General features: G+C 39.5%; 2 protein-coding genes across 4 annotated transcripts in view; both read left to right on the plus strand.

The window, feature by feature from the left end:
• The first annotated feature begins 482 nt into the window (after positions 1-482).
• DSP (desmoplakin) lies at positions 483-40901 on the plus strand. 3 transcript variants are annotated; one of them, XM_053920362.2, is made up of 24 exons: positions 483-1005; positions 12536-12638; positions 14579-14727; positions 15409-15583; positions 19174-19302; positions 20216-20266; positions 21169-21330; positions 21924-22028; positions 22876-22971; positions 23260-23385; positions 23932-24084; positions 25051-25205; positions 25996-26122; positions 26904-27105; positions 27377-27603; positions 28299-28465; positions 28910-29048; positions 29616-29809; positions 30838-31000; positions 31475-31558; positions 31995-32102; positions 32674-32772; positions 33533-34030; positions 36986-40901. In XM_053920362.2, the coding sequence occupies exons 1-24, from the start codon at positions 806-808 to the stop codon at positions 40217-40219; spliced, it is 6846 nt and encodes a 2281-aa protein (XP_053776337.1). In that variant the 5' UTR covers positions 483-805; the 3' UTR covers positions 40220-40901. The 3 variants fall into 3 exon arrangements, with proteins under 3 accessions (XP_053776337.1, XP_045045033.2, XP_053776336.1); XM_045189098.3 differs by having other exon boundaries at positions 655-1005; positions 33533-35827; XM_053920361.2 differs by having other exon boundaries at positions 655-1005; positions 33533-34498.
• A 3177-nt stretch (positions 40902-44078) lies between these two features.
• SNRNP48 (small nuclear ribonucleoprotein U11/U12 subunit 48) overlaps positions 44079-72089 on the plus strand; it is a 29791-nt gene continuing 1780 nt past the window's right edge. The window contains exons 1-9 of the mRNA XM_024552296.3: positions 44079-44274; positions 46513-46626; positions 46885-46945; positions 47746-47820; positions 54186-54374; positions 54818-54939; positions 66538-66626; positions 66953-67114; positions 69571-72089. The exon at positions 69571-72089 is cut by the window's right edge and continues 1780 nt beyond it. Of these exons, the coding sequence (XP_024408064.1) occupies positions 44119-44274; positions 46513-46626; positions 46885-46945; positions 47746-47820; positions 54186-54374; positions 54818-54939; positions 66538-66626; positions 66953-67114; positions 69571-69619 (1017 nt within the window). The 5' untranslated portion in view covers positions 44079-44118 and the 3' untranslated portion in view covers positions 69620-72089. The remainder of the gene's footprint in view (positions 44275-46512; positions 46627-46884; positions 46946-47745; positions 47821-54185; positions 54375-54817; positions 54940-66537; positions 66627-66952; positions 67115-69570) is intronic.

Below are 72089 nucleotides of genomic sequence, written 5' to 3' on the forward strand. Positions count from 1 at the left end.
AATTTTCTGGACTACTGGAAAGAAGAAAATTCAAAAAAGCCCCCAAACAAAACCTCATCATCTAAAGCATTCTCTCCTCAATATGTTGCTACTCAAAACTTGGTCGGCAGCATTTCCAGGAAAGAACAAAAGTAAATGTTTAATAAGAAAGTGTCTAATTGAATGGCCCTTTTCAGCTTATTTCCGCCTTGGGGACCGCAGAACCGTCCAAAGCCAGGGCCGCGCTTTCTGGCCACCGCAGCCGGAGCGCTGAGCGTAGCGGCCCCTGAGATCGCACGTCCTCCCCGGGACGGCCGCGCCCGGGGCTTTCGGGGCCTGGGGGACCCCGCCCCTCCCGGTGTTACTCCGGCGCGGCGGCGCAGGGCGGGGCTGCGGGGCGCAGGTGGGGCGGGGCGGCCCCCGCGCGTCGGGGCCTCGGTCGGAGACGGGGGCGGAGCGGCGGCAGCACCCCGCCCTGGGGATGAGCGGGCCAGGTGTGGCTCGGCGCCGGGTGCCAGCGGGGAGGAGACTCGCGCCCCACCGGCCGACAACACCAACTCCCAGCCGCGACCCAGCTCCTGTGCGCCCTCGCCGCCCTTCGAGCCGCAGCTCTTCTTCCCGCTCCGGCTCCCCGCCCTTCGTCGTCGCCCGCGTCGGTTTTCCGCGGCCGGAACGGCCCCGGCGGAGAGGGGCTTCCTCGCGACACTCCTGCCTCCCCGCTCTGGTGTCTGGGTCTTGGCCTTTCATTCGCAGCCCTCCGCTCTCTCCGAGCCGGCCACTCCCGCGTATGCCTTGGCGCTGAGCGGCTCTCTGAGTGACCGCCGGCATGAGCTGCAACGGGGGATCCCACCCGCGGATCAACACGCTGGGCCGCATGACCCGCGCGGAGTCCGGCCCGGACCTGCGCTACGAGCTGACCTGCGGCGGCGGGGGCGGCGGCGGCGGCGGCGGCGGCGGCGGGGGCACCAGCCGGACCTACTACTCCCGGCGCTACGCGGTCTACGACCAGAACTCGGACGGCTACGGGTGGGTATCCGGGCGCGCCGGGTGCGCGGGGCTCCGAGGTCGGGCGGGGGGTCTCCGCTCTCTGTTGGCAGAATCAGTCCCAGCCCGTTGGGAAAAGTGGGGCAGTTCTCCCAAGACGTACGAGGACACCCAGGTCCAGAGAGCATTTCCTGTTCGCGCCGGGGCAGGACCCAGGTGACCGGACGCCTGTGGCGCTGCGCAGGCCGGTGTGGGTGTGTGTGAGCGGGGACTCCGTCCAGCCTCTGTCCCTTACCAGCGAGGGCTTCGGGCAGGGCGCGGTGGGCCGGGCTGTGGGGGTCTCGGCTGCTTCCAGGGCTGTCCCTTGCAGGGCCAGCGCGGGCTGGCCTCCCCTTTGTCCCGGCCGGCAGGTGGGGAGGTAAGGCCGGCGGGGCTGCTACAACAAAACCCAGCCTCTCTTAACTGTAACCGAAGTGAAATAGCAAAGGAGTGAGGGCTCAGAACTCTTCAGTGGCCAGGGTCGGACTCGGCGCTCAGCTGTGTCCACTGACCCATCACAGATTCCTGGTCACCCGGAGACCACTCGGCAGCCCTAGGGCTTCCGTGCGGACGTTGCACGTCCGGGAGGCGCAGAGGCCCGGCCTCGCTCTCCTCTGCTGCTCGAACGAAGCTCCGCGGCACGGGCGGCCACCTGGCCCTTGGGTCGCAGCTCCGCGGGTAGGCGCTGGCCTCCCTCGGCCAACCACGCGGTGGCCCCTGCGGGTGAGCGCACCTGTGGCCCTTGTTTGAGTCCTTTGTCTCCCTCTGTTGATAAAGCACCCGAGGAGCGATCTCATTGTCTTGGTCGCGGCGCAGGGTCCCGCACCTTTAGCAGCCGAGGGAGGGCGCTGCGTCCCCCCTTCGCCTGCCCGCGAGGTTGGGGGCTGGCCTAGTCCCAGGTACCTCGGAGAGGCCCACTGGGAAGACGGGGTCTGTTTCTCGGGGTCATGGAAGAAACCGACCGAGGGAGTTGCCTGAGTGGGTGGAGGAAGATAATGAACGTGCATTTACCGGGTCCCGGGTACGGGGCTCTGGATGGCCCTGTGGGCCGGGAGAATTTGCACTCCGCACCCTCCCCAACTCTTGCAAACCTTTACCCTGCAAGCCCTCCCCTTGCAGCGCTTTCGGGAAAGACGCCTGGTTTCCTGAACAAATTTTACCCCGCTTCGTGGCCTCCGGCTGGGGAGGGGCGACCTGAATACACTCCAGGGGGGTTTTGTTTGGCCACAGTTTTGAAGGCAGGGACAATTCGAGTTGCGGCCTGTTTTCTGCTTAGATTTATTTACTTACTTATTTTTCCCGGAGCATCTTGGTAATTTATTTTGCGAACTGTGAGTTAGTAAAGAATTGTCTCAATCTTGAGCTCCTTTCTTCCGAACAAAATGCACCTGGGATTTCCAGGAAAAAAAGTGCCAAGCAATAGGGAGAATGGAAGAAAGTTTTTCCAGTTTTTACTTTGGTTTTTAAGATTGTTTTAAAACTCGGCCAGCCATTTAAATCTGAAACTTTACTTTTCCCTCCTTGTCTTCCAGAATTTGGAAAGCACATTTTTAATATTTACAGATTTAAAGCCAACTCAGAATTCTTTTTTGCGGCATTTTAGGAACCAAGTTTTTTTTTTGTTTTTAAATATGCCTCTGTTATCCTTGAGCCCCTATTTATAAAATTGGCAATATACATTACTGTTAATTGAAATTAAACTCCTTTGGCTTCTTGTAGAAGAAATTGGTAGTTAATATATTGGCTAATGAACTGTATAAAGGTACGGAGTTTATAAAGATTCTTCACTGAAACATTAAATTTCGGGGAGCCTCGATATTTTCTCATAGTAGTATAGCGTCATTTCTTGTGTTCGGTTTTTTCAGCCTAAAGGCTGTTTATAAACCTGTCAAGTTGTTACATCTCAGAGAAGGGCAAACAGACGTAACGTGCAGAAGGGTTTTTCTGCTACTGCTGTTGATGAGCCTGAGCAGCCAGGCGTCAGGCTGAGGGACTGGAGTCGGCTCCTGGTGGGTCGATCTTTCGGGATCAGGTCCTGGAGTTTCCCCAGCCCTGCCCCGCTGCTACCGATCCTTGCGGAACTGCAGAATTAGCATAATACAAATTTGCCCGCAAATGCTAATTTCTGCGTTTTAAAATAGTGGCGACTGATGGAAGAGACAGGCCAGGCACCCGGACCTGTTTTCCTGGAGGCTTTGTGGTTTCGAGGGCAGGGATTTGTTTGTTCATGGCATGTGTTTTGTGGAAGTAGGATGCCACCTGTGACCCCACTGCCCCCTGCTAAATGAATGATGATTTAAAAGTTTCCAAGTGCTTTTCTGACCAAACGTGTTTCTAAATAAAGGTGTTTTGTTTTTAAAATACAAAACCAGCATGACAACTACTGGTTGAATTTAAATTCATTTATTTTAAAAAATTGCTATTTTACTGGTTGTATTAGATTGGTGATTTTTGAGAGTTGGTGTTAGTATTTAGCCCTTCCCTAAAAAACTAATTTGAGTGTGTAGAGAGCTCAATTCTTTTTTCTTTTAAAGTGACTTTGAAACATTTTCGTGTTGTCCTTTATATTAATAACACTTGTCAATTTTTAGGACAGTATTATATCTAACTTCAGATTCTTCTTCCCTCATCTGTCTTTTGTGTCTTTATTTTAGGCTGGGTGGAATTTGTATCTACTTTATTTAACTTCTCTGCTCTACTTAATATTTTAAAGTTTGGTAAATATTATATGCTTGATAACATAGGTATACCTTCAAAAATATAAACTTTGGATTTTTCTGGTATAGGATATTATATTAATATTGTTTTCAATTAAGGCAGAATTACTCCAGTTTTATTCCTATAGTTCAAAGAAATGACAAATCTGTAGTGAGGTTTGGTGGCCAAATGACCCCACTGATCAAAGTGTGATTTTATAGGATTAAAAGCCGAATCATTTTGCTTTGGGAATATATGGTTATAATGTTATTACTTTTCTCTAGAACTCATGATTTCAAAATCAAAATGCATGTGATCACTATTTGATATATATTTTAAGTTTATTTTAAACTGCCTTTTAAAATAAGCCTGTATTTTTTCATCAAGTAAACAGGTCCATTTGCACTAAATTAGAGTCAGAGGGAATGCAAAGGAGTACAGAATCCTTGTTTTTCCACTTAAGAGACAAGGAGATTAAGACTCACCCCAAACCCCAGTCCACTCTTGGCTGAGTTGATGCGAGAACCCAAGGCCCCTTCTCCGTGCCCTCCTGTCATCTTGTGCCTTTACAGTGTTCCTTGTGTAGGCTGGACAGTCCTGTACTTATACAATGAAAGTATCTCAATTCCATTTCTTCATTCATTCAGCAAATGTTTGCAAAGCGTCTGCTGTGTGTTCGTGTTAGGGTGTTTCAAAGGTGAAAATACAAAGGCTCCTTGAAAGGAGCACATACTCTTTAAAGGAAAATAGATACATACTACTATAATGTGAAAGGATAATGGACTGGAAGGGTATAAATGACTCAGAGGCTTCATAAGGAGATGTGATAACATCTGTAGTAAGACTTTAGTAAGATTTTTATAAAGAAAGTGGTGTTGAATTAGACTTTGGAGTATTAATTTCAGCTGGTAAAGGTGGGTGGGCTGAGCATTCCTGGGGAAGAAGAGAGCTTGAGAACAGCCGGAGAGGTGGAAAACTAGGAGCAAAGCCAAGATCTATGCAGTGATGTCCTTTCTGAGCATTTACTGTACTTGGGGAAGATTTGAGGAGGAAGGGTTGGTTGGGGCCGGAGCCTGAATTTAGATAGGTAGAGGGGAGCCACTCCAGATTTTCACTGAAGCCAATGAAAGTCTCCTGCATTGAAAGAAATAAGATAGTCGTAAGTGAGCTTTTGGATGGGTCTGTGGTCACAGTGTGCAGGGTGACATGAAGTGGGTGGAGCCTGCAGGAAGGAGTTGGCTTAAGGAAGCAGTTAGGCCAGTGAAGGAGGGAGGTGATAAAAGTCTCCCAGCCAAGTTTGGCAGCAGTGGTCAGGAAAATAGATATTACTAGGTGGAGTGGCAGTTTCAGCTAAGACTGGATGTGAGAGGCATGGGAGAGTCTGAGAAAACATGCTGAGAATGGGGTGACTTATAGAATCGACTTTCTTACTTTTTTTCTGGGAAATGATTGCCAAGTAAGATTCAGTTCAGCTTAGTATGTGGCAGAGAACATTTACATGGTTATTAAGTTTGAGTAAGTTAGATATTTTATTAAAATATCAGATCAGTGGTTAATAATAGTTACCATCACCTGGCAAACACTTCTATGATGTGCCAGGTGTGTTGTGTACTTATCTCAGGCCTCATGACAAACTTCCCATTTTACAGACGGAAAACTGAGTTAAAGTAGTTAAATGGCTTGAACTTGCTCACACAGAGATTGAGCTACATTTGAATTCAGTATATCACAATGACTCAAGAAAAACAATCAAACTATCAATCTGTAGTGATTAGCATTCATCTTTTCTGTTTGTGAGCTCTTCTGAGTTTTTACTTTTCAAGTTGTTGCATTCCTGTGAACTGTTTACCTTTCATTAATGTTCTTGTGGAGTTTCCATCTGCTTAGGAAAACAGTATGATGCTGCACTAAGCCAGCTAATCGTTGGTCAGATCTACAAAACAGCTTTCAACAGTAGTTAATTTTTTCTCTGAATATGGGCATAATTCATGGTTGTTCAGGTGACTGAAATGTATTGGGAAAGAAGAAAAACTGCTGATGTCCCTAATGCCTCAATGCTGACTTTTTAGGGTGGAGCAAAGGAGGGCTTGGGTGTGACTTGAAGAGTCCAACTCAGTACTCTGCTAACCAGTCTTTCCAGAAAAGGCGGTTGTAGAAGAGTGCTTCTTCAGTGCTTGGAGCACGGCCCCACCCTTTGTCTTTCTCTTTCTCCCTCTTACACTCGTGGGAAAATGGTCAGGTGTGGTTCTGATGTTGTCATCGGCCCACAGACCCTAAGACTCAGTAAGACTCATGGGAAGCAATGTCCTGTAAAATGCTAGAGCAGCCCACTAATTTACTCCTTGGGCTGGAAGGGTCCAGGACCTTCAAAGACCTCATGAATGTGAAATCTGCATTTCATGAAAGTGACCACAGGTTAATAAGACATCTAAGTTTTTGCTTAGAATTAAAATTTTTGACATGTAAACAATTATGTCCCTTGCTTCATCTGGCACTTGAAAAAAATTTAAGAAAAGGAGTTGACTTCTTGTTGGATAATCAAATAACTTGTGATTTTTGTTTGAGATCTCAAACAAAGGTAAGTTTTCATATAGAGAAGTAATTCAAGATAGAAATCCCTATTTTGACATTCAATTTGTAAGGATCAACTATTAATATGTCATTCCTGCTTAATAAAGGAAAGGAGCACATCTTTTTCTGAATTTTCTTATCCCTTCAATAAGATTCTTTCATGTTGTTAAAACATATTGCCCTCTTTGAATTGTCTTAAACTATTTTCGGGTCTTGCAGGTAATTTTAGGAACCTCTGCAATGTCTCATGCTTAATACTTAATCCACTTCTCTCTCTCTCTGTCTCTCTCTTTCTCTGCTTCTCAGTCCACCCCCAATTTGCTGCTGGATATCCTTAAAATAATGAACTGGGCCAAATATTACAAAATGAAATCTGAGAACCATGCCATAGCAGCAGTGGCAGCCACCACACAAGAGCTAGCTGGCAATGAGGATTTCGTTTTTGCTGGGTGGACGTTAGTGGCTCAAGCACTGGGGCAACTGCAGGAGGTGGGTATGCCTCCACATTGCAGATGCAGAAACTCCAGGCACAGTGAGTCTAGCTTGCTCTGTGTCACAGACTGTACAACCGGAAGTGGCCGGGCAGGGAGTGGACTCCCAAGTCTGCCCTACTCTTTTTGAAGTTAATAATGTGTGATCAGGTCTCCTTCCCACTCCCCCCACCCTATCTGTCAAAAACTGTAAAAATAATAAACATGGAAAGGAAATGAGACTTTTATTACAGTCCTGATTCCAAAGCTCCTGGGTGGGGACAAAATGAAGGATCAGTGGAGACCCTCTTTAAAAAGTTACAGGGAAAAAAGCCCCACCCTTTTTTGCTCACTATTAGGTTGAGAATAGATGTGCTGCCTGATTGAGCTTTGGAAATTGGGGTCTTTTTATATAAATCAGTCTTTTATTTGACTTTGCTTTTTTTCTCCTTTACAAAACCAAACACACAAGCATTAAGTACCTTGTGTGTGCAAACTCTGTGTTGTTAGGTGCATTCAGGAATTGAAGGTGTGGGACAAAGATGTGGGACTAAGATGTGGGACTTCAATCTCCAGGAGTGGGGAAGACAGGTGTGTAAATAACTGGCAGAAGGAAGGCAGAGGTGTGCGTGGGAAAGCTCAGTAGAGGAGGCAGCATTTGCTCTGCAACTTCTGGGGGATGGTAGAGGGTTTAGTGCACTTTGGAACTAGGGTATTGTCCTTAAATAAAGAAGTAAACATATTTTTTTGACAGGCATAATATTTTTTCTTTTCACTTAAGATTCTTTAAAGAAACTAAAATAATATATGTGAAATGCTTTGAAAATTATAAAGAGCTAAGCAAATTGGGTTTAAGATCAATATTAATGCATTACATAATTATCACATTTTCAACAAATAATTTATTCAGCTTTTTCAAGGACACCACTTCGTGAACCTGGATACAAAAAGACATAAGACACCATTTCTGACACACGTATGGGACCCTATGTTGATGAATGAACAAAAGAAAGACTAGACATATAGACAGAGATAGAGAGGGGGGGGACAGATAGAGATAGAGATGGAGGAAGGGAAAGAAGGAAGAAGAAATCCAATAGGACAGAGAGTATATACACAAAAGAAATACAGAGTTAGGTGATATGGGCCAATAGTCTAATGAACAGAATAGATTATGATAAAATTACTTTTATAAAACAAGGAGACTATTGTTTTTTTTTAAGATTGTATTTATTTATTTTTAGAGAGAGGGGAAGAGAGGGAGAGAAACACCAGTGTGTGGTTGCGTCTCTAGTGCCTCCTACTAGGGATATGGCCCACAACCCAGGCATGTGCCCTGACTGGGAATCCAACCAGCGACCCTTTGGTTCGCAGGCTGGCCCTCAATCCACTTATCCACACCAGCCAGGGCAAGAGTCTAACTATTATTATTTAAAAATATTTTTACCTTGTAATACTGCTTGCCTCTCTTCAAAATAATTGTCTTTTTTCATTTATAATATTCTTAGCAACAAGTGTTAAACCAATGCCTTAAGACAGCCAATTTTAGAGTTCTTTTTAAGAAAAGAGTGTTACTTAGAGGTAGTAAAGTAAAACATGCAAAGCTCTATAATATTGTTCACACATTCATGGGCTCCATCCTTGGATTTAAGTCCAGAACGTGTTTTTCTTTTAACCACTGATGAAGGGATCTCTGAGCAAGCTATTGGAAACATTACTTGTTTAAACAAGTTTTAGAAGGAACTTTAAAAGAGTTTGTGCAGGCAGGTTCTTTGTAGTATGAATCATTTGTCTTTGTGAGTTTGAAGATAAAACAGAATTTCAGAAAGGTTAAAAACTTTTAAGAACTTCTTTTTCAAGGACAACTATTAATTTTAGTTTGGAAGTCAATAGTTTATTGATTTGGCCCAAATGAATTTTTCTTTTTCTTTTCTTTAACATGACATCTTTCATCTTCCAGGACACTGAAATGGGATTTAAAAATTGAGCTTGCTGGTTGAATTCTAAAGTAGTTTAAAAGCGCTGCACACCTAACACCTATATGTACCAGTATTGAAAATTTCGTTGAGGCTAGGGGTTTTTTAAATCCTTATATACTTGTTCAAGTAAATTTATTTAAAAATTATTTTTTTCACACATGACAGGATTTTCCATTTTCCCAAAGCGCACTGAGTATATGAATTGAAGTGGAAACTTATTACCATTAGACACAACATAGACTTTTGTATTATTTTCAAAGGAGAAATGATTTGGTAGTTTTATAAAAATAGTTACAAAAAGCATAAGCTAGAGAAATCTTAGATACCATCTAGCCCAACAGATGGAAAACTGAGGTCTAGAAAATTCCTAAGATTAAAAAAAAGATCTAAAATTGTTATGTGGCCAGTAAAAAATAGGATTTGACTTAAAAATTTTTCAGTGACACACAACTTTAAAAAAGTGCATGTGTTCCCTGCAGCAAGCTCTGCTGGCTGTCATGCTGAAGAGTCCAGCTCTGCATGGTGTTGAGTGTCAGATGCTGGGCTGACCCAGTGGGTCAAAATCCTTTCTACCTGCACTTCCTTCTTGATTTGAGTACAGCCAGCTCTGTGTGGATTCTTCACTGAACTGAGATGGCAAACTGAAATGTAAAGGTGGATTTTCTTTTCTCCAGTCATTAAACTTGGGGGCCTGAGTCTCCCTTCCTCCATCTCACTTTGATGGACTGAGTTCTTCAGAAGGTTCCCTTTTTCACCTAGGTCTGCTCCCAAAGCAGACCTTAGCCACACTCGACGGAAGCGAGATTCTTACAGATGAAAGACAGGATAGGTAGATCTTGCTTTAAGGACCAGACACTTACTGAAGAGTTATGTATAAGATGAAATTTAATTAGTTGGATCATACTTTCCTGTAGACAACTAGCAATACCAAAGATTCTTTATTACATTGTTCCGACACTTTAACCTCTCATTTTTTGACCCTTGAGGGGATTAGACTTTTATAAATTCCTCTTCCCTACATAGTTGTTAACCTATTTACTAAAATGTCAAGCAAAACAAATAGGGTTTTAGTGGATATCAAGGGCATGTATGATAAACATATCCAAGTCCTCTATTACAGCATGGAGAATTCTTTTAAGTATTAACAGCATATGAAGTTCCCTGTTTTTTTGTTTTTTAAAGTTCAGATGTAGGAAGGTAAGGGGAAGCAGATAAGATACGGTAATAGAGATGTCAACTACCCTCTCTGGAAGTAGGAATGTTTTCTGAAAGTAGGAGGGAACTACCCTGCCCTCCCCAAAAAACCCATGGAAAGTCCACTATTTTAAGCCAACATTTAATTGCCTCATCTTTCTTTTTCTTGGATACAGTTAATTTCTAAGAGTCCTGTAACTAACTACTCTGGAAGTTGGGTAAAAAGAAGCTGGTGAGTTTTTTATTTTGTCAAATGAATATAATCGTAGACTGACCTTAAAAAGACATATATACACTCTGGTATATTCATTCACAGCTGATTTTGGCCTGTTTTTTAAAATACATTTTTATTTTGGAATAATTTTAGATTTATATAAAAGTTGCAAAGGTACTGGAGAGTTCTCATATGCTGCCCACTCAGTTTCCCCTCTGTGCCTTTGCCTAGTAGCTCGGTATGTGATAGTTTTTACAGTAACACACATTATTAAATCATTTAAGGAACTTGGACTTTCCACTGGTAAGAGATAGCCCTTCCACTTACCATATTTTGCCATGTATAATGTGCACCCACAATTTTGTGTGCATTATACACAGGATACTTATAACCCTGTATGATGCACATCCCTATTTCTCCCTCAAAAATTTGGGCAAAATTGCGCGTTATACACGGCAAAATACAGTATATCCTAGGGACTGGTATTCTTTATGGGAATTACCCTCTGAATCAAATAGCTGAACAGAATTACTAAATATTTCAGAAGAAAGGTAATCTCATCCCTCTTCAATAAAAGAACATAAATTTAATTACACAGGACTTTCCTAATGCCTTTTCCATCCTATGGTTCTAAATGAGGTTTCTGTATTTCTGAATTTTTTTTTTGTCTCTTGAATTTCTTTCCTCTATTTTATAATAAGTACACGCTGGAAAGTGTTCTAAGTCAGTTGGAATTTTGCGCAAGTTTAGACAACTGATGCAGTCCTGTTTGTATCTCAGCAGGATGAGCAGGGTGCCAGATTTCCTGGGGAGTTCTGAGTGGAAGAAAGAATGACTGCGCCGGGAGGGGCGTGGAGACCTGGTTTTGATAGGTGGGCACTGCAGGTGGCTCATTGCCTGGGCCTGCCTGGAGGAACCATGTCATCACCCGGGAGTGGTTTCCAGGGAAAGCTTGGTTCCTCACCCACACAGACTCAGCTAGTGCTGGCTTGTTGGGGAGGCTCACTTGCATGGAGGGACCATAAATAGGTGGCAGAGAGAGAGAGTCAGTGAATGCTTCCCGATGTGAAAGGACGCAGAATCAGGCCTGGTGGGAGAAGTTCCCTGCTTTCTTGTTATTTTACCCCATCTGTGCATAGTATAGCCTGTGTTTTTCAAACCTTTTTTTTTTATAACAGTAAATTCTTTCTTTAAACACATATCCACCCCACCCACCCCTGACATAGGCACATAAACACACACACACACACACACACAACACACACACGAGAAAAGTCTAGTACATCAAACAGGCACCCATCAGTTTTATCTGCAGGGGACCTAGCCCAAGGTCTAGGCGGCTCTGGGGTCCCATGAAGGACTCAGCCCATTGGTGGGGCTTTTTCCCCATCATTACGCAATGATTTAGTACGCTTTAAATCTCTCTTAAACTAGCTGTAGTAGGCTGTGCTGAGGCATAACGTATCCTGGCAAATTAAAAAGTAAGACTGTGCATTATACCTTGCTCTTTTTACTTATATCTGCAGCAAACTAAATTCCTATAATTGTTTTCATTAAAATATGGAACATCTACAATGTTCTTCTTACACACCATAGTTGTTTTAAGGTTTCTGTCATATGTCTTCCAAAAAAGGGTTTCGTTTGAAATGTACATGTGGATGAGTGTTATTGTAGAGAAAAATATTCTAGGATCATCTTGAAAGGAAAAGTGGCTTGTTTTTGCATTAAAGATATTTAAATTCCCATCACTTCCTTGGCACCATTATTTCTTTACCATTATTTTCTTTCAGTGTGATTGCAAAAAATATTTCTGTCAAATAAGCTTTATTTTTTCTCTTACTATTTTCCTTAACCAGACTGGCCAGGAATGTCATTGAGCTGTGAGGTCTTACCCCAGGGACTTGAAGGCCAGGTGTGGTGGTTGGGTGAAGCAAGAGGTGTGATAGATAAGCTGCTAGAAATGTGTTTTTACACCTCAAAAGAGTATTTCTGGATTGGATCTTGGACCTGGAAAAAAAACTTGGTGTGAAAGTCATTATTGGGCTAATAACTAAAATTTGAAAAAGTTCCATAGAGTAGAAACTAGTATTCAATCCATTTTAAATATTCTGATTTGAGAATTATACTGTGGTTATATGATTGAATGTCTTTATTCTTAGGGAATACATGCTGAAATATTTTGATTAAAGGGCCATGATTACTCTCAAATAGTTAAGAAAAAATGTATAATTACATTTACATACAGAGAGGGGGATAAAGGCAACTGTGCAGATTAACAATTGGGGAATCTAGGCTGAGGGGGGACTATGGGAGTGTTTTTTTCTCATTTTTGCAACTTTCTGAAAGTTTGAAATTATTTCAGAATTGGGAAAAAATTCACACCTGCTTCTTTGTGTTTGTCTCATTAGTCAAACTGGAACGATGTCCAGGCAGCAGAACCAGAACACCATCCAGGAGCTTCTGCAGAACTGCGCCGATTGCCTGATGCGGGCTGAGCTGATTGTGCAGCCGGTAGGCTTTCTTGTTCTCAAGTATCACCCACGCCCAGTTTTGTTCCCGTTTTGCCCCTCTGCTCACCGCCCTCACCTGTGCGTCCTTACTCACTGCCTTCCTTCACTCAGTGTTTGGAGATTATCTTTTCAAAACAGACTAGATAGGGATGTACTGTATTTTTCGGACTGAGACACACTGGACCATAGGACACACCTAGGTTTTACAGGAGGAAAATAGGAAAAAAAATTTTGAAGCAAAAAATGTGGTCTTGCCCCTGGCTCCTGTGACCCCACTCCACTGCCCTCCCCCCCACCCTTGCAGCAAGCCAGGTAAGCTACATTTGACTATAAGTTGAACCCCCATTTTCCTCCCAAATTTAGGGGGGAAGTGCGTCTTATAGTCTGAAAACTATGGTCCATCTTCTTAACCTGCTTGTTATGTTGGTTTAACAATGGGAACCAGTTTTCACACAAGCATTTTTTTTCCAACAGATGTTTACATTGCAGATTGCAACAACCTGTTGGAATTGCAATACCCTGTTGTCGTTTGTTACTTTGTAACAACTTTCTTTTCCTAGAAATGCTTTATGTCACTGGATTATGATGTACACCATCAGTTTAATAAGTTGTTTTCAGGAAAAAAGTTACCATATTGTAAGAACAATTCTATTTGAGAAGCAAAAAAATATGGAAAAATAAGCAGTTGAAAATTGAGGAAAAATGGTAACATTAATGAAAGCCTCATGATAATATCTTGATATTATTGAGAGAGCTTAGGATCTCATTGACACAGGCTTAGAAATCATAGGTTCCATGATGTCTTTTCTGTTAAAAGTTTTATTTCAAAAGACCGTCGCATTCACATTTGCTCTGAGTTTGCTAAAAACAGACTAGAAAATGATGGGGCCATGGCCACCTTTTCTATCCCTTCCCCGACTTATTGTATCTCTGTAGTCTCCTCAATGCTCACGTGAATGGATGGGTTAAATCTGGAATCTGGCTCTTCACAAAGTACCCCTGTTAAATAAAAAGAGGGATTTTAATCAAATGAATTTATGTGTTCTGTTTGGAGACTATCTTAATGTTCTAATTTCTTAATTTTAGGTATTGTGTGGATTCTTGTTCTGGTTTATCAACTTCAATCTATGTATAAAGATATTTGGGGCTTGGCAAACCAACTTTGTTCTAGTTCTGGTTATTTCATGTCTCTGGTTTGAAACACAGTCCTCTAAAAGTTCACGGGATTCCTTTACATAAGCTAAACAGGAAGCACCGGTGACTTCACATTGAACACATATACACCCAGCCCAGAACATTTGTGGTGGCTGTGGATACATTTTACATGTAGTTCCACAAATTTACATGGCATCATGCTTTCAGTTTATTTTTACTTATATGCACTGAGGTGCAGTGATGTCAGGGAAATGTACTATATTCAGCAACATTTCTGTTTAGAGGAGTAAGGGGCATTTGGCTGAAGCCAAATGAAAGCAGCAATTCTCAGATTCTAGAGAAAGCTCACATACGCCCCTGAAATAATTATAGATTCACAAGAAGTTGTAAAAATAGTACAGAGCAGTCTTGGGTACCCATCACCCAGCTTCCTCCAAAGGTGACATCTCACATAATTAATACATCATCAAAACAAGGAAATTAATTGTCCCAGTATAGTGAATTAGACAGCTTTCTAAGAACTGAAAAATTATTTTCTCATAAGATGCGGGAAAAGTTCAGTTTGTGTGCAAAAGACCTTGGCCTTTTGGTAATGGTACAGTGTTCTTACCATGGTAATATTCCCATTAGATGAGAGTTCTGTGTAAATATGAAAGATAGGCATTTAAGATACAGAAGAGAGGGAAAGATTAGCATTCTGTAGACATACTTTTAAAAGCCTGGCGAAAATTTAAAATACAGTCTGCAAATTTTGGCTAATGAACCTTCCTTTATTCTTTCTTTCAGGAACTGAAATATGGAGATGGAATACAGCTGGCTCGGAGCAGAGAACTGGAGGAGTATTTTGCTCAGGCCAGTGACCAGATGGAAATTACTGATAGTTTGATCAGAGAGATGCGGCAGATGGGCCAGCCTTGCGAAGCTTATCAAAAAAGGTACTCCCCAGTTAGCACCAATGCAGAGGAATGTCATTTGCCCAGTTACACTCAATCCCTTGACCCAGGTCTTCCCTTGAAGGAAGCACGGATGCTTACAAGGTCAGGTTCACATACGTGGTATTTTGCAGCTTTCTGTCTCTCTAATACAAATTGATTTAAACCACTGCCTTCATCTTGTGGACTCACAAAGCTGTCGTGAGAATTGAACAGAACTGGCCAAAAGAGTGTGCCTGTTTTGAAGGGTTTGGTTTGTTATGTTAACTGTACCTCCCTTGAGGGGACGGCCAAAGGCCTTGGGCCCAGCATTTGTCTTTTAAGAGTCTAATATCAAGTCAAGCTCAGTTTACTGAAAACAAAATTGAGAGTCTTAGAGTTGGAAATTCAGCTTAAAGCAGAGATGTGCAGTCTGATTTTGTTCTCATTGTACCTAAAATTCAAGAGAAAGCACAAGGTGTGGCCAGGCTGGGCAAAGCCAGTGGCACATTCTGTGTATGATTTTCAGGCTTCAGGCATCACACCATTTAAGTTTTTGAGTGTGGCTCAGATCCACATCATGTGGTAAAGAAGAATATCCTTCGAAGAACACATTTGTGACCGCTGTACTGACACAAAAGCGACTGAGGAAAGGGGAAATCTGCCCAGCACACATCCTCATGGGCTGTTTTCCTTTCCTTTCAGACTGCTGCAGCTCCAGGAGCAAATGCGTGCCCTGTGTAAAGCCATCAGTGTCCCTCGAGTCCGAAGGGCCAGCTCCAAGGGTGGTGGAGGGTACACCTGCCAGAGTGGCTCCGGGTGGGATGAATTCACCAAGCGTGTCACCAGTGAATGTCTGGGGTGGATAAGGCAGCAGAGGGTAAGTAAGCAGCGTCCAGAGGGACAGGGGCTGGTTCTCAAACATCCCAGGTCTGTGTAGGCCCGGGGTATGAACAGGCAGGGTCAGCCCAGCGGTCAGGAACATGCAGCGTGTTCTGGACCTCAGCAGCAGGGTTTTGGAATTGTCCTCATATACAGTTTGAAAGTGGACTTCTATTTTTAAATGAATGAAAAGGTTTTTCCCCCCTTGTATGGCATAGGGAATCAGCCTCATTGCTTTATAATCATACTTTATCACACAGGTAATATTTAATAGGTATATAACTTAATTAGTAGATTTTGACTAACTCTTATTGTGTACAACTGCAAAACTTGTATGTGCTAAAAACTTCACTGTTGTACTTCAGTGGTAACTGATCTCGTCTATGTTATTGATAGGTATTTAAAAAAAGAATGTTGTGGAAGTTCACTTGAAATGTTAACAAATTTGGAGGACCTGGGAACACACTAAAACTGGATGTTCTGGTTGGGGCGTATTGGTTGCTGACCTTGTATTCTTAAAGTGTCAGCTGTCTTGGGCAATCATGACGTCACTGGTGTGGGAGTGGAGTGAAGTGATGGCAAGTGGAGCATGTGCTGAGCCTTGCCCTAGAACCAGAGTGTCCACAAAGCGCTTTTCAGTGTTAATCACTGTTTTGTTGTTCTGTGTAGTAATTATGTGCTGTAATGAACAGGTGGCAGTAGAAATATGCCGTAATCATGTAGATGGGAATTCAATAATGAAAACCTGACCTAATGAACCATCCTTGTCCTGAGAAGGTGCCTATGTCAGAATGATAAGTTGTGGAGAGACTATTTGCTTTGCAATGTGGTTATGGCTGTAAGAAACTGTTTATTTAATTTAAAGAATTTATTTATTTTCAGAGAGAGAGGAAGAGAGGGAAAGAAACTTCAACCTGCCATTGTGTGAGAGATACATAGATCGCTTGCCTCTCTCATGCCTCCAGCTGGGGACCTGGCCTGCAACCCAGGCATGTGCCCTGACTGGGAATTGAACCAGCGACCTTTTGGTTCGCAGTCTGGCACTCAATCCACTGAGCCACACCAGTTTGGACAGAAATATTGGTTTTATTACTTGTTCTTGGAGCAATTTAGCAGTGGTTCTAAAGTTTCTTGATGACTTAAAAATTTTTCTGTGTGTATTTTCCTAAGTGGTGAGGGCGTATGGGAGTAAACACCCATTTATTTAGTCAACTTTTTCTCCCGCTTATTATAAGAACTATGCAACACTATTACAGAAGATAGGCTAAAAGTAAGTTATTGATCCCAAACACCTAAATACAAACCTTTTTGCGTGTTTTCAAATTCCCTTCTAATGTTTGGGGTTTTTTTTCAGTTTAGGTATAATTGACATACAATATTGTATGAGTTTCAGATGTGCAACGTCGTGATTCAGCACTTGTATACATTGTGGAATTCCTTTCTAATTTCCAAACACCTATTTTTCTGAGCATTTTATAGGTATTGGTACCAGGCCAGAAATTGAGGGTTCAAAAATTATGTTCCATGGCCCTGGAAATGAATATTATTGAAGAAAACAAGACACATACACCAAATGTCAAGCCTCTGTGCAGAGCAGAGTGGGGTTAAGTACTGTGTTGGAGCTGTAATAGAACCCTGCTCAGCACTGGTGAAGGGGGTGCTGCCTCGGTACCTGTGGGATGGAGAGGGCAGAGGAAGGCCTGATGGGGCTTGCACTGCATCTTAGAGATGGGGTCGTCAGGTTAAACAGCCTTTCAACCAAATTATGAAACGTCGAATTCCCTAATTTCTTTTTAGTATCACAGTTACGTAAAATGACAACTCAGATTTTGTCACTTTCTTTTTTTTTTTTTTTTTAAGATTTTATTTATTCACTTTTAGATAGAGAGGAAGAGAAGGAGAAAGAGAGGGAGAGATATATCAATGTGTGGTTGCCTCTTGTGCACCCCATACTGAGGACCTGGCCTGCAACCCAGGCATGTGTCCTGACTGGGAATCAAACTGGCGACCCTTTGGTTCGCAGCCCGCACTCAATCCACTGAGCTACACCAGCCAGAGTGATTTTGTCACTTTCTCTATTCACGGTTGGGGGCAGCTTTGTAAGAATTTCCTTGTACCAAAGGCTCAACATTTTAAAATTTTGGAAAATGGCATTATCACATGGACTCGGTTTTCTGTTGTGTTGGAAGCATTTTCTAACAGTTGATGAGTGATGCTTTTCAGATCAGGTGGCCCCTATGGTTTCAAAAGAACTATGCAGTTTTATCACTTATTGCTCATTTGTTTCTCTTGGGCCCCTTTCTTCTTATCCCTTCTCCCCCAAAGCATAGCTTGAACTCTTCCTCTCATTCCCAGGAGACTGAGCCGCAGAGCCCAGCTGATAAGAGGGCAGGGTCCCCAGCATGTCAGTCAGTAGGCAGTTACACATCTCTCGTGCCGGGTTTTTGTTTTGTTTCCCTGACTTGTGTTTCTGCTGATGGACCAGTCAGATACTATACACCTGGGTGGTAATGAGGGGCTTGAGCGGGAGCCTGGCCGTCTTATTCATGTCCCAGTGCACTCACCTGTTTCTGTTAAAGCCAAAATGAGCTGTGGGAGGGAAGGATCAAAGTCCTGGGTACATTTATGTTGTCTGACTCTGAAATGGCTCCCCTTTCTGAAAGCTTGCCAAGTACATCAGAACATGGATGTGGCGTAGAACAATGTGTGTTATGTTCTTGCTGTAATATGAGACTGGGATGTTTGCCCTTGGCACGTCCTGGAGATGACACGGATGATTTGGAAATTTACCTGAGCTCGTGCAAAAGGAAGATGAGATGATAGACTTGCCACAGCATGAAATTTGTGGAATAAAGTATGTGATTCTTATGACGAAGCATTCTTAAATTTGAAGTAGTGGAGACAAAATAGGAAGTTAGATTCAATTTTTAAAAAGTTAATGTAAGTCCACAATTTCAATGTTGCCAACATTAATTGAAGTTCAGGCATTGCATGTAGGTTGTAACTTTTCTTTGAAACGGGCCATAGGGAGTTGGGCATCCTGAAAGGTTAGTAGTAAATGCTGGATTTAAAGAGTTAACAATTATATTACTCAAAATAATTGAAAGAAAAACAACATTAGGTTAGCTATTCAGCTTGGGAAGTACTATAGGACTGTTTCTGATGCCCATGTAAAAATGACGGACTATAGAAACTTACCAGTATTTTATACCATGCCATGTGTTAGGTGTAGTAAGTAGGTATGCCCTCACACTGTACACATACATATGCCACCTGCATGTGCATATGCGGATTTTTTGGCATCAGAGGACATGATCTAGGCTTCACGAATCTCATTTCTGAATCCCCTCTCAGCCCGTCTTGAGCTGAGGTCAGACAAGTTGAAGCAAGTTTTTGGCAGTCCCCATTAGCTGTTCGGAAATCCCAAGCCTTTAAAATACTTTTTTTTGTTTCAGTATTGGGTATTTATATCTTCAGGTTGATGTAGATGAAGCTGTGTATGTCTCTGGCACTCTGACCCCTGATGCTGCAGGTAAGATGTGTCGGAGGCACAGGATCAGAAACGAAGGCCACTCTCTCCCTCGGCAGGTGGACATGGACGCCTTGTCCTGGGGCATGGACCCGGCCTCAGTGGAGCAGAGCATCAGCAACCACAGGAGCGTCCACAATGCCATTGAGGAATACCACTGGCAGCTGGACAAAATGAAAGCCGACCTGGTACTTCGGAGTGTTTCATTTTAGAGTCTCCAGAAAGCATAGTGAAGGGTTGTATAATTACTTGATTCCAGGCAGTTTTGTCTGAGACATTAGTCTGTGAGTACTTTCCCAAATGACTGGAAATTTTTTAAAATCCCATTTTATAAATGGGGAAGTAGAATTCAGTAGATCTACTGGAGATTGTTAGCACTGGGGGGGGCAGTTAAACAAAAGGCTAAGGGCAAACAAACACTCATTTGTGTGTAGTTTGTAAATGAGTATTTTGGGGGTGGTAGTTCTTTTCTGCAGAATGCAGAGCACTCCTTCAAGTAGAGAAAATCTGACAATCATACCATTTTATGTCCTTGGTGAATTCTTTTCTATGGTAATTAAAATGCATCTCTACTGGGAAAAGTTAGGTCTCCTCCTGATACCTGTCCTTTGTTGAAAAGACTGACTTGAAGCTGGGGGGAGAACTACAACATAAAATAGTCATCCAATTTTAAGTGCTCAGTTCTTCCCAGATTTCTATACTTTTTTTTTTTTTTAACTTAGAGCTATTCATATCCCTTCTTCTTCTGGCTTTCTTTTTTTGCCTTAACTTTTGTCCGCTTGCCTCTCTGACTGATTTTCCCTAAGACCCTAGGGAGTCTGAAATCATATTTTCAAACTTTCACAATTTTGTAACAAGCGAGTCTGTAGGTGGCAGTGATCGGGTCTTCACCTGTGGAGATGGCACTGCCAGGCCATTGAGGGTTTGCCTTCAGACCAATGGGGGAAAGATCGCTGTGAGTGAAAAATTTCCCAGGGAAAAGTCTTTCTTGCAAAGGGTATAAAATCAGTGTCTGACAAAAAGGAGGTTTAGAGGGGCAGCTGTTTCTCTGCAAAACCACAAGGGGAATGAAATCATTACCTGCTGTTTGTCACCTTCTAGCGCGAGAAAGCTGCCATCTACCAGTTGGAGGGGGAGTATGAAAACCTGCTGGTAAGCCAACCTATTTCTGAAGTCTCCGCGTTCAGTTCAGTTCAGTTCAGTTCAGCTCCATAACAATAGAGTGCCATCGGGTAAGGCACCTGCTCGGTGTCCCACCTGATGACTCTGTTCCACCTGATGACTCTGCAAGTACCTGGAAGTATGCTCAGGGGCTTGGAGATGCTAATTTCATGTTTGCTGCTGAAGTTTCCTTCAGAACCGAATTTTAAAAATGTTTTTCTGAAGACAGTACTGAGTGCTGTTCTATTTGCAAATTGTCACATCAATAGCACTCGTTAAATACTTGCAGTTAAAACAATAAAGCTTTTCCATTTGTGAATTGCAATCTTTATGAGGTAGATAGAGGTTTTCTAGACCATTTCATGATAAATTCTGAACCACTTACTTGACATATAAGAAGTAATATTTTCATTCTTCTGCCTATTTGTATTGCCCCATCTTTACTTTTTCGATATTTTCTTATTGGCAGTGCTACTTTTTAAATAATGTGGCTACTAGTGACACAACAGTTTCCTATTAGGTCTAGGGTTTGACTGATGGCACCTTGAATTTTGGGGGCTTGGGAGAGGGCAGAGAAAGCTTGCTTTATTTTTTTAAGAATCCCATTTCCCCTTTATAGTTTAAAACTAGTTATTGAACTCAAACATCAGTATCTGAATCCAGACCCATCCGGATTAGGTGTTTCACCAAATCTAAAATTGCTCCTTTGTTCATCATAAGTTTGGATGAGTCCCATACCAGGTGGTCAGTGAATGTAGGAGGTTAACATTTTACTGATTCTTGTGCTTTTTTTTTGATAAAAGGGACCACATGGGTGTATCTGTGGAATCTGCAGAGAATACCATTAATCTGCATATTGTTATCCTAATGCTGCTTTTGAACGTCCTGTGCAGAAAGCATCCTCTGAGAGAATGGAACACCTGCGACAGCTGCAGAACATCATCCTGGCCGCCTACCGCGAGATCATGTGGATCAATGACTGTGAGGAGGAGGAGCTGCTCTTCGATTGGAGTGACAAGAACACCAACATCGCTCAGAAACAAGAGGCCTTCTCTGTAAGCTCGCCTCCCACCCCCGTGTTTGTAAATGCTTGCCTTGAGGCTGCCACTTCAGAGGCCTAGGAGGTGGGGGGTCAATGGACTTGTAATAATTTATCAGCCAATTATAATTCAGCCTATGTTAAAATGGTCATGAAAATCCTTCCAGCATCAGCCACATACTGGAAGATCTCAAACATCCTGTTCCATCTAAAAAATGCTACGAGTCTACTTTTTTTTAATAAAGTTTTTTTCCCTATTTTTATTTTTTATTAATCTTGGGGAATGAGTGAGGAGAGAGAGAGAAAAACATTGAATTTTTGTTCCACTTATTTGTCCATTCATTGGTTGCTTCTAGTATGTGCCCTGACCAGGGATCAAACCCCCAACCTTGGCGTATCAGGATGACGCTATAACTAACTGAGCTACTTGGCCAGGGCAAAAAAAAAAAAAAGAAAAAGAAAAAGCTAGAATTCTTGAAGAAAACATACCAGTATTCTTTGGCATTGTCCATTTCCCAAAAAAAGTTTTATATTTAACATCCAATGATGGAAATGCTGGAAGGCCAGTGGTGACTTACTCTGAAGGATTTGTTTTTCTTTCATTCACAGATACGCATGAGTCAACTGGAAGTTAAGGAAAAGGAGCTCAATAAGCTTAAACAAGAAAGTGACCAACTTGTCCTCAATCAGCATCCAGCTTCAGACAAAATTGAGGTAGGCTTCATGAGATTTACATTTTTATTAGGAAAAAAAGGGAAACTTTTCATAAAGTAAGTCTATACAAATGAATGATTCCTACTCATCATAAAGCCATGACAAGTTTATTTTATATTTTGAGATCAATACCCTAGATCAGGGCTTGACAGTCTCTGGAAAGGACCAAATAATATTTTAGGCTTGCTGGCCATCCGGTCTCTGTTGAAATTATTTAGCCCTGCCACTGCAGGGAGAAAACAACCATAGCAATACATAAATGAGTAAGCGTGACCATGTTCCAATAAAACTTTTGTCTATACGCGCAGGCAGGTGGGCCAGGTGTGGTCCCTGGGGCTGTAGTTTGCTGACCTCTGTCTTAGACTGCCATCTGTTGGCCGTGCATTAGCCGTTGGCACTGGTATGGTCACGTTGGTTGTTTAAAAAATGTGCATATTTCCTTATCAGTTAGGAAGAGTCATTGCCTTAAGCCCCTCAACCCTTCCACAAGGGTGCCTTGGACCTCCCTGGGAGCTAGGAACAGAGTGTGGTGGGGGAACCCTGCTCCAGGACTGTCCCGGTGTCTGTTCAGATCAGTCAATAGCTGTGCCATTTGGGTGAATATTTTGAATGATACTCCTAATGGTATCTATTTGTTAAAACTGGGTTTGCAAGTTTAATTTCTAGTATACCAAGAATTCCCTGTTGGAGAATTCTGTTTTTAATATTTGGAAAAAAGTTTGCTTGATGTGGAATTAGATAAAAAATGTTTCATAGCCTCATTTAAGCTCACATACCTGTTGAAGAACAGATGCCTGCCTCTGTGTGTCTGAGCGGTGGTGAGACAGCTGGTGTTTTCCTGTTTCAGGCGTACATGGATACTCTTCAGACACAGTGGAGCTGGATTCTCCAGATCACCAAATGCATCGATGTCCATCTCAAAGAAAACGCTGCCTACTTTCAGGTTTTTATACTTAATGATTTCATTGTCTTTTAGGTCTTAATTCCTTATCTTTTAGTTGTTTTAAAAGTACTGAAAACAATCTTCAAAGTACTGCCTAAGTACTACTTGTTGGTTTTTAGTTTAGAATAATGTAGATTGGTAGGTTAATGTACGTTCTGCTCTAATCTTTTCTTTCGCCACCTATCAAAATAGACTCTTAGGGAAGACAGTCCTTGAAATAGAAATAGTGGATGATGTTGCTCATTGAGTTGCTTTTCATTGACACGGGATCACTCTCGTTCTTAATAGTTTTTTGAAGAGGCCCAGTCAACAGAAGCCTACCTGAAGGGCCTTCAAGACTCCATCAGGAAGAAGTACCCCTGTGACAAGAACATGCCCCTGCAGCGCCTGCTGGACCAGATCAAGGACCTGGAGGTATCGTCTCTGACCCAGGCCCCCGGCAGCCTTACACAGGGGGGATAAAATGCCCCTGACCAGCGTGGCACGGCCTGCTGTTTAGCATTGTTGTGTATTACAACCTGTGCCCAAAGCTCACATAGCATTTTCTCATATTTTGAGAAAAGCCAAAAAGTGTTTGGTTTTCTCAAAATAAATTTCTTTACAGGCTCAGCTAATGTTGAAAATTGTTTTTGCTAACACAATTACTATTGCTCAAAACAAAACAGAGAGAATAACATGAAAATTCCTTTGGAAAAGCATACTTCAAGTTCTATCAATGTCTTTTACATAGTGAGGTTCTTTCCTGCCCACTTAATTCACGGCTATGTAGCTTCTGGAGTCACTTATTATGAAAGGTTCCCATAGTCTCTGAAGATGGATGGTTTTGTAGCTTTTTATAGCAAATGCAACTATAGCAATATCTCATTTGTAATGTCATAACAGCTATATTAATGTTATTTGAAGAAATTATAAAAATTCAAAGTATCTATGTTAAAGTATGATTTTTATTTGCAATTGCAGAAAGAACGAGAGAAAATACACGAATACAAGCGTCAGGTGCAGAACTTGGTGAACAAGTCCAAGAAGATTGTGCAGCTGAAACCGCGTAACCCAGACTACAGAAGCAGTAAACCCATTATTCTCAGGGCTCTGTGTGACTACAAACAAGACCAGGTGGGTGCTCACCTACGCAGAGCGATACCAAAGCTTTCCTTTCCTCTATGTGTAGATTTTTGTCAAAAGAGCAGAACCTAACGTAGGCTTCTGTGAGAGCCATGCTAAAGTTCTTTCTTTCGTGTACAAAGCAGCAAGTGCTGAACAAGCAGCAGCTTGTCCTGAGTCCCGTGACAGTTGTCAGTGGTGAAACAGGGCTCATGTTTAAACTATTCTGAGTCTTCATACTTTTTTCCCTCTAATGTGCAAAACTTATTTATCTTTAAACTTCTAACATAAAAGAAATGAAGCCTGTTACCTTTCTGCTGCCTATGAAGTCAATGTCAGTGCAGATTTTATGCAGCATAGAGCGTATCACTGCTCCAGGCCCTGTGGTAAATACAAAGTAAAAAGTAAGTTAAAACGGAGATGGAAGTACGTAAATATCAAGCTTGTTACATTTCACCAGTTAAGATAGTTGTCATATTTTAAGTATCCATTTTAAGAAGCTATATAGAGTTAACTTAGAAAAGAAGCCATTTAGGTATTGGAGTTAATTTAGAAAGTTACTTTTCTGAGGACCTGCTACCCGAATTTTTTTATTTAAAAATTTTTATGAACAAATGAATGAGACAAGCAACTCCCACACACTAAAATCTAATACATAAAACATTAAGTCACAAACAAAGAAAAGCTATGTGGTGATTATTACTTTTACAAAAGGATTTCTTACTTTATTAATGGGTTCCTCTGGCTATCTTTGGAAAATTATTTCACCTAATTCACTTATACACTCCTTTCAGGCTCACAGGTATTATGTAAAACATCAGTGTGGTTGGGTTGTGTAAAGATTATCTTTGAGGAGAAACTAATAAGGTAAAAGCTCAAATAGTTTGTATGTTTTCATCTCTGTTTCTGTCTTTGAGAAAGACGATGAAAACATGTACTCATGAATAAAGCCAAAACCCGCGGTTGCTTGCCTTACAGAAAATCGTGCACAAAGGCGATGAGTGCATCCTGAAGGACAACAATGAGCGCAGCAAGTGGTACGTGACCGGCCCGGGAGGCGTGGACATGCTCGTGCCCTCTGTCAGTCTGATTATTCCTCCTCCGAATCCTCTGGCTGTGGACCTCGCTGGCAAGTAAGTTGTTGAAGTTCCTTGGAACCGTGACCTGAATGGGAGTGGGGAGAAATGGGCAAATGCCTATACAAAAAACTCAGACACACCATTTGCTGCTGTAACTCCATCCTCCCAAAAGAACCTTATGAAGGTCCCCTCACATTGTCTTACAATTTTGTGTTGCAGATACTATAGTTATTGTGGGAGGATAAAAAATAACGTCTGACTGTAGGAGGACTGGGGTTTGTCATTGTCATATATTTAAAAGGCATTGTTCCAAAGTTCTTCCCTTAGACAATCAGTAATTTTGAATGTAGCCGCAAATATAAAATGCACTTAAGGTCAATATTCGCTCATTGATAGATGGAACATTCATTTTACAAACTGTCCGTGGCAGATTCTTGTAAACCACTAGTTGTGGAAATCTTCAGCACCCTCAGAATAGGGAGTGCAGCGTAATTTCCAGGCTCCAGCAGCCGTCAGCCTTCCGTGACCACACTCTCCCTGTAGCCTTACCCAGCGGCAGACCTCCCTCAGTTAAAATGTGTGTTCTGCAAACAACGTACGCCAAAAAATCATACTGTGTATTCTGATCAAAATGATTCACACTCTCTATACTAATATAGATCATTGAGAATGTGCTTTTGGAAGATAAGTTAGGCCAAATGCATTGCAACATTGAATGTTTTCAAGATAATGCATTCACCCGTTTCGGTAGTTTTTCGTGCGGTCCAGTGTGCACAGCCAGGTTTCCCATGTGGAACACAGTTTGAACCCCAGGCTCAGCGTGTTTTCCCCTTGTGCTTCCTAGGATTGAGCAATACTACGAAGCCATCTGGGCTCTGTGGAACCAACTCTACATCAACATGAAGAGCCTGGTGTCCTGGCACTATTGCATGATTGACATCGAGAAAATCAGGGCCATGACTATTGCCAAGGTATGTCCCCAGGACCGTCCAGGCTGCCTGGAAGAGGCACCAAGCTACTCCCCACAGTGTGTGTCTCGGCCAGTCAGACTTTCTAGTGATACAGCTAATGCTGTTGTAGCTCGTTGAGAGAATCAGCTTAGCCTGCCATAGAGGTTCTGGTCTGTCCAATATACAGTGGGAGGAACTCACATGTGGCTGTGGGTACAAGACTCATTAAAATTACCTGACAGACTAGTAGTACCCATGGAAAAGCAACATGGTCCTTCAATATTCTGGATCCTAGTCTTCTTAGGTGTAATGAAAAGTTAGGTCATCGGTTATTGACTGGTGATCACAGAAGTAAAAGTTGGAATAGAATTCTTGGAAGAACATCAAAGCACTAGTTACTCAAGATCAGTGATGTTCGAATTGGGGTCTAAGAATCCCAGGTGCTGGGGTCCTCTCAGGATGACTGGGATGGCAGTGCTCAGAGGGGCATGAAATGGGCGACTTTTGGCTCTCTGTAACCTTTTCTCTTTTTAGTCAGAACAGCTTTGCTGTGACTTGCTCCACATTTGGGGCTTTTGAATAATATTCCCTTCGAAGAATAAAATTACGTAGGGGGAAAAATCAGCAACCCATTGCTACGTTTCTTAGGAGCAATGTCCATACCCTCAGACCTTTTCTATCTCAATGGGCTGTGATGAGCGATGCCGCCAGCCCCGTCTCACACAGGGAGTTTCTCAGCAGACTTTTTCTTGGTTGCACGGTGGGGAGAACCCTGTATCACTTCTACCTGGTTTACTTCCAGCTGAGAACAATGCGGAAGGAAGATTACCAGAAGACACTAACCGACCTTGAGTCTCATTACCAAGAGTTCATCACAAATAGCCAAGGCTCAGAGATGTTTGGAGATGACGACAAGCGGAAAATGCAGACACAGTTCACGGATGCCCAGAAGCACTACCAGACACTGGTCATTCAGCTCCCTGGCCACCATCAGCACCAGACAGGTTGGTTTGGAGCATCTTTCTCCTGCATCAACCATATGTGCAGTTTTCAAGAGAGAGTAGTAGGCATAAAACTAGTTTCAGAATCCTTTCTTTGAAAAATTATATATTAAAATTCATTTACATGATAAATTTTCAGAATCAAAACAAATGAAGTAGCATACCTTTGTGCAGTGTGGCTTTTTTTTTTTTTTTTTTTTTTTTTTTTTTTGAGGCCTAGCGCCCTTCTAACTGGGAATTCTCTGATTTTTGTGGTCCAAACATATTTTTACAGTAAGCACAACTGAAATCACGCATATTGGTTCCTGCCAAGATGTCAACCATAATAAAGTAATTGAAACCAATAGAGAAAATGACAAGCAGGAGACATGGATGCTGGTGGAGCTCCAGAAGATTCGTAGGCAGATGGAGCTTTGCGAGGGGAGGATGGCTCTTAAAAACATTCTTCTGGCAGACCAAGGGTCATCTCACCATATCACCTTGAAAATAAATGAGCTAAAGGTAGGTATCCATTAATATTGTGCCTGATTCCAGGTATGTTTATATTTATCTGCAACCTAACAACAACAGAAAAAATACCCTGCCTGGTTTACATATTCATAGGCAAGAAACATTAATTTTTGATAAAAAAGGTTTCTAGCATGATTTTTTTTCTTTCCCATCCTTCCAAATTTGTAGATGTTCATCAAGCTGGGGATTAAGCCACCTTTCCCGTGAGTTTGTGGGTTGCAGAATCAGGCTACCGTGTTTCTCCTTTGTGCCATATAGTACTTTGTTCGTTTCAAAAGTTTTCACAAACATTAATTTGGCTTCCGCCTAAAACAACCTATGATAGGGACTAGACAGGTGGAATTATCTTTATCTATGGACAGGAAACTGGCACTGAGAGAGTTGGTTGGTAGAGTAAAAACTCAAAGCCACTGATGGAGCTGGGACCACAGCCCAGGTGTTGTAGCTCGAAGGTGAGTGATCTGCTCTGCCCAGCCAGAGCTGGGCACTACGTTGCAATATGCACAGTCTAAATTCTAAATAAGGGTTCACAGTTACACAGTGCTGATAGGGCCTCCCTGAAGAAGGAAGGCAAAGGTCAAGTCAGTCTTTTTATCGAATCCTTTACATTTAGTGAAGTTTTTAAAGACAAAAATGATCACAAGGATCACAGCTAAATTAAAAGAGCTTGCCTTCTTTTTCGACAGAGTGTGCAGAATGATTCTCAAGCAATTGCTGAAGTTCTCAACCAGCTTAAAGATATGCTGGCTAATTTCAGAGGTTCGGAAAAATATTGCTATTTACAGAATGAGATATTTGGGCTGTTTCAGAAACTGGAAAATATCAATGGCGTTACAGATGGCTACTTAAATAGGTAATTACAACTCATACTTATCTCAGACCTTTTGGTTTGCTCAAACTTTATTTTGCCAGACAATACAAAATATTGTCTTCTTTATATGCTTGGCTTGCTGAATCTGTTGCTTTACAGTTTCTGTTTCACTTAAGGCTTCACTGTCTTCTGTGCTTTTGAGGGAGGGTCCTATAGATAAGGGTGTTAATTCCACTGTTTTCAGATCTAGGGTGTATTACATTTAAGGTATACTTCAGGGCCAGGACTTGGAATTCTCCAGCTAGTGCAAAATGGTGGTCTGAAGCATGGGGGTAGGGAGAATGTATTGCTCCTTCGGCTTATAAACTAGGCAAAATAAATTACCTGCTTTCACGTTGTTCCGTTTCCCTAATAGTGGCAGGAGCCAGATGTTCAGAGTTTAATGAAGTCACCAGCAATACCGTTTGCCTCTTTTGCTCCTTACAGCCTATGTGCAGTGCGAGCACTATTGCAGGCCATTCTCCAGACAGAGGACATGTTAAAGGTTTACGAAGCCCGACTCACTGAAGAAGAAACGGTCTACCTGGATCTGGACAAGGTGGAAGCGTACCGCTGTGGACTGAAGGTAATATGAAGGGATGTAACAGTAGCCAATTTATAGGAGGTAATTCAGGACTCAGTCCCCAACGATAAAGCTTCACTAAGTTTTCATGAGTTTTGAGGATTACCAGACTTCATTGACCACACATGTTGATAATAAGTATCTCTAGTACACCTTTTTCCAGAGTGTGTTAGTAGGAACTGTGTGAGAAAGTAATTTGTGGTGAGACTAGTCTGGGGAATGCTTAGTTAAACGTAATTAAACTGGTTTCTTTACTGTAGGACTCCTCAGAACCATTAATACATTAATATATGTCATAATTATTCAGGAATGGAGTAGAGTGTAATATTTAGCATTTCTGAAACTAATTTACACATTTCATTTTTTTTTTCAATGGGATAGCACAAGGAACTAAATCACTGGCACAAATATTGGGAAATGCAATCAGTAAATATATTTTCCTGAATTGATTATGACTTAAAGATATGAACAATTGAAAAAGTTTTATAAGTTTTTTTAGTTTGGTGATTTGCAGTGAGGAATGAAGTAGGAGATGAGATGAATTTGTATCCTTTTTTTCTCTGATGACAGAAAATTAAAAATGACTTGAACTTGAAGAAGTCATTGTTGGCCACCATGAAGACAGAACTGCAGAAAGCCCAGCAGATCTACTCCCAGACTTCACAGCAGTATCCACTTCATGACCTGGATCTGGGCAAGTTCAGTATAAAAGTCACACAGCTGACAGATCGCTGGCAGAGAATAGATAAACAGATAGACTATAGGTATGCTGACCTCTCCCACACTTTCTTCCCGTTGTTTGTTCCTAAGATAACGTCACTTGAAATAATCACTATAAAAAAGTAATGGTTCTGTTTTGTATGTAAGTTAGTACAGGCGTTCTATTTATGGACTGCCTAAAGGCAGCTCTGTTGGAAATGGAAAGACAGTGCATCACAATAGCCAAGCTTGATCTACTCATGCCAGGTGCCATGCAGGTTCTTTGAGAAATAGTAGAAGTGCTATTTTGTACTCATGCTCTTTTGTGCCCTATAAACAAGCTCTTGTCATGACTGTTGGAGGAAGTAGATGCTTTTTCAGTAAAAGTTTGTGAAAAATTAAATCTTAACAAAAGAAATGCCTTACTGCACATGAGGGTTTAAAAAATATCTTCTGAATCTTGCTTGTAGTTCATTTTACTAGTACTGCTTTTTAAAAATGTCTTTATTGATATGTAATTCATGTCATACAATTCACCCATTTAATGTGTACAGTTCAGTGGTTTTGAGAGTATTCAGAATTGTGTAACCATCACTACAATCTGAGTTCAGAACATTTACATCACCCCCAAAAAGAGACCCTATACCCACTAGCCATCACTACCTCCCGACTTTGTCTGTATAGATTCGCCTGTTCTGGGTATTTCATATAAATGGAATCATACAACACACGGTCATTCGTAACTGGCTTTTTCACTTAGCATGGTGTTTTCGAGGCTCATGCATGGTATTGCATGTGTCAGTACTCCATTCCTTTTTATGGCTGAATAATATTTTATGTATGGATATATACCATATTTTTTTTATCCTTTCATCAGCTGATGGATATTTGGGTTGTTTGCAGTTTTTGACTCTTGTGAAAAATCCTGCCATGAACATTCATGTATAAGTTTGTATGTGGATGTATGTTTTCATTTCTCTTGGGTATATGCCAAGTGGAATTGCTTGGTCATATGGTAACTTTATGTTCAATACTTTGAGAGACAATAGCAGTGCTTTAACAATTTTAATAATTTCACCTGCATTTCCCCTAGATTATGGGACCTGGAGAAACAAATCAAGCAACTGAGGAATTACCGTGATAACTATCAGACTTTCTGCAAGTGGCTCTATGAGGCCAAACGCCGCCAGGATTCCCTAGAGTCCATGAAGTTTGGAGATTCCAACACAGTCATGCGATTTTTGAATGAGCAGAAGGTAAAACTCAACTTGTCATCTGTTTCAAATTATTTGGGTGTAAGCTGTATTTTCCTTTGGTTTTCATAGCAGTGCCTAGGTTTGAAATGATTAATATTACAGGCCTATATTGTGAATGTTTAAAGGCTGCCCAGAGAGAGACGATTGAGATATTTACAAAGAAATGCAATTATGAATACAGAAATAATGTAATGTACTAAAGTATTTTTATAAATTGAGGTAAAAGGACCAGAAAAGAATTCTGACTAGAAAGTAACCTTTTAGGTAGCTAGTAAGTTGAAGAACTTTGTTCTCTTTTCTGAATAGAACATATGCTCATCTCTTAAGGTTGAACTGCGAGAATGTGAGAGGTCAGTACATGTAGTAATAAACTGAGAGAAAAAAAATACAACAGTGGTTAGAGAGTGAAATAACATTTATTTTAAAATATATATACACTTTAACACTTGTAAATAATATTTTATTTTTATATAGAACTTGCATAATGAAATTTCTGGCAAACGAGACAAAGCAGAAGAAGTACAAAAAGTTGCGGAACTTTGTGCAAATTCAATTAAGGTATGCTGGTTTCACAAAGAATGTTGGTATTTCATCAAGAATATTATTAACTGCATTATTTTCTGACTTACTTTCAAGATGATAAACTTCTTGAGGATAGCAATTATGGATTTCATATATTCTCTCCTGAGAAAACCATAAAAATTTGTTATCCATTAACTTGAATTCATTACACATTGGCAGTATCTGTGGGAACGAACTGGTCTTCATTCTTTAGAGTGGTGGCATGTGCAGAACTCTCCAGTTAGCCTGCAAAGATGTTCTGCGAGGGTTAATAATGCAATATTTGCTGCTTGGGCGCTCGCTGTATAATGAGAGCCTTTGGGGTAGGTCATTAGGAATATAGTTTGATGATTTGAAATTGTGGAAGTGTAGGTATCAGTAACTCCTTTTAAGTTCACTAAGTATGTTTTTCTTAAACTTGATTATTCTTCAGGATTATGAACTCCAGCTGGCATCATACACCTCAGGACTGGAAACTTTACTGAACATACCTATTAAGAGGACCATGGTTCAATCTCCCTCTGGGGTGATTCTGCAAGAGGTAGGTATATCATTACATATCTCTTGGGGCCTGCCCTTCCTTCTGCCTCTTCCCTTTTACCTGTCCTCTTCCTGTCTTACCAACAGTCCCTAAACTCATCTCGTGTTACAGAGTATCCACTCAGAAAGATCCAGTAGTAGGTTATGCTCCGTCTAGTGTGAGACATCAGTATGTGATGCATTTTAGGAATGGTCAGTAGATGTCTGCATCTGTTGTCCATATATTAGAATCTTTGCATAAAATAGGCTTAAATGCTGGATTTAATGAGGGAGACTTTTAAAATAAAAAATACCTTGTAGATTTTTAAAAGATAACTTTTTCCCAAAGATGTCAGAGAACATCACTTGTCAGGAGACTTAAGGGAAACGCCCTGAAGTCGTGAGGATGTTTTAGGTCTTTATTTTGATGTATTGCTAGAATTTGGCATTACCGTGCATGAAAGAAGAGAATTCACTCTTTAAATTATAATTTTACTATTTCATTGTTTTAGGAGACAAAATCGGTCAACTTGCATATGGCCTTTTTTGGAATGTAATACCTTTTTTTTCTTCTTCCACTCCGTTTCTCCAAGGCCGCAGATGTGCATTCTCGATACATAGAACTACTTACAAAGTCTGGAGACTATTACAGATTCTTAAGTGAGATGCTGAAGAGTTTGGAAGATCTGAAGGTAATTTACTTATTTTCCTTGAAGCATCAAAAAATAGAGTAGAACTTATTGTTACTGCCTCATTGTAACATGGATTTGGGCATACTTACTGGTAAAACTATGTTTTCTCTACACAATTAGTATAATATACACAGTTTCCTTATAAGCCTGGCGTTAGTCCCATGCTCCAGTATACTGCTTAAAATGCCTTAGGTAATATTTCCAAAATTGTAGGTATTTTACCTTGCCCCAAACCAGTAATTTTACTTACAATTTGGTCAAGGAATTTGCTTTATTTTTTTGTATTAAATGAAGCCTAAGAACATCCTAGGTGAGCTGTATTTGAATTCTTTCATGTTGAGTGATTGTTTAATTTACTCCTTATTTCAAATATTTGAATTGAGCATAGATGGAAACTTATACCTTGAAACAAAAAAAACATAATTCATAAAACCATAAGCTTTGGGTCTTGAAAGAAATGACCTCATTTACAGATGAAGAGGCTGAAACTCAAATCTGTAACTTTTGATAAGATCATACAAGCAGTTGGTAGAAGAATTATGAGGAAAATACAGATTTGTTGAATTTTTGTCAAGTAGTTTTGTCTTATACCACTCTGTGTGTGTGCTGTGTGTGCTCAAGTATGCTTGTATGTGTGTATATTTGTCAGTGGGTAAAGAGAAATGAGAATGTATATTGGTCTGGGAGGGGAAAAGTACTGCTTCTTTCTCATGATATGAGGTGTTTTTGTTTCAACATATTTTTGATGTTACTTTTATAGCTGAAAAATACCAAGATTGAAGTTTTGGAAGAGGAGCTCAAACTGGCCCGGGATGCCAACTCTGAAAACTGCAATAAGAACAAATTCCTGGATCAGAACCTGCAGAAATGCCAGACAGAGTGTTCCCAGGCCAGAGCAAAGCTTGTGAGCCTGGAGGAACTAAAGAGACAAGCTGAGCTGGATGGAAAGGCAGCAAAGCAAAATCTAGACAGGTGCTATGGCCAAATAAAAGAACTCAATGAGAAGATCACCAGACTAACTTATGAGATCGAAGATGAAAAAAGAAGAAGAAAGGCCGTGGAAGACAGATTAGATCAACAGAAGAGTGACTATGACCAACTGCAGAAAGCCAGGCAGTGTGAAAAGGAGAGCCTTGGTTGGCAAAAAATAGAGTCTGAAAAAGCCATCAAAGAAAAGGAGTGCGAGATAGAAAGACTGAGGATTCTTCTGCAGGAGGAGAGTTCCCGGAAGAGAGAATATGAAAATGAGCTGGCAAAGGTAAGAAACCACTATAATGAGGAGATCAGTAATTTAAGGAACAAGTTTGAAACAGAGATTAATATTACGAAGACCACCATCAAGGAGATATCCATGCAAAAGGAGGATGATTCCAAAAATCTTAGAAACCAGCTTGAAAGACTCTCAAGGGAAAATCGGGATCTGAAGGATGAAGTTGTCAGGCTGAATGACAGCATCCTACAGACCACGGAGCATCGAAGGAGGGCTGAAGAAGATGCCCTTCAGCAAAAAGCCTGTGGCTCTGAGATGATGCAAAAGAAGCAACATCTGGAGATGGAGCTTAAGCAGGTAATCCAGCAGCGCTCTGAGGACAATGCAAGACACAAACAGTCCCTTGAGGAGGCTGCAAAGACTATTCAGGACAAAAATAAGGAGATTGAAAGACTCAAAGCTGACTTTCAGGAGGAGGCCAAGCGCCGCTGGGAATATGAAAATGAACTGGCTAAGGTAAGAAACAATTACGATGAGGAAATCATTAGCTTAAAAAACCAGTTTGAAACAGAGATCAACATCACCAAGACGACCATCCACCAGCTCACCATGCAGAAGGAAGAAGACACCAGTGGCTACCGAGCTCAGATAGATAACCTCACCAGAGAAAACAGGAACCTGTGTGAAGAAATAAAGAGGTTGAAGAACACTTTAGCCCAGACCACAGAGAATCTCAGGAGGGTCGAAGAGAATATCCAGCAGCAGAAGGCCACTGGCTTGGAGGCATCTCAGAGAAAGCAGCAGCTGGAGGTGGAGCTGAGACAGGTCACTCAGATGCGAGCAGAAGAAAGCCTGAGATATAAGCAGTCTCTTGATGATGCTGCCATGACGATCCAAGACAAAAACAAGGAGATAGAAAGGTTAAAACAACTTGTAGAATCAGAAACAAATGAACGCAAATGCCTGGAAGATGAAAAGGCTAAATTGCAAAGGGCCCAGTACGACCTGCAGAAAGCAAATAGCAGTGCAACAGAGACAATAAGCAAATTGAAGGTTCAGGAGAAAGAACTAACGCGCCTGAGAATTGACTATGAAAGGATTTCTCAGGAGAGGATTGTGAAGGAGCAGGACATCACAAGATTCCAGAATTCTCTGAAAGACTTGCAGCTACAGAAGCAGATGGTGGAAGAGGAGCTGAATCGGCTAAAGAGGACAGCCTCAGAAGACTCCTCCAAGAGGAAGCAACTAGAGGAGGAGCTAGAAGGCATGAGGAGGTCTTTGAAGGAACAAGCGATAAAAATCACCAACTTGACCCAGCAGCTGGAACAGGCATCCATTGTTAAGAAAAGGAGTGAGGATGACCTCCGGCAGCAGAGGGATGTGCTGGACGGCCACCTGAGGGAGAAGCAGAGGACCCAGGAAGAGCTGAGGAGGCTCTCTTTGGAGGTAGAAGCCCTGCAGCGGCAGCTGCTCCAGGAACAAGAAAATGTCAAACAGGCTCACTTGAGGAATGAGCATTTCCAGAAGGTGATAGAAGATAAAAGCAGAAGCTTAAATGAAAGCAAAATAGAAATCGAGAGGCTCCAGTCTCTCACAGAGAACTTGACCAAGGACCATTTGATGTTGGAAGAGGAACTACGGAACTTGAGGCTGGAATACGACGAACTCAGGAGGGGCCGAAGTGAAGCAGATAGTGATAAAAACGCAACCATCTCTGAATTAAGGAGCCAACTGCAGATCAGCAACAACCGGACCCTGGAACTGCAGGGGCTGATTAATGATTTACAGAGAGAGAGGGAAAATTTGAGACAGGAAATTGAGAAATTCCAAAAGCAGGCTTTAGAGGTATTCACAAATATTTGATCACAGCTCCACTGTCTCTCAAATAATTCACCCCATTATCATCTTACCTGACTGTGCTCTTGCTACTGAGATGAATGCTTGTAGAGAGCCTGATTTTTCTTTTTATTACTGAACTAGCATCTTTAGTCATCCAGACAACTGCTTTAAAGTAACTTCAGTGCTCTTTGCCCTTCTATTCTGTCACTGCATCAGTGCCAATTCGTGTGTGACCTGTGTTTGACCCTGCTTTTAGAACTTTAGCATGGCTGTAACATCTGAGATCACTTCCTCTGGTGTTGCACTCTATTTTCTAGAAGTGGCTCCTACTTGGTGAGCTGTGACCTACAGTTTTAATTTAAATTAAAAAAAAATAAAATCCGTATCATGGGCATTTTCTGTGCAATATTAAAACCACTTTTCTCTCTTCCTTACACTAATTTTTGTGCATGCATTATTCTCCTCTCTTGATCATGGCCCTGTTTGTTTCGCTTTTATTTTTTTAACCCCTAATTTAAAAATAACTTCTTTAACCTCTAATACATTTGACTTCTATAGACAATATTTGTGTGGGGTTGGGCGTGGGGTATGTATATATTTAAAGATTTTTATTGCTTTTTAAAACATATTAATATAACTGTAACAGGTGATGTGTAGCTATAGCAGGTATGATTACCTGGAATAGAACTCCCTCTATTTTTAAAAAATATAATTACTGTTAAGGATAAGACAGGACTACAACTTCTTCTAGTTCTTTTATGGAAAAAAAATAGTAAGTATGAAGCCATATCTCAAAGTGGCACCATATAGCAACAGAAGGTGAGATGTAGGTATAGCAGGTGTAATTACCTGGAATAGAACTCCCTGTATTTTTTCAAAACATAATTGCCATTAAGAATAAGACAGGACTACAACTTCTCCTAGTTCCTTTTATGGAAAAAATAGTAAATACGAAGCCATTTCTCAGAGTGGCAACATATAGCTACAGAATTTTTTTCATGAATGTGTAAGATGACAAAATAACATTACAGCTGGAGAAAAGGAAGGAAGGGAAAAAAGTAAACAAGTATTTCTTTTTAAAAATGTAGAAAAAGAGGTTAAATTATGGTAGTCATATGATATGATCCAAACCTTTTTTTTTTTCCATTTCTTTTTAAATTCTAGGCATCTAATAGGATTCAGGAATCAAAGAGTCAGTGCACTCAGGTGGTGCAGGAAAGAGAGAGCCTTCTGGTGAAAATCAAGGTTCTGGAGCAAGATAAGATCAGACTGCAGAGGCTGGAGGATGAGCTGAACCGGATGAAAGCAACTCTGGACGCAGAAAATAGGGTGAAACAGCACCTTGAGTGTGAGAAACAACAAATCCAGAATGACCTGAATCAGTGGAAAACTCAATATTCTCGCAAAGAAGAGGCTATTCGAAAGATAGAGTCAGAAAGAGAAAAGAGCGAGAGAGAGAAGAACTGCCTTAAGAGTGAGGTTGAAAGACTCCAAGCAGAGATCAAGAGGATTGAAGAGAGGTGCAGGCGAAAGTTGGAGGATTCTACCAGAGAGACACAGTCACAGTTGGAAATAGAACGCTCCCGACTTCAGAGGGAAATTGACAAACTCAAACAGCGCCCATATGGGTCCCACCGGGAGACCCAGACTGAGTATGAATGGACTGTTGACTCTGCCAAGCTGGTGTTTGATGGACTGAGAAAGAAGGTGACGGCGATGCAGCTCTACGAGTGCCAGTTGATTGACAAAACAACCTTGGACAAACTGCTGAAGGGGAAAAAGTCAGTGGAAGAAGTTGCTTCTGAAATCCAGCCTTTCCTTCGGGGCGCAGGAGCTATCGCTGGAGCATCTGTTTCCCCTAAGGAAAAGTTCTCTTTGGTAGAGGCCAAAAGAAAGAAACTAATCACCCCAGAATCCGCAGTCATGCTTCTGGAGGCCCAGGCAGCTACAGGTGGTATAATTGATCCCCATAGGAATGAGAAGCTGACTGTTGACAGTGCAATAGCTCGGGACCTCATTGACTTCGATGACCGTCAACAGATATATACAGCAGAAAAAGCTATCACTGGTTTTGATGATCCATTTTCAGGCAAGACAGTATCTCTTTCAGAAGCCATCAAGAAAAATTTGATTGATAGAGAAACTGGAATGCGTCTGCTAGAAGCCCAGATTGCTTCAGGGGGGATAGTGGACCCCGTGAACAGTGTCTTTTTGCCAAAAGATATAGCCTTGGCTCGTGGGCTGATTGACAGAGATTTGTATCGGTCCCTAAATGATCCCCGAGATAGTCAGAAAAAGTTTGTAGATCCAGTCACCCAGAAGAAGGTCAGCTACATGCAACTGAGGGAACGGTGCAGAATCGAACCTCACACTGGTCTTCTCTTGCTGTTGGTACAGAAGAGAAGTATGTCCTTCCAAGGAATCAGACAACCTGTGACCGTTTCTGAGCTAGTAGATTCTGGTATATTGGGACTCAACACTGTAAATGAGCTGGAATCAGGTCGAATTTCTTATGATGAGGTTGGTGAGAGAATTAAGGACTTCCTTCAGGGTTCGAGCTGCATAGCAGGCATTTACAATGAGACCACAAAACAGAAGCTTGGCATTTATGAGGCCATGAAAATTGGCTTGGTTCGACCTGGTACTGCTCTGGAGTTGCTGGAAGCCCAAGCAGCTACTGGCTTTATAGTGGATCCTGTTAGCAACTTGAGGTTAACTGTGGAAGAAGCCTATAAAAGAGGTCTGGTGGGTATTGAGTTCAAAGAGAAGCTCCTGTCTGCAGAACGAGCTGTCACTGGGTATAATGATCCTGAAACAGGAAACATCATCTCTTTGTTCCAAGCCATGAACAAGGAACTCATTGAGAAGGGCCATGGCATTCGATTATTAGAAGCACAGATTGCAACTGGTGGGATTATCGACCCAAAGGAGAGCCATCGATTACCAGTTGACATTGCATACAAAAGGGGCTACTTTAATGAGGAGCTCAGTGAGATTCTCTCAGATCCAACTGATGATACAAAAGGATTTTTTGATCCAAACACTGAAGAAAATCTTACCTATTTACAACTAAAAGAAAGATGCATCAAGGATGAGGAAACGGGACTCTGTCTACTGCCTCTGAAAGAAAAGAAGAAGCAGGTGCAGACATCACAGAAGAATACCCTGAGGAAGCGTAGAGTGGTCATTGTGGACCCAGAAACCAACAAGGAGATGTCTGTTCAGGAGGCTTACAAGAAGGGCCTTATCGATTATGAAACCTTTAAAGAACTGTGTGAGCAGGAGTGTGAGTGGGAAGAAATAACCATCACTGGATCTGATGGCTCCACCAGGGTGGTCCTGGTAGATAGAAAGACAGGCAGTCAGTATGATATTCAAGATGCTATTGACAAGGGCCTCGTTGACAGGAAGTTCTTCGATCAGTACCGATCTGGCAGCCTCAGCCTCACTCAGTTTGCTGATATGATCTCCTTGAAAAATGGTGTTGGCAACAGCATTGGCATGGGTGGTAGTGTCAGTGATGATGTTTTTAGCAACTCCCGACATGAGTCAGTAACTAAGATTTCTACTATATCTAGTGTCAGGAATTTAACCATCAAGAGCAGCTCTCTGTCTGACCCTCTGGAGGAATCGAGCCCTATCGCAGCCATCTTTGACACAGAAAACCTGGAGAAGATCTCCGTTGCAGAAGGTATCGAGCGGGGCATTGTGGATAGCATCACTGGCCAGAGGCTTCTGGAGGCTCAGGCCTGTACAGGCGGCATCATCCACCCAACCACCAGTCAGAAGCTGTCGCTGCAGGATGCCCTCTCCCAGGGTCTGATTGACCAAGATATGGCCACCAGGCTAAAGCCTGCCCAGAAAGCCTTCATTGGCTTTGAAGGTGTGAAGGGAAAGAAGATGTCGGCAGCAGAGGCAGTGAAAGAAAAATGGCTTCCTTATGAGGCTGGTCAGCGCTTCATGGAATTCCAGTACCTCACTGGAGGCCTAGTTGACCCGGAAGTGCATGGGAGAATAAGCATGGAAGAAGCCATCAGAAAGGGGTTCATCGATGGCCGAGCAGCTCAGAGGCTGCAGGACACCAGCAGTTATGCCAAAATCCTGACCTGCCCCAAAACCAAGTTAAAAATATCCTATAAGGATGCTATGAATCGCTCTATGGTGGAAGATGTCACTGGCCTACGCCTTCTGGAGGCCGCCTCTGTCTCATCCAAGGGCTTGCCCAGCCCTTATAACGTGTCTTCTGCCCCAGGCTCCCGCTCCGGCTCCCGCTCAGGCTCCCGCTCTGGCTCCCGCTCTGGCTCCCGCAGTGGGTCCCGGAGAGGAAGCTTTGATGCAACTGGGAATTCTTCCTACTCTTACTCCTACACCTTTAGCAGTAGCTCTATTGGGCACTAATAGTCAACTGGAAATGGTTGTTATACCTTGACTTCATTCATATGAATTTTCACTTTATTAAATAAGAAAGAAACCTGGTGCTTGCAGTATAGTGATAGGATTTTCTGTGCTTAAGGAAACAGCCTAAGTTGAAATCAAGTAGTAAAGGCTGTTCAGGCTTTTTATCTTCTTAGCTCACCTCAACTAATGTAATACACTGGATGTAGTGTATCTGAAGTGGTAATCATTTGTAAGGATAGCACAAATTGAATTTAGAATTTGTTCTGTGTTTAGATTTTTGATTGATTCTTCTTGAAGTTCTTTTGGCCTATAATACAGATTTCTGTTCTTAGAGATGAAAATTAAATGGATCATTAATATTTTAGTCATTTTGTTTCTCATCTAAATAGTTCCCCTTTCTGTATTAGGAGATTCCCACCCTCCCACCCCCTGCCAAAAGAAACCCACCCAAACTTAAGCATTTTGGAATGAGTCTTCTTCAGTTTTAGAATATGGATTGTATGACCCCATACACTCTTATGTATCTGTTTGGTTTGGTATTAATTTGACTGTTCATGATAGCAGCAATCTTTGCTTTTCTTTGGTCAAAGTTTCCTGTTTATTTTGCTTGTCATTTTCATTGTACTTTAAAAAGCTGTCTGTGAAGTTTGCTATTCTGGCAATAAACTTTTGGACTTTTGAATTTTTTGTGTTTTGACTTAATATGTTTATACACACAAGGCCATTTAGCAGCAGCTTTTTGCAAAATACGCGTTAAGAAAGACCATTTATAAACCATTTTAGTTCTGAATTCTTGTTAGAATTTTGTCTTCGAACATAGTTCTTTCAACACTTCTTGAGTGCCTGTTGTGTATCAGGTAGAGTACTTGGAAATAAGCCCATGTGAATGAAGGCCAGGCCAGAGGCCAGTACCCACTTCTACTTTATTTTCGACTATGAGTACCAAGTAGTATGAGCAGAAGTCATCATCATAACATTTAAAAAGCATGAGGTGGTCAAGATTCTATTTTTGGGTATACTCAAAATGCATGGTATTTCATTTTGTCCCCGAAAAGAATTGTCCTTGAATCCATGAGATAGAAGCCTATTCTTGCGATCAAAAGAGAAACTTGAAATTGAGCAAGAAATTAAATTAACATGATTTTACTGAGTACCTATGTTGTGTCTACTATTGGGCTAGGTACTATGAGGATTCAGTAGAATTTAGAAGGCCTCTGACTTCAGGCCTGTAGAGTCTGGATGGGGAAGAAGATACACGTGCATCACTTAGTGGGACAGCTTGCTTATGTCAGTAGTATATTTTAATGTAATCAAATGAATTTTATACTACAGATAGAACAAAAGGAAAGCAAATGAAATGTTAATTGTGTAGAACAAAAAAGATCACACTTAAAATAACAAATTATTGGGACTTTCGATGCTTAGGGTAAAAACATTCATGTCTTACCTCTTTTCTTGCCCTTCCCCCCAACCTTCCAATCTGGGAGAGTTGCCATTAGTTTCATTCACTAAATACTCAGTTCTTTGTGCCAGAAACTAGATCCCATGGTAGGAACAATGGCACAAAAATAGCCCTTGTAATATGGAAAGAAGAAAAACGTAAGTGCTGTGTTGGGGCAAATAGAGATTCCTTATACTAGAGCTGGAGACTATTAGCTCTAGCTGCCATAATGCAATCCCTCAGACTGGGTGGCTTAAACAAATTTACTTTCTCATAGTTCTGGAGGTTAGAACTCCAAAATCAGGTTGCAGTCCTGGGTTGGTTTCTGGTGACAACCAACCCTTCCAGGCTTGTAGGCAGTGATGGGTATGGAAGGAGCTCTGTTGTGTTCCTCATTTTATGAGGATACTAGTCCTATCACATTAGGGCCCCACTCTTATAACCTCATTTAACCATAATTACCTCATGTAAGGCCCTATCTCCAAATACTGTCACACTGGGGGTTAGGGATTAGACATGCATTTCAGGGTGGGGGATGCAGGGGATGATGCAGTTCAGCCCATTAGAAGGCCTAACCCTGAATGGGGCAGGAGGATGCTCTAGGAAAGTGATTAAATAGAGTAACGAACAGCAGTGTAAAGCAGTTCCTAAGGTCGAAACAGTGCACCCAATCCAAGCTACTGCTAAAGTTGTCATTAAGCTTTGAGATGAGATAGGGCTGTGTCCTGGGAAAGAGGACATTCTTGACCTGCACTAGTTTTAATTTGGTTCACATACACAGTACATCCACCAAAAAGGGAAATGACTTTTTGGTGGAAATCATCTCACATCCATATAGTCTCACATTTTCCAAGCTGCTGGGCTAAACAGTAACTGTGAATAAAGATGCTGTAGGCAGAGTGAATAAGCTGCTTCTAGAACCCATCCCATACCCCACACCTGCCTGCAGTAACTAGCTTGTTTCTGTACTTTCTGGTAACTTCCTTTTTACACTCATTTTTTTTTTGGTAGGTGAGAGAATTGTGCTATTTGCCTTTGGAAACAGCTGTTCACAAAAATTTCCTTCACGTTTTTTCATCTGGTGGATACAAGTGCAAAGGGAAGTAAAGATTTGGCATCAGTCTTGAATAAAATAAAAATAATATAAAAGGGATTAGATTCTCGGAGTTAACACCATCTGGGGAAACTAACTTGGGTTTATCAGTGTAAGGAAGTAAGTACTCAAGGACTAATGGAACATGTCAAAGAGACATGAGTTGGTTTAAAGTGGCTCCCACAGGTCAAATTTGAGATGATTTGAGCATCAATAAGGATTATGACGGTAATAGAATAGTAATAATTAAAAAATTATTATTATTGAATCAGTAATTCTTAAAAACCTTGATTCCATAGTGAATACGGTAAAATGAAGTTATAGTAAGAATGCTAGCTATGACAGTATTAAAGAATCATCATTTATAATAATATAATGACATTCAGTGAAGAATTATGTTTCTTGGGGAACAGGATGTTCATGTGACCTCAAGATACCCCGCAGATTACCAATTACCAAGAGGCAATGTGCTATTAAAATGGGGTGATACAGCCACCACCTTTACCAAGTGATCAAATTTCATATTACCAATAGAGAATCTAAAATAGATGTCCTCTGCGAGATGTAATAAAGAGGTACACAAATGTCCTTGCAAAACCACGTCAACTGAATCTAACCATAAAGGAAAAAAGAATCGACAAACCCAGAAAGAGGGACATTCTATAAGACTAGTTGCTGAGGCTCCTGACAAAATTCAATGACTTAATTTTAAAAAAGAGAGTAGGGGAGACTGTTCTAGATTAAAATAGACAATAACCAATTATAGCTCATGGGTTGCAAAAAATAAGGAATTTTGGGGACAACTGGGGAAATTTGAATATGAGCTGTAAGATGATATTTTGAAACGATTAATTTTCTTAGGTTTGATCAATTATTGTGGTCGCGTAGGTAAATGTCCTCATTCTTAAAAGATTCATACGGACATTAAGGGGTGAAGTATCTGCAACCTATTCAATACTTTTAAGTAATTCAGCAAAAATTGTGTGTGGGATTGTATAGGTGGGTAGAGCGGGAGAAAGCAAACAAACGTGGCCAGATCTTAACAGTTAATGAGCTGGAGGACAGCTACTCAAATGGCTGACTGCACTCTTTAAACTTTTCTTTAGATATAAATTGCTCTTTTTAAAAGTATGTGGGGGTGGTACAGCCCGTCAGGGAAGGCCAGGAGCAAAATGAATCCACGAGCAGTGCGGCTAAAACAGAGATATTTGAAAGAGAGAAAAACACCTCTTAAAATGACAGCTCAGGGCCGGTCCCCGTAGGCGTCTCTAGTCACGTGAAGGAGTGACCCCGCCCATAGCTCCCAGAAGCCCGTGCGGGCCGCGGACAGTTAAGCAGCTTCTTCCTGGCGGGTGGGGTTCGGCCATGGAGGGTGATCCTCCACCGGTGGAGGAACGGCGGCGGCTGCAGGAAGAGCTGTCCGAGTTCGTGGAGAGCTGCTGTCGGAGGCTGGAGGAGGTGACGGCGTCCCTGGGCTGGAGCCTGGATGGGCTGGAGCCCGGGAAGGAGGACGCGTCAGAGGTGAGCGGTGCAGGGCCTTTAGGGGCCCTGGGCCTGCGGTCTTCTCTGGCGGTGGAGGAATCCACGCTGGGGCCACGAAGGGAAGGGCGTGGGAGCCCCCGCCCGGGTGCAGAGCTGCTATGGGCTCCAAGGACGGGCTGGGAACGCCCCTGACTCCCCCGCCCCGGGCTGGGCGCGCGAGGGCCCCCGGAGCGTTCCGCACCCACCTGTTGTGCGGTGCACCCACCGGGGAACTTCGGGTTTAAAGAAAATGTGAAAATGCTCTGGGTGAGGAGGGAATAGCAGATCTGGTGTTTATGTAGAAGATTCCTGAATGGGTCTCAAAGTGCTTGTAGCAGAGGTGTTGACGGTTTGCTTTGTCATCTGTCACGTGGATTCCACAGTTGCACCAGATTCCCTGTCGTCTCGGGAGAACTTGGGAGTTCAGTTCGCCTTTCTCCGCATTAAAATTGTGCGCTTCTGATTGGGACACCGCTGATTCTAGAATTATTAAGGGATATCACTAATAGATGGTGACTAGCCATCCATTCACCATCTGTCCACCTTCTGAACATTAGAATTGTTTTGAAAAAATGTGGGGAAGTGTATTAGAGTGACAAATTCTGATTTTTTTTTTTTTTAAGGTGGGAGGAAGGAAAGTGTTCCTATGTAGGGAAATTCATGATCTCTAAGTTCTTTCTGAGTTTACCATGCTATAATAATATCTTTCAGGTTTAAATTACATAACTGATTGCCCAGAGGCATTGTTAAGTATATTTGATTTATACATTGGGTTGGCCAGAAAGTCCGTTTAGTTTCTGTAAAATAAAAGACCCATTTTTTATTTTCAGTAACTTCATTGATTTGGGTATTTTGAGTATGTCAGCTATCTCTGCATGGTATAACGTTGATTGTTCTCAATTAATGTCTTGATGTTACCGCTATCAACTTCAACTGGTCTACCTGACCACGGAGCATTGTTCAGCAAGAACGGAGAAATCTCCAGCAGGAAACCTGGCAAACCACAAACCTGGCAAATAGAACCTGTCAGAATCAGTTTTGACAAGTTCTGTTAGTCACAGCACCTTCTCCACACAATGCACAAGTCTTTTTTTTTGCATTTCACTTGCGTTTTTACCTTTCTTGAAATAGTAAAGCACAATATACTGAAAATGTTACATATTTTCTTCTATCTTCAGTATTAAAATGGCTACACAAAAATTCACGAATTTTGATAAGCTTTTTTAAAAAATGCATGCTGATACGACAGTTGTCACAATCTAACAAAATTGTTTCGAATGAAGTTAAAGACAGCTAAGCACTAGTAGAGCCATTGTACAGAAAAAATGTAACGGACTTTTTGGCCAACCCAATAGATTTTGGCAGTTATCACTATATAGTGAAAATTGAAGCTGTAAGTTCTTCCAGCAAGTATATACCAAGTGGCAGAAGGCTACTGGTTAGATCTACGTAAAACACCAACATTTAAAGGGGGTCAGGTAGTGGTATATATACACAATGGAATATTATTCAGCAATAAAAGAGAAGGAAATTCTGCCATTTGTGACAACATGGATGGACCTTGAGGGAATTATGCCGAGTGAAATGAGTCAGAGAGAGACAGATACCCTATGACTTCATTTATGTGGAATCTTAAAAAAAATCAAAACAAATAAATAAATACCACCCCACCCCCCCCCCCCCCGGAAACAGACTCATAGACAGAAAGAACAAGCTGATGGTTGCCATAAATTTAAAAAAAGAAAATATATGTGTAACCCAGGTATATATGGTCCCTCTGGAAAAAAGGGGGATAGGTAGAACAGAAAAACCTCTTTAGAGGAGACCAGAACCAGAGAGGTAGAAGGAACATGAAAAGTATCAGGATGACAGAAATAGGCAGTTGGATTGTGACCTGAGCATTCACATGTAAGGACTATGACATGTGCTTTGGCTATAATAGTAAGAAGGTTGTTAGTGACCTTCTGACTGGTAGGTGAGGTTGGTGAGGCAGCAAATGTGAACAAATCTTTCAGAGTTGGGCTTTGATGGGGTAGAGAGAGGGGGCAGGGGCTATAAGGGGAAGGATTTAAAAAAATTTTAATATGCACATACACTCAAACTGGGTATGGAGAAGTCTACAGAAGAGGACATAACTGGATAGTACCACTTAATTAAGTAGTAAACACTTAATGGTATAATTATTTAAATCTTTAAATATTATGTATCTTTTTTCTTTGATTCTTTTGGTTTTTATAGAGTGAAGTTGTGATATGCCCTTATGATTCCAGTCATCACATGCCTAAATCGTCTTTAGCAAAGCACATGGTATCATGTAGGTTGAGGAAACTGGGCTACACGAGAGAAGAAGAGGTACCGTACATTTATTATGTATATGTCATGTAATCCATGCATTAATAAATTCACAATATATAGAAGCTATTGTGTGAGGTTTTCTGACATAAAATAATAGTCATTTGTGGGGTAGAATGGTACTAGCTTAATTTTGCAAATTATTGCAAGAAATATTTAAATGATACTAATCTACTGCTGATTTATGTCAAATCTTAAAATAAGTTAATCATCTGATCCTCAAGAACACTAAGTTTTGTTTTACTTTTTACTATTTAGGATGAAATGTATAATTCTGAATTTTTCTATGAGAATGTAAAGATACCTTCAATCACTTTGAGTAAGTATTAATAGATTATAATTTTAAAATACCTTACTATATATATATCTATATTGATAATTCATTTTTGAATTATCAAAAGAATGAACTTTATAAGTGTGCTTATGATTAAGTATACTTTGTACCTTAAGAGAATGTAGGATTAATTAATGTGTGGTGAAACTAGTCTTTGTAATCTGAAATTTAGAGACCAGGCTTATATTAATAGTTAGTGAAAACCTGGCAAAGCTTTGTGCAGTGGACAGACACATTTTTCCATTATAACAAAAATCTGGCCACACAACAGTTTGAAGATAGGACTGAAGATGGAAATGGGTTCCAATAGGTTGAACTCTTGGGCTCTAAAATCAGAAGGCCCTGATTCACCTCTTTGTTTTGTCACTAACAGATGTGGGACTTTCAGCAACATCTGTTTGTTGCCTAAATTTCTTGATAAAATTTAGAAAGGGGGCGATGGTAATAGCACTTCTGTGAGTATTAAATATGACATATGTAATACTCTTAGAATTACACTTACCTGGGATTCAAGAAATGTTAGGTATTATTGGTTTCTAAAATTTGTAGCAGCTACTGCTGTGTGCCTGATTATTATGTTTTCTGAACCACCTGAACTCTGGTTACTTATTGGGATCCAGACAGATCTGAAAGAATTCAGCATTCACATTACCTAGGCAGTGATTTGAGTATTTTCTCTCATAAGATTCTCAAAGGTTTCTTTATGTGTCTAAATTGGGTTGGAAACCAGTTGGTAATCTTGTGGACACTGATGATTCGTATTGTGTTTATGGATTTCTTGACAGATAAGGACTCACAATTCCAGATAATTAAACAAGCTAGAACTGCAGTTGGAAAAGATGGTGATTCTTATAATCAAAGTAAGTGGCATCATAGTTTGAGCTAATTAATGAGTCAAACTAGTTTTCTCCCACAAGCACATTAGTAGTCTTTAAGAAAAATCTTGTGAAAACAATTACATGGAAAAGGTTAAGTTTTACATTTAACGTTAGACTGCTGTGCTTGGTGTCACCTTCATTCGTTAGATATTTTCCGCTCAAATACATGAGTGTCCCTAGAACACCATCTTTAGCTAGGGCTTCATGCTTTGGAATTACCTAATAGGTGAGATTGCCTTGTAGATAATTTTTAAACTTATGATTATTTAATAAATCCTGTTTAGTGAGACTATTTCACCCTGGGATTTCCTCTCTCTCTTGAGAATTAGCCCATTGTTAAATGTAAGAATATTGAAATGCAGTATAAAAGGAAGACTTAGGGTGAAAGAGATTAGTCTCCACAGCCACCCCTAAGAATAAAGGGCAAACACAAAGCGTTACTCACAGTTCAGAGGGTTTGCGGATCCCTTCATGCCCAGCTTTGGAGTTGGGTTACGAGTTTCTGCCTGGAACTTACTTAGCAGAGACTAGGTTAGAATTTTTAAGTGTGAGCTTTTAGGAAATTGAAAGAAAACTGAATCCATCAAAACGTAGAAGTAAACGAGTAAATAGAGTTGATAGATTTTTGAACCTGGATACAAAATCTAACCTAAGCATGACTGGCTCCTTTTATAAGGATTTGAGTATTCTTTTGAACCTTCTAAAGGTAGCTTTCCCTGGACATCTTACCTTTTTTTCTCCTCACTCTTCTTTTTAGCTGAATTATATTCACCAGCTCATTGTTACAATTTGTTTTCTCCCTTGTTGAAGGTCAGGGTCTTGACCCATTTTTCTAAGCCAATATCTGAGCTTGATTTCTCTCTAAGTTGCACTGTGGCTTTGGAAAGAGGAGAAAACCCTTACCCTTAGTCTACCTTACAATGGCTTCTTACAACAGCCAGATGTACATTTCCCGTTTTGAAGCTTCCATTTTCATGCACTTTTGTGCTAAATTCCACATTTTTCTCTTTGAGGGAAACATTTGACTTTTCTCCTATTTGAAGAGATAATAAGCTGTGATCAGTCAAGCCTTTTTTGGGCCCCTATTGTTGGTTCTGCTCATTGCCCCTGCTTAGTTAATCAACCAATTAAAAAATAGAGGATTTTTGTGTGTGTGTGTTGAATGGATTCATTGTTAAAGGACTTTTTTTGGCCTTACCTAGTTAGATAGGTATACTGAGTTTATATGAGAGTTTAAAAAGGACTCGGAGATCATCTGGGTGTTTGCTCCAGTGTTTGCTTTTTATAGATATGGAAATAAACCCCATAGAGAAGATCAGGTTCTGGTGTATTTGTTCTAAAGGTCCTCAGGACTTTATATTTTAAAAGAGATTTTTTTCAAAGCTCTGTTACAAGTTTTATTATTTCTTCACAACAAACTTGTGATAGGTTGGATGAGTATTTTCCCCTCCACAGCAGGTGAAGCAGTAGAGGGACACCTAAGTGAATTAACACTCCTTTGCTAGGTAATAAGAAAGCTGGATCAAGAGCCAAGTTCTGAATTTTGGCACAAACCTTGCACTGAGTTGTGCTGCATTCTGTTAGAAACTCTGCATTTAGTGGTATTTATGGAGTCTGGATTTACCCAAATGTATTTGTTATTTATTATGTCTATCATGATTAAGTAGAATATCACAAACTTCAAATCTGTACCTAATATTTCTATTAGTACTGTTCGTTGTTTATTCTCCTTTGAGTAAGCCTGTTTTAAAGAAATAAAGTAGCTGCTTGGCCTTGTACAAGGACAACTTTTCTGAGTTTTTGCTTCCTTATCTGTAATATAAAACTATCTCTTGGTGTTATTTAGAGCAATACGGATAACGAATGCTAAACTAGCCTTGACTAATAATTGGTAGCTGTTTTTGTCTAAGCAGTTTAATTTCTAAGCAAATTAAATGTATTGAAAGCAATATTAAAATAGTGAAATGGGTGAGAATTTATATATATATGTATATATATGAGTAATTTTCTAGAGCATTTCTAATCTGAGTTTTTTATTTATATGACAGTAATAGGCAGATTTGGACATTGAGTTTAGTTCTTTACAAAAGCAAAGAATTACTTTGAATCAATACCTTCAATACATAATTAAGAGGAACTTTGATTTGATTTTGAATTTTTACACTAGCTTAAATTAAGATTTAATTGTTAAGAATAACTATTTTTATATGATCTATAACCCTCTTTTTAAAACCTTTTTTCATCTGTGTACAGTTCTGCAGTTTCTCAACAGAGATTTTTTTTTTGTGGCTTACTTGTGTCTTAGACATTTTACTGTAATACAAGTGATGTATTTACTTTGAAGGAGGATGACTAACATGAACAATTTTACATTTTCCCATATAATTAATATTTTTTTTGTTATTCACTAAATTTTAAGGTTTTTGTATATTTGTTTCCATCTCATTGATTTTATTAAGTCTTAATTCATTAATCATTGTGAAAGCTTAAATAACCATTAGATCTACTTATTTTTGGATATAGTTACTTTGGTTAATTTTATAACTGAAATATTAATTTTAATCATGAACAATTATTTTATATTTAGTGGTTTATCATTTTCCTTCAGTATTAAAGATTCAAGTTGCTGTACCTCAGTTTCATGACCTATATATACAATTGACCCTCGAACAAAATGAGTTTGAACTGCACAGGCCCACTAATACGTGGGTTGTTTTCAATGAATACAGGTGGCCCTCTGAATCCGTGGGTTTTACATCCACAGGTTTGGTATTCAAGGAGGGTGCCAAACCAGTAATTTCAATCCATAGTTGGCAATCCAGGGATGTGAAGGGCAGACTGTCTGCTTTGTTCTACACCAATTTATATAGGGCTCTTGAGCATCCACAGATTTTGGTATACATGGAGTTAGTTTCCTGGCGTCAAACCTCCTCAGATACTGAGGGCCGACTGTAGTTAAGTTTTTAGGGAGTCAAGTTATATAAGGATTTTTGACTGCTTGGGGAAAAGGGGGGTTGGTGCCCCTGACTACTGCTTTGTTCAAGGGTCACCTGTATTTGAGTCATGGCCATGATTTGAAGATCAGGTTCTATGGCTAAAGAACCCTAAAGAGACAGGATTATAGTGGTTCTAGAGCTAATCTGTTCCTACCACTTGTGAGACTGACAAGTCATTTTGCTTTTGTGGGCTGTACTTTCTTTTTATCTCTGATGTTAAGAAATTGACTCTGTATGAATTCTTCCTAAAATTCTAAATCTGTATCTTGAAAACAATATCTTACTAATATTAATATTGTATCTCGTATGTTTAAGATGCCCTATGATGGCAAAAGTGACTAACAAGCAAGAATTGAGAATGAGAGTTATTAAAAGGTTTCAGTTTGGGTGATGAAACGTTCTGGAGATGGATAGAGGTGACGGTTGCACAACAACGTGCGTGTACCAGGGCCAATGACCTGTACACATAAAAATGGCTACAGTGGTACATTTTCTGTTATGTATATTTTACCACGATTTTTTTAAAAACTGCTGTCCAAAAAAAGTAGATAGAGGGTCACAGAATTTGTATGGTTATAGCACATTGAGATGTACCCCTAAATAATAGAAACTTGCGTTTGAAAATTTAAACTTTATGTAAATGTAAGCTTATTTAAGTGTGTTTACCCATTTTTTTTGTCAGAAATATCTGTGTTCTGAACGATTCAAATGCAGTTTGTTGTTTAACTTTTCCTGTACTTTTTCTTTTTCAGTAATTGGGGTGAGTATAAAGAGGAATTAGGAACCTGAATGTACTCCTTATTTAAAGATATGCAGTATCCTTTTTGCAAATGATATCCTTTTAAAAGTATCATTCAAATTTCTAAACTTTAATTCACTGTCACAATATTATAATATTATAGTCTTGATTTGGAATTTTAGTTGAATTTTAAGGAATTTCAGTATTAATCTTCACCATACAGAAATTTAAGATGAATAATGAAAACTCCAGTATATTTCAAGGAGGAAATTATATTTCTTTGTTTGAAAATACCAGGCAAAGGTTTACGTGGAACTTGTTTATAATACAGTCATGCACTGCATAATGACACTTTGGTGTACAACTAACTGCATATACGGTGGTCTGTAAGATTATAATGGATTATAAGCGAAAGTTTGTTTGCAACGTTGAAAGAAAAGGCTGGACCCGACCAGGATGTTGAATTTACTGCTAGCTCTGGATGGTTTAAATAGACAGGGAGGCTCAGTATGTTGTCTGCCTGCCTTGTATCCTGCCCCTGGCTGGGGTCTGTAGCTGTTGAAGGAGTGAGGGGAGCCCAGGAGCACCCTGGTCCCCCTCACACCCATTCCTGCAACACTCTCCAGCACATAAACTCCCCTCCCTTTGTTCCCTTTCTTTTTTATCTCTCTTTCTTCCTAGTCCCATTTCAACCACCACCCCTGCCCCCTAACCCCCGTCTCCTCTCTCTTCCCTCCTCTCTCATCCCCCTTTTATTCTCATCTCAAGGCTTATCTGTGTCTCTTTAGATCTCTGCTTCTGCTGTCCCTTTCCCCTTCTCTTCTCTTTCTCCCTTTTCCTCCCTCCTCCTGATGTCTACTTTCTCTCCCATTGTGCCTCCTTCCACAGCCCAACCCCTGTCCCCCCAAGCCTCACATACGCTTTATCTTTTATACAGTATTTTTACCCTACCTTTTTTAGGTTCAGCTATGATTAGATACACAAATACCATTGAGTTACAATTGCCTGCAGTATTCAGTACAATAATAACATGCTCTACAGACCTACAGCCCTAGGAGCAATAGGATATATCTCATAGTCTAGTAGGCTGTACCATCTAGGTTTGTGTGAGTACACTCTTACGATAGTTTTACAACGATGAAATCACCTAATGTGGCATTTCTCAGAACCTGTGCCCATCATTAAGTGGAGCATGACTGTACATCAATGTTTTCTAATCTTTTCTCATTTTTCTCCCAAACTTTTTATAACCTATATTCAAAGGGATTAGGTTTATTAAAGCTAACTCATTTTTATATAATAAAATGAAATGTTTTGATATCTGGATGCACAAAAGGGCTTTTCCTAGTACACGTAGAATGAAATTGATTGACTTGAAAGGGAATCCTTCTTCCCCAAATTAAAAATCCTTTGACAAGTACAAATGGCCGTGTATTGTTATCTACAGCTGTTAAACCACACACTCAGATTCAGTGTAGCTATCCTCTTAATTTGTAGGCAAATGTAAAGTAATCTTGTGTGTGTGTGTGTGTGTGTGTTGTAATGCTTGGTTCATAGCATGCTTTTATTTGATTTTTTCTTGTATCTTAGGAAGCCAACGAGGTTAAACTTTATCAAATATAAGTATCGGGGAATAGCTACTGATTTTACATTGTTCTATGAGCCAGTTATTACTGTAGGGTAACCTAGCAAATATTAAAAGCATTTATTTAGTAGCTCATGTTCTTTGCATTAGTGAATACCAAGTTTTGGGACTATCATTTTAAATTGCTTTATTTACAGTTACAGTAATTTTTTTATTTCTTTGGGAAAATTTGAATCTCAAAAATTTTCTTCAATGTTTAATACATCATATCAAGGTATTGTATTTACTTCTTTTCATTAATGAGCAGATTTTAGAAAGTTCTGTAACTATTATGGGGACACTGCTGTTATCTTTTTTCAATTAACTTAGTTAAGCCAATATGCTTCCTCTTCAGAAAATCAAAACAAGTTTAGTCTCAATTTAATCTGTCTTTCTCTGGTCTGAGAAGTGTGGGATTTCTGCTACTTAACTGGTTTTTTGGTCCCTAGCTCTGAGTCATTGCACAAATGGGTGTATTTTAAATATGGAACAGCTAGCTTGATGTCTCATGTAAAAAAAGATATTTTTTAATATATTTTTCATATTTCCATAATTTAGTTTCAAAGGAACTATAAAGTTTGTTAGCTATTAAAATTTTTCCCTCCAGCTTTTATGGGAAAAAACCTATAAGTAGAAATGAAGTCAATATCTACTTTTATAATATGGCCAGCCTTTTAAAAATTGTTACCCAGAAAGTTTTCCTGTGAGCACATTGTTTATGGTAATTACTGCCTGCCTTCATGAGATGTGTCTTAACTTTGTTGGGGAGAATAGCACACATCCACAGTATCCTTTATGTGGATGTAGCATTCGGGATAGAGTCATTGTTTTTCATTTATCACGCAGATTGGTATTTTGTAATTTAGGGATTGCCATGAAAAAAATCGTGTTAACACTGCATTATTATAGCACATGTTTAAAGATTAGCAGCAGATTTTAAGTCTACATTGCTTCATGTATTGTTCTTGTGGTTTTATTTTTACTTTAGGGATTTATTCTTCATTACCTGTTGAAGTTCCTCTGAATCACAAACGATTTGTTTGTGATCTGACCCAAGCTGATCGTCTTGCCCTCTATGATTTTGTAATTGAGGAGACAAAGAAGCAGCGCTCTGATTCTCAAATTATCGAAAATGACAGTGATCTCTTTGTAGACTTGGCTGCAAAAGTCAATCAAGGTTTGAGATGAATATCATGGTTTTATATTTTTTTAACTGTCACTTCATTCTTTCAGTATTATTAAGATGATTTTTCAGGCTACTTTGAGTATGAGTAGGATGGTTTTGTGTAGTTTGATATTCACATGAAAAAATGTTTATTCAGTACGTGAAATTTTGCTCTCTGATTTTTACATTAAACATAGCTTCCTCCTGTAAGAATCTTATTTACAACTGTGCTGTTGCTTTCTTTAATAAACATAAACATAACCATTCTATGTTTAATGGCTACAGAAAAGGAATGGTATAAAACTTAGCTCACGTACATCACGTAGAATTTTTAGAATACTTTTGTGACCTACATTGAAACATGTTGAAATATGATTGTGGTGTTCCTTCCTGCTAATATATAAGAATTTAAAAGCTTCTAAGGGTATAATTACTTTATTTTATTCTTTTATTAGATAATAGTCGAAAAAGTCCAAAATCTTACCTTGAAATTCTGGCAGAAGTGAGGGATTATAAAAGAAGGCGCCAGTCTTACAGAGCCAAGAACGTCCACATAACCAAGAAGTCGTATACTGAGGTAAGCTTTACACAGTCTTGTAGAGCTTTGTTGAGAACCGACATTTCCCTGAGGTAGTTCTCTAAGTCTGTACTAAGGATTTCCACAGTTCCTTAGACATTTTCTGAAAAAAAGTGTCTTCAAGCTGGCCACACCTGTTTTGCATTTGTTCCATCATTTTCAGACCCACCCTCTATCAAAGGCTTTTTAGGGTACAAAAACCTTACATAAATACCTACTTTTGAGAAAGTGGTGGGAGGATTTTGACTTTCAACAGACCTGAGCTTAAGTTTTGATTCTGCTGTTTGTCATTGGTTGTTTGACTTGGGCAAGCTATTTGAGCTTTTTAAGAATAATTTTTTAGCCCTAGGTAGTGTGGCTTACTTGGTTGGAGCATTGTCCCATGAACCAAAATGTTGCAGGTTCGATTCACAGTCAGAGCACATGCCTGGATTGTGGGTCCAGTCCCTACTCAGGGCGCGTACAAGAGGCAACTGGTTGATGTTTCTCTCTCACATGGATATTTCTCTCCCACCCTCACTCCCTCCTTTCCCCTCTCTCTAAAATCAATAGCCATGTCCTCAGGTGAGGACTACAAAGTAAAAACAATTTTTTTTTCATTTTATCACAATATAAGAATTGATTGAGATTATACATGTGGATAAAAATTGCTCAATAAATAGCTATTTTTTCTTTTTTTAAAAAATATATTTTATTGATTATGCTAGTACAGTTGTCCCAGTTTTTCTCCTCTTTATTCTCTTCCATCTTGCACATCACCTCCCACCAGCATTCCCCCACCTGAGTTCATATCCTTGGGTTGTAGCATACGTATAAGTTCTTTGGATTCTCCATTTCCTACACTATTCTTAACCTCCCTCTGTCTATTTTGTACCTACCAATTATACTTCTTATTCCCTGTACCTTTTCCCCCATTCTCTCCCCTCCCCCTCACTGCTGATAACCCTCCATGTGATCTCCATTTCTGTAATTCTGTTCCCATTCTAGTTGTTTGCTTAGTTTGTTTTTGTTTTTGTTTTTTTTAGGTTCAGTTGTTGATAGTTGTGAGTTTGTCGTCATTTTACTCTTCATAGTTTTTGATCTTTTTTTTCTTAGATAAGTCCCTTTAACATTTCATATAATAAGGGCTTGGTGATGATCAACTCCTTTAACCTTAACCTTATCTGGGAAGCACTTTATCTGCCCTCCCATTCTAAATGATAGCTTTGCTGGATAGAGTAATCTTGGATGTAGGTCCTTGCTTCTCATGACTTTGAATACTTCTTTCCAGCCCCTTCTTGCCTGCAGATTTTCTTCTGAGAAATCAGCTGATAGTCTCAAGGGAATTCCTTTGTAGGTAACTGTCTCCTTTTCTCTTGCTGCTTTTAAGATTCTCTCCTCTTCTTTAATCTTGGGCAATGTAATGATGATGTGCCTTGGTGTGTGCTTCCTTGGTCCAACTTCTTTGGGACTCTCCGAGCTTCCTGGATGTCCCGGAAGTCTATTTCCTTTGCCAGATTGGGGAAGTTTTCCTTCATTATTTTTTCAAATAAGCTTTCAATTTCTTGCTCTTCTTTTCTTTCAGGCACCCCTATGATTCAGGTGTTGGAACGTTTAAAGTTGTCCCAGAGGTTCCTAAGCCTCTCCTCAATTTTTTAAAATCATCTTTCTTCATTCTGTTATAATTGAATGTTTATTTCTTCCTTCTGGTCCAAATCATTGATTTCAGTCCCAGTTTCCTTCCCTTCACTGTTGGTTTCCTGTATGTTTTTCTTTATTTCACTTTTCATAGCCTTCACTTCTTCCTCCGTTTTGGGACCACACTCAACCATTTCTGTGAGCATCCTGATTACCAGTGTTTTGAACTGTGCATCTGATAGGTTGGCTATCTCTTCATCACTTAGTTCTATTTTTGGAGCTTTGATCTGTCCTTCATTTTGGCCATATATTTTTGTCTTGTCGGGGCCTATTACGTTTTAAGGGGTATTCGTCTTACAGTGTAATAGGTATTCACCAGGGACCAGGGCAGGGCAAGCCCAATCACTGTAATGTGGTGCTGTGTGTGGAGGGCGGGGGGTCAGAGAGGGAATAATTCCACTTCCTTGGCACACCACAGGCTTTCAGTCACTTCCTCTACTACCCAGAAGCAAATTGGGCCCTTCTGGTGCTAATTCCCAAGGGAGTGGGTTTGTGTACATTTTAGGACCCTGTGGGTCTCTCCAGTGAACTCTCCTGTGAGACTGGGAGTTTCTCCTGCCATTGCAACCCCTATAGGTTTTTCCAGGTAGAGTTTTTAAGGCTTTTTTTCTCGGTGCTGGAACCCTGGTCTGCATGGTCTGCCTTGCTTCCTGGTTTATCCGCACACATGTGGGACTGCTTGGTCTGCCAGCCACCACCTCACCCACCTGGTCCTCCAGCTGCTACCTTGCTGCATGTCCTCGCTGCCCTGGCTGCTCATCGCTGCCCCTCCTACCAGTCTGGATGAATGTTTCTTCTTTAACTCCTTGGTTGTCAGACTTTCTTCCATACAGTTTGATTTTGTGGCAGTTCTGATTATTTTTGTTTTTAAATTTGTTGTCCTTCTTTTGGTTGTGCAAGGAGGCAAAGTATATCTACCTATGCCTCCATCTTGGCTGGAAGTCCAATAAAAGGCAATTTATTTTTTGGCAGAAATTTTAGTGTGCTTTTATGTACTCTACTAAATAGGCTTAAGAAGTGAATGTCTTGTTTTAAATTATTTATAATTTATATAATTATATAATGTATATTATAAAATTATATAATTAATTACATTAATCTCTTGATGTATATCTAGATATATATTCAGATGTTATTTAGTAGATAGTTAGAGTTGAATTTTTTGGTACATGAATTACCTTGCCCGGACTCTAAATAATTTCCTCATTGTATTCCTAATTGTTCCCACATTATTTCTTGTTCTCTCTAGGATTTCAAAGATTTTCCACAATCTGGCATCATTCTACTAAGTGTTTTCTTTTGCTTTAGTCAAGCATGTCTCTTAGACTGTATCTGAGTACACAGCTTTATTCTCAACTACATGTCCTAATACATGTTCTTTTCTCATCTGAAATGTTCTTTGTTTTGCTGTTTAAATCTTTTTTTCTATTTTGTAAGTTCCAGGTGCACAACTTTATATTTTGATATCTGTAGACATTACAATGGTCACCGCCAAAAGTCAACTATCATCAACATACAATTACTATCATCACCATACAGTTGACCCCTTTCCACCTTTTACTCACCTCCCAACCTCCTTCCCCTCAACAACCACCAGTTGGTTCTCTGTAACAGTGAGTTTGTTTTTGTTTATTTGGTGTTGGTTTTTTAAAAGATTTCACTTATAAGTGAAACCATATGGTGTTTGTCTTTCTCTTCCTGATTTATTTCACTTACATTATACCCTCAAGGTCCATTCATAGCATCACCAACGGCAAGGTCTCATTTCTTTTTATGGCTCAGTAGGATTCAGTGTATGTGACATCATTCTTCATTCATCCACTCATGGACACTTGGTTGTTTCCAAATCTTGGCTGTACTGCAGTAAGCATAGTTGTGCATATATCTTTTCAAATTAGTGTTTTCATATTCTTAGGATAAATATGCAGAAGTGGAATAGGGTAATATGATAGTTTTATTCTTAATTCTTTGAGGAATCTCCATGCTGTTTGCCCATAGTGGCTACACCAATTTATAGTCTCACCAATAGCATATGAGGTTTAACCTTTTTATTCATATTCTCTCTGACACTGGTCATTTCTTGCCTCTTTGATAATAGTCATTTTGATAGGTATGATATCTCATTATGGTTTTGATTTGTATCTCCCTAATTAGTGATGTTGAGCATGTTTTCCTGTGCCTGTTGGCCATCTATATGTCTTCGGAAAATGTCTATTCATATATTCTGCCTATTTTTTAATTGGGTAGTTTGTTTTTTGTTGTTGAATGGTGTGATTTTTAGTATATTTTGTATATTAACCTCTTATCAGATATATGATTTGCAAACATTTTCTCCCATTTAGTAAATTGCCTTTTCTTTTTTAATGTTGGTTTCCTTCACTGTGCAAAACTTTTTAGTTTGATGCAGTTTTCTTTGTTTATTTTCGCTTTTTCCCTTGTGTTTGGAGTGAGAGCCACAAAAACATTTCTAAGACCAATGTCAAGGAGATTACTCCCTGTGTTTTCTTCTAGGAATTTTATGGTTTCAGGTCTTACATTTAAGTCTTTAATCCATTTAGAATTAATTTTTGTGTATGGTGTAAAATAGTTGTCTAGGTTCATTATCTGCATATGGCTGTCCAGTTTTCCCAACACCATTTGTTAAAGAGACTGTTCATTCTTTATTCTGTGTTCTTGGCTCCTTTGTCATATATTGTGTGTGTATATATATACACATACATATATATGAGTTTATTTCTGGGCTCTCAATTCTCCATTGGTCTGTGTGTGTATATGCCAATACCATATACTGTTTTGATTACTGTAGTTTTATAATGTAGTTTGAAATCAGGGAGCATGATACCTCCAGGTTTCTTCTAATTTCACAAGATTGCTTAGGCTATTCAGGGTGTTTTGTGCTTCATACAAATTTTAGAATTATTTGTACTAGTTCTATGAAATATGCCATTGGAATTTTGATAGGGATTCCATTGAATCTGCAGATTACTTTGGGTAGTATAGACATTTTAATGATATTAATTTTTCAAATCCATTTATTTGTGTCTTCAGTTTCTTTCATCAGTGTCTTTATATTTTCGTTCTACAGGTCTTTCACCTCCTTGGTTAAATTTATTCCTACTTTATTCTTTTTGGTGCAGTTGTAAATGGGATTGTTTTCTTAATTTATCTTTCCAGTAGTTTGTTATCAATGTATAGAAGTACCATATATTCTGTATGTTGATTTTGTATCCTGCAACTTCACTAAATTCAGTTACTTAGTTATAATAGTTTTTTGGTGGAGTCTTTAGGGTTTTCTATATGTAGTATAATGTCATCTGCAAGTACAGTTTTAGTTTTTCCTTTCTGATTTGTATGCCTTTTATTTCTTTTTCTTGTCTAATTGCTAGGGCTAGGAATTCCTATATACTATGTTGAATAAAAATGGCGAAAGTGGGCATTCTTGTCTTGTCCTATCTTAGAGGAAAAGTTTTCAGTTTATCACCATTGAATATATTTGCTATGCGTTTTTCATATATACCTTTATTAGATTGAGATACTTTTCCTGTGCATTCACTTCGAGTGTTTTTATCATAAGTAGATGTTGAAATTTGTCAAGTTCTTTTTCTGTATCTATTGAGATGATTATATGACTTTTATTCTTCATTTTGTTAATGTGTGCATCATATTGATTGATTTATGGATGTTGAACCATCCTTATATACCACGAATAGGTCACACTTTATTGTGGTGTGGGATCTGTATTGTTAAATTCAGTTGGCTAATTTTTTGTTGAGGATTTTGCATCCATGTTCATCAAGGATGTTGACCTGTACTTTTCTTTTTTTGTGGTGTCCTTGTCTGGTTTTGGTGTGTATAATAATGCTAGCCTTGTAAAATGTTTTCGGAAGAGTTCCTTTCTTTTCTGTTTTTTAGAAGAGTTTGAGAGGGATAGTTATTAAATCTTGAACCTTTGGAAGAATTTATCAGTGAAACCATGTGGTCCTGGGCTTTTATTTGTTGGGAGGTCTTGGTTATCGATTCAGTTTCTTTACTAAAAATTGGTCTATTCAGGTTTTCTTTTCCTTTATGATTCAGTCTTGGAAGATTGTGTGTTTCTAGGAATTTATCCATTTCTTCCATTTCTTGCCAATTTGTTGGTGTATAATAGTTAATAGTAGTCTATTATCCTTTGTATTTCTGTGGTATCAGTTGTAACAACTTCTCCTACATTTCAGATTTATTCAAATCTTTCTTTTTTTCCTGGTCAGTCTGGCTAAGGTTTTGTTCATTTTGTTTATTTTTTCAGATAACCAATTTTAGTTTCTCTGATTTATTTTTTGTTTTATTTATTTTTTTTAGTCTCTATTTTATTTATTTTCTCTCTGATCTTTATTATTTCCTTACTTCTACTAACTTTGGGCTCCTTTTTTTCTTCTTTTAGTTTCTTTAGCTATAAAGTTAGTTTATTTGACATTTTTCTTGTTTCTTGAGTTAGGCCTGATTATAAACATGATTTATATTGGAGAATATGTGCACTTGAGAAGAATGTGTATTCTGCTGCTTTTGGATGGAATCTTCTGAATATATGTGTATGTCTATCTGGTCTAATGTGTCATTTATGGGCAATGTTTACTTATTGATTTTTTTGTCTGGGTAGATGATCTATCCATTGCTCTAAATGGGGTGTTAGAGTCCCCTACTATTATTGTATTGCTTTCAATTTCTCCCTTTAGGTTCGTTAATATTTGCTTTTATATTTCAGTGCTCCTGTATTGGATGCATATATATTTATCAGTGTTATATCCTCTTGCTGAATTGACTTCTTTATCATTAAATAGCGTTCTGCTTATTACAGTCTTTGTTTTAAAGTCTACTTTGTCTGTGTATAGCAACACCAGCTTTATGTTTGTTTCTGTTTGCATGAAATATTTTGTTCCATCCTTTCACATTCAATCTGTGTCCTCACTTCTGAAGTGAATCTCTTCCATACTCTTGTTCCTTTTTTTTTTTAAAGATTTTATTTATTTATTTTTAGGGGGGGTGGGGAGGAGAAAGAGAGGGAGAGAAACATCAATGTGTGGTTGCGTCTCACACATCCCCTACTGGAGACCTGGCCTACAACCCAGGCATGTGCCCTGACTGGGAATCGAACTGGCGACCCTTTGGTTCACAGGCTGGCACTCAGTCCACTGAGTCACACCAGACAGGGCCACTCTTGTGTCTTTTGATTGCTGAATTTAGTTCATTTACATTTAAAGTAATTATTGATAAGCACATATTTATTGCTACTTTGTTCATTGTTTTCTGGCTGATTTTATCTTTCTTCTCTATTCTTTTCTGTCTTTCTTTAGTGTTGTTTGGAGTCCTTTCTCATTTTCTTTTGTGTATTTATTTGTTATGTTTTTTCTTTGTGGTTACCATGAAGCTCACTTTGAATGTCCTATGTATACAGTAGTCTCTTTTAAGTTGATAGCAACTTAAATTTGAACACATTCCAAAGCTTTGCATTTCCTGCCCATGTTTTATATTGTTAATGGCACATTTTATATCTTTTCATGTTTTCTGTAATTATTTTAATTTTAGTTAATTTTACTTCATCTTTTAACCTTGATATTCGCTTTATACATGATTGATCTGCTATCTTTACTTTATATTTACCTTTTCAAGTGATATTTTTACCTATTGTATCTTTTCTTACCTATTAGTGCCTTTTTCACTTAGAAAAGTTCCTTTAACATTTCTTGTAAGGCTGATTTAATGGTGATGAACTCTTTAAGCTTTTGCTTATCTGGAAAACTCTTAATCTCCCCTTCAAATGTTAATTTTTACCTTGCTGGATAGAAAATTCTTGGTTGGAAATTTTTTTCTTTAAGCACTTTGATTACGTCATACCATACCCTTTGGCCTATAAGTTTCTGATGAAAAAACCTTCGATAGCCTTATGGGGTTTGCCTTATATGTAATAAGTTGTTTTTCTTCATGATGCTCTTAAGATTCTCTTAATCCTTTACTATACTGTTCGAATTATAATGTGTTTTGATGTGGTTCTCTTCGGGTTCATCTTATTTGGAACTCTCTGGCTTCCTGGATCTGGAGTCTGTTTCCTTTCCCAGATTAGGAATTTTTTTTCTAATTTTTCATTAAAAAACCTTGTATTATCATTATAGTTTTTATTTCTTACCTGAGGATATATGTATTGCTTTTTGAGAGATGAAGGGGATGAGAGAAAGAGAAACATTTATGTGAGAGAGAAACACGGATTGGTTGCCTCCTGTACATGCCCCAACTGGGGACTGAGCCTAAAATACAGGTATGTTCCCTGGCTGGGAAATCAAACCTGCAGTCTTTTGGTACACAGGACGATGCTCTAACCAACTGAGCCACTTGGCCCAGGCCCTTCAAATAGCTTTTATAACCCTTTCTTTCTTCTCATTTTGGGACCCCTATCATGTGAATGTTATTCCACTTGATGTTGTCGCAGAGATCGCTTAAGATATCTTCACTTTTTAAAATTCTTTTTTCATTTCGCTGCTCTGAGTGCCTTTCATTGCTTTCTCTTCCTACTCACTGAGTTTTATTTCTTTTTCATCCAATTTGATGTTGAACCCCTCTAGTGTATTTTCCAGTTCAGCTCTAACTTTTGTTTGGTACTCTTATATTTTCTGTCTCTTAAAGTTTTCACTATATTCATCCACAGTTCAGCAAGCAATTTTATGACTATTACTTTGAACTCTTTATCAGGTAGGCTGCTCATCTTTGTTTAATTAAATTTTTCTGGATTGTTTTGTTCTTTGGTTGGAAACATACTAATTTCCTCATTTTGCCTGACTCCCTGTATTTGTCTACATATCAGACAAACCTCTCCCAGTCCTGAAGGGGAGTGGCCTTGTATCGGAGATGATCTGTGGGGCCCAGAAGCACAATCCCCTCTTCCCCTCAAAGCAGGTGCATCCTTTGTGTGGGTGTGCTTACCCTCGGCCTGTGGCAGGGCCAGCTGCAGTGTGAGATGGGCAGGTTGCAGGGGACTCTTCTGGCTAGGCTGTGGTACAGCTGCTGCATGGGTAGGGTAGACTGTGGTGTGCTTGCTTGACTGGTTACAGTGTGGCTACTGCTTGGGGTGGGCAAGGCATGGGTGTTTGCCTGGCCTGGTAGTAGCACGGGGTGGGAGGATCACTCTACCCATGCTGGCAGGCCAGAGAAATGGCACCAAAAATGGCACATACCAGCTCTGTCACCAATAATGGGATGAGATTGCAAAAATGGTGCTAGCCAGTGCTTCTGCCCCTGGGGAAAGTCTTTTGCAGGTTCTTGCCCCTCTAGCACCCAATTTAAGTAAGTGGGTCTCCCTCATGTTCTAAGGCTTTTCATACTGTTGCTTTTGTGCTGGATCTCAGGGTGAGTGGGTCTGCACAGGATCCCTTTAAGAGCAGCTTCTCCATTCCTTACTGTTCGGTGTTTCTCCTGGACTTAATCCCCATTGATTTTCAAAACTAGACATTTTGGGGGCTTGTTTTTCTGGTGCCAGATCCCAGGGTTGGGCTGCCTAATGTGGGCTATAATCCTTTTACTATTCAAGGTAGATTTCCATATTTGTTTGGATTCCTTCTGTTTGTAGGTAGGTCACCATGCCTTGGGGACTCAGGTGAGAACATGTCTCTGCCTCTCTCCTACCTGTCTTGATGCATCTTCTTTATCTTTTGCTGTGGAGTTGCTGTTCGTCTAGCTTTCAGGCCCTTTTCAGGGGAAAATTATTCTACGGGTAGCTATAAACTTGTTGTATCTGTGGGAGGAGGTGAGTTCAGGTCTTCCTATGCCTGTGTCCTGAACAAGAATCTTCACTGTTTTAAATCTTGATATCCGCTGTTTCCATGAGGTGCTAATTGACTCTGAGCCATCCACCAGCTTATTGCACTTATGATTGTACCACACAGTTTAGCATTTAATTTTATGCTGTTCTCTTTGCAATTAAGTTATCCGTTTTAGACTTATCTCTCTCAGTAGAGGTCTGGAACCATGTTATGCTACTATACTGATTCTTGCAGTCCCTTAAATACTTGGTTGTACATAATTTGTTTCTTTTCTGGTCTCACACTTTGTGATCAAGCTTGCGTTGCTGCTAGTGTTCTTTATAATTTTATGGTTTAACTTTTTATTACAGAAATATTCAAGTATATACTAAAGTGGAGGGAATAGTCTAAAGAGCCCATATGTACCATCACCTAGTTTCAACAGTTATCAACATATGATCACCTTCTTTTATTTATAGTTCCATTTACTACCTTGCTCCCCTGCCCTGTTGCTTGGTAATTTTGGAAACAGATCCCAAATAGCTTTCATCCGTAAATACTTTAGTGTTTACAATTCTTTATTGATTTATCTCTGGTCAGGCTTTTTAACATTTTATCCATTCCTAGTGGAAAGAATAGAGTATTATAGTGGATCATTTTTGTTTGCTCTAAAGTAGAACCTGAACTTTGACAGATTTCAGTAAAAATTTGTTACATAATATAGTTACTTTTAACAGGTATAAAAGACCTTTCAAAACACAGATTGTTGTTATGTGCTAAAATGAGGTTGAGATCAGAGTGTGTGGGAGCAAGGACCAGTTTTTTTAAGGGAATACTGGTATAGGCTTCAAAGAGAGGATAGTATTTGAGAGAAGGAGAAGCAGCAAAAGGGGTAAAAGATGCCAGTTTATTGGCGGTGGCTCCGTGGAAACCATATCCATTAACACTTGGGCAAAGAACTACTAGTCAGGAAGTCATATAGGGAAGTGCTATAGCTGGAATTGGAATTCAGGTATGTGTGACTCATGTCGCTCCCTGAATTAGATCCTGACCTATCTTAGATTTTCCATAGGAGAATATAGTGGAGGAGGGGAAATGGTGGATAAGGGTTTTCCATGTGGAAGGACTAGAGTTCCTAAAAATAAGTAAAAGTATAGGAGTTTTCCAGAGACACATTAGTAATCCAGGGTGGCTAGAACTTAGGGACTTTGAAGAAGTGTCCACAAGGAGATAAAGCTGGCTTCCACTGTGTGGTATAGTAAAATCATGGAAGGCTTCAAAGGCTCTGTTAAGGAGTTTGGCCATTAAGGAGTTATATTTTATGTCAGGAGTTGTTGAAAATTTCTTAGAGGTGGGGAGTAATGCCATCAGATGTGAAGTATAGTGTGTGCCTCTGAGATTGTCCCTTGTTTCCCATACCTTTCTTCTTAAAACTTTCTTAATTAGACAGGAGGGAAACAACTCTAACTTTCTATTTAAGTTTCACCAGCCAGCCCTGTGCTTAATGATGCCATAGGATAAATAGGGAAAAGAAAAGTTTTACATGGTTCATAGATGATTGATTTATACTCATTGGGAAAGTATCTGAAGTGACTATAATGTTTCATGTCTGTCACCTTGACTTAATTATGAGGGTTTTTTTTAAAGAGTTTTATTTGTAAATAATCTCAAATGTAGAAATAAATTGCAAAACTAAACATAGTATAAAGAACTCCTGTGTCCTTTATACAGATCACCCATTGTTAACATTTTGCTCCATTTGCTTGTCATTTGTTCTCTTTATCATTACATTTTTTGCTCGCGTGCTCTCTCGATCTGTACATTGATGTTTTTCTTAACTGTTTAAAGGTTCCATGCATCATAATCCTTTTTCCCTAAATACTTAGTATGTATTTCCAAGAATAGGGATATTTTCTTACGTAATCATAGTATAGTTATCGACTTCAGCAAATTTAACACTGATATAATTTCACCTACTATTCACATTCCAGTTTGTTGCCTTTTTTATATTTTCTAAACTGTACACATTCCACAGTCCATTGTATCATAGCTTTTAATAAATATTTGGTTGTCAGCAGTGATTTTTTTCTCGCATTGTAGTCTTAATTTTTTGAACAGCTTTCTTCTCTGAAATTCTGTGCTCACCTCTCCTAAGGTGATTCGGGACGTGGTAAATGTGCACATGGAAGAACTCAGGAATCAGTGGCAGGAAGAGCAGGAAGGAGCAGAGGATGATGCTGAAAAGTATGTCATTGTGTTTATTGGTAAAAACACTCTCTTTTTAAACTGTTACCTATAATTGTTTAACTGAATTTTAGCATTTCCAAGGCTATTAGTAGCATGCTGTAATTCATCAGAATGCTTATTGTTTCTTGTCATTGCTCAGGGTTATTATACCAGAGTTGTAAAACATGTTATAAAAACTTTTTTTCTTTGACTGCCCTTTTATATGGAATGTTAGATTATACATAGTTATCATTGGTGTGAAATAGAATATTGGACTTAAGGCTGGTCCATACTGAAGACCAGTGGTTAAAACTAACTGATTAATATTCCTTTCTATGTTTCAGGAATGAAAGGCGATCGGTTTCAGTAGATTCACGGCAGTCTGGTGGAAGCTATTTGGATGCTGAGTGTTCACGACATAGAAGGGATCGGAGTAGGAGCCCACATAAACGAAAAAGAAATAAAGATAAAGATAAAAACTGGGACTCAAGAAGAAGAAAAGAGAGGTAATCACTATATCATCCAACATTGACTTGTTTGCCTTTGAAGAATAGACAGTTTCTTCTGTTATAGACCATATTGAAAAAAATATAAGGGTAAATTATGGTAAGGAAAGTAAATAGTCCTGTTTCAGTTCACATAAAAACAGCTGTGGTGACATAGTAGTCTATATGCCTGATTGGATATATAGGTTTCCCTGTTTTCTTACTTATTTTCTAACTAGGGCATGTGAAAGTAATGTCTAGGTAGAAAGTTACCTGTGTTAAAAAGGTGTTTGCTTTTCTTCCTGCTCCTTCCTTCCTTCCTTCCTTCCTTCCTTCCTTCCTTCCTTCCTTCCTTCCTTCCTTCCTTCCTACTTCTCTCCCTCCCTCCCTCCCTCCCTCCCTCCCTCCCTCCCTCCCTTCTTTCCCTCCCTCCTTCCTCCCTTCCTTCTTTTGTTGCTTCCTTCCTACCTTCAGTAGATTCACCCTCCCTCTCTCTTGCTAATTCCTCAGGTAAAAGGTATATAGTGTCAGGAAGAAGATCCAAACTGTAATCGGTCAATCTTGCCTTTATTTATATTCCTAATAAAATTTTGATAGCTGAGAGATATGAACTAATAGTAAAATAATAAATTTACAGCGATTGAGGTCTACTCCTATATTTTAGCTCCTTACTGGACATCTGCTGAGATCTCAAGCTCAGTGGGGCTATAACTGAACTTAACTTTTTGTTCATCTGCTCCTTTTCCCCCAGTATTTTTTATCCTGGTTAATGGATGATCATCATTTGTTCATTTAAACCAGAAATCAAGGAGTCATGTCAGATACTCCTTTTTTATTCCTTACCATCTAGTCTTAATGGCTGTCAGTTCTACCCAAGGGTACCTCATATACACCTTCTCACCTGTCGTTATTGCTGTCCATCTGGAAAATGATTGTAGTTTTCCCAATTGTTCTACCTGTCTTGAAGCTTGCCCCTTATGGATTTATTCCTACCCTACTGCTTGAGTGAATTTTCACCTCTTAAAACACCTCAGTGGCAAAATTCACTCTCCTTAGCATGAATCTTAACACCTCCAGGATCGGGGCCTCTGCATGCTTATCCTTTTGTTTTGCCACTACCCGTGAAACACATAGCTTATGCTTTCACCAGCCTCAGTTACCTACAGTTCCTCATCCACACTGTGCTGTGTCTATGCCTTCCCGTGTCATGTTCTGCTGCCTAATTTTTTTTTTAAAACCTGCTTGGTAAACTCCTCATCTTTTGAGACCTAGCTTAGTCATTCCCATGAAACCTTTTTTTCAGTACATTCAGAAAGAGCTGATCTTTTCCCTTTTCTTACCTGTCTAACTGGCACATACTTTTTATTGAACTTAATTCCTACTCTCCCTACCAGGCTGGGAGTTCTTTCAGAGCAGGCCCATGTCTTATTTAGTATTATGTGCACAGTGCTTTTCTAATAGCGGGCTCTCAAATGATATCCTCTCTCTCCTAGGCCACTGGTGATCAGGAATAAGTAAGGCTTATTGGTTAACAATTTTGTTCATCTTATTATGTTTAGTTCGTAGGTTTAAAGGTAGCTATGATTTAGTCTCTTATAAAAATGAAATATTTGCTTAGTAATCCCTTTTGATTTATATAACATGATATAACGCTTTTTTACAAATTAATTGTTTATTAGCTATCAGATATCATATTCTTTAACTCCTTTCTGGTATTAAATAAATTTTGACATGTCTTATCAATCCCTGTGACTTAAATACATTAGACAGCCTCAAAATCTGAACACGAATAATTTTCTTTTAGAGAGGATAAACTGAGTATTAGCAGGAAATATTTCTCAACAAGCTAATCTTTGATATTCCCGTGAGATAGAATGAATTGTGGGGAGTTGAGATAGCCAGGATAAGGACATGAGACAGTTTCTGAATTTCTTCTGTGACTTTAGTATTCTGTTTGAAATGAGTTCTCTGGTCATCAACCGATTACATACATCCAAAGTTAATTTTAGACCTGACTGGTGTAGCTCAGTGGGTTGGGCAGTATTCTGCCAACCGAAAGGTCACAGGTTTGATTTCCTGTCAGGGCACGTGCCTGGGTTGCAGGTGTGCAAGAAGCAGCCGATCAGTGTTTCTCTTGGACAGCATTGATGTTTCTCTCCCGTTCTCCCTCCTTTCCCCTCTCTCTACAAATAAATGAATAAAATCTTTTTTTAAAAGGTTAATTTTAAAGCGGAATGCCAAACTGCAGTTTTTAAAAAAATCCATTTTGTTTTCTCCATCTCAATTTTGTCCCTTAGATTTAATGATGCATTTTCCATGTTTACTCTTAAAAAACTCACTGTTTAGTTCTAAATGCATGTTTTAATTTGTTCTGGTTTATATCTGATGTGGGTATACTACTAATGAATTATTATTTTAAAGCTCTTCTATTAAAATGTCCATCATTTATGATAGTTTTTTCACCCCTTTCATTTCAGGGATGGGGAAAGACATCATAGTCATAAAAGAAGAAAGCAAAAAGTATAAATGAAGTATTTGTGCCAGTATGAATTGGGCTGATGCCATGATAACCAGGATGCTGATAAGTTCATTATAATTGCGTTGAGTAGGAGAATGTGTTTATATGAATTGTTTAGTGTTCAGATCAGTATTTTTCAGTTAGTGCTTATGTCTCAAACCATGAATACCCTATTATGCCCCATAACTTTGTTTTCCTTATATTCTAATAGATGATTGCTTCCTATTACTCATTTTATTTTTTCTTTCTTGATAATTTAGCAAAAAATTCTTTAATTAAAGTCAATACTTGAATTATATAAATAATACATGACTGCATTCTCATTGTAAAAAACTAAACCTTACAGACCTGACCGGTGAGGCTCAGCTGGCTGAGTGTTGTCCCGAAAAGCGAAAAGTCACCAGTTTGATTCCCAGTCAAGTCACACACCTGGGTTGCAGGCCAGTCCCTTGTTGGGGCATGTATGAGAGACTACCAAATGGTGTTTCTTTCCCTCTTTCTCCCTCCCTTACCCTCTCTCTAAAAATGAATAAATAAAATCTTTAAAAAAATTAAACCTTACAGAGAAGGCTAAAGTCCCCTTGGAACACCCTCTGCAATCTCTATGGACACCCCAGTGGTAACTACTATTTACCACTACACTGGTGACTTGCAATAGGGAAAAGCAACCTAAATATCTGTTAGGAGCGGGGAAGGCCTGGCTACATAAAATACACTATAGTCATATAACAGATTACTATATTGGATATAACAGAAATAAATTTACTTTTATCTACATTAACATGGATAGATTTCAGAAACATAATGTTAAGTGACAATAGCAAGTTGTAGAAAGATGTGTACAAGTTATATCTTTGTTCAAAACAATACTATATACTATATGTTTTCAGTGGCTGTATATGTAGTAAATATATTTTTAAAGGTTCAAAAGAACCCATGCCAAGTGCACAACAGAGATTTGGTGGGGGACAGTATAATTGGGATAGATTAGGGGTGGCAGTAAGGATTGGGAGGGTCCAAGGAAACTTTAGTTTTGTCCATAATACATTAATTTTTAAAAAATAAGGTATTCATGTTTTACTTGTTAAATTGTCATTTTCTTTTTTAAAATGTCTTAAAAATACTGTCATTTTGTTTTTTTGTAAATTAAATGTATTGAGGTACTGTTTACATAAACCAAAATGCATCTCTTTTAAGTGTACATTTCATTGACCAACTTATACTGCCTATGTAACTATCACCTCAATGAAAGTAGTGAACATTTGCATCATCCCCAAAAGTTCCCTTAAACCCTTTTCCACAATCTATTTCTCTACCCCCAGCTGCAGGCAACCCCTGATCTGCTTTTTGTTCCTGTTGATGAGATACATCTTTTCTAGAATTCATATAAATGGAATAGTACAATATATACTCTGCCTTCCTCCACTCCACATATTTTTGAGATCGACGCGTGTTGTTGTGTCAGTAGTCTGTTCCTTTTCATTGCTTGTAGTGTGTTTTGTCATATGGTAGACCATTCAGCGAAACTTTGGCATTAAATGTTAGGCATCTCATATCTGAATAGCAATATCTTGAATATTGGAAACCTAGCTTAAAAATCCCAAACTGGGTTTCAAATAGAAATGAAACCTTAATTTTTTCACTATGCAACTGACAAAGACAGAAAGGTTGACTTAATTTAGATCAGATTGCCTATTAGGCTTCAGATACAGAAAACAGCTGTCAGATTTATACGTTGGAAACAGGTCACTTGCCAATATGAAATCCTGCCACTGCCATTGTACTTAATTTCTAAATATCTAAAATTCAGATTTAAAATTCTTAAAAACAAGGACTTTGGAGTTCCTACAATGTTGAAGTATATGAAGTTGCGGCTTTTGTAGGTTAAAATGATTTGAATGATCAACAGTTTCACGTCGTATAACTTAATTTACAATTTTGTTTTTTATTATGATTTTAATGATTTCACTAACTGGAAGAAACGAAAGAGTAAAATTAAAAGGCATACTTCGGTTTTTAGTAGAAGAGAAATCAGTGGAAAGAGGGAGTATAATAGTCGGATTAGGGAAAAATAGGATAGTATGGAAAAAGATGATCTAAAATGTAACCAGAGTTCTTTAAAGTCCAAAAGTATAGTAACTACTACAAACTAACTAATAAAATGTAGAATTAGATCGTAAGAGGTATTTGTTTGATCCTTGAATGTATTAATTTTTCATGCTTAGCAATTTATGTTTTGGACTCCATCAATATAACCCTCATGCCTAGCATATAATAGTTGTTAATTTGTTATTTTAAATTTTGACAAGAGCTTTTGCAGACCCTTGTCACCTAATATCTAAGTATTTATTCATAAAGTGCTGATATTTATAATTACTATATAACTGCTATCCATCTTACCCATCCACTAAGTATCTAGCTCAGATGATATCTTCTGACCTACATTTCTGATTTTCTGACTGTATATTTTCCCTCTTG

Source organism: Desmodus rotundus, chromosome 3 (genome assembly GCF_022682495.2).
Source record: "Desmodus rotundus isolate HL8 chromosome 3, HLdesRot8A.1, whole genome shotgun sequence".
Classification (NCBI taxonomy): domain Eukaryota; kingdom Metazoa; phylum Chordata; class Mammalia; order Chiroptera; family Phyllostomidae; genus Desmodus; species Desmodus rotundus.

Bases quoted from the DNA above. Each gene is read 5' to 3' on its own strand.
- DSP (XM_045189098.3), top strand. From the start codon at position 806: ATGAGCTGCAACGGGGGATCCCACCCGCGGATCAACACGCTGGGCCGC. The intron at 24,085-25,050 runs GTGGGTGCTCAC...CTTGCCTTACAG, and splicing joins GTGACTACAAACAAGACCAG to AAAATCGTGCACAAAGGCGA. The intron at 27,604-28,298 runs GTAGGTATCCAT...CTTTTTCGACAG, and splicing joins TGAAAATAAATGAGCTAAAG to AGTGTGCAGAATGATTCTCA.